This window comes from Homo sapiens, chromosome 3 (assembly GCF_000001405.40).
Source record: "Homo sapiens chromosome 3, GRCh38.p14 Primary Assembly".
NCBI lineage: Eukaryota > Metazoa > Chordata > Mammalia > Primates > Hominidae > Homo > Homo sapiens.
The window spans coordinates 31,162,010-31,234,098 of NC_000003.12; the positions used below are offsets into that span (position 1 = coordinate 31,162,010).

The 72,089-nt window shown below is 40.9% G+C and overlaps 1 long non-coding RNA gene and 2 pseudogenes across 1 annotated transcript, besides 2 other annotated features; 1 reads left to right on the top strand and 2 right to left on the bottom strand.

The window, feature by feature from the left end:
* Positions 19,547-20,641, bottom strand: CNN2P6 (calponin 2 pseudogene 6; annotated as a pseudogene).
* Positions 39,351-40,658, bottom strand: LOC105377018 (uncharacterized). Its single transcript, XR_940694.3, has 3 exons — positions 40,475-40,658; positions 39,933-39,976; positions 39,351-39,731 (listed from the first exon to the last, which is right to left on the bottom strand). It is a non-coding gene; the product is annotated as an uncharacterized LOC105377018 (long non-coding RNA).
* Positions 50,139-51,338: an enhancer, noted in NCBI's record as "MED14-independent group 3 enhancer chr3:31253640-31254839 (GRCh37/hg19 assembly coordinates)". NCBI's record gives its function as "activates an origin of replication core promoter dependent on BRD2, BRD4, P300/CBP and CDK7 cofactors, and independent of MED14, by STARR-seq in HCT116 cells {active_cell/tissue: HCT116}" and the evidence as "EXISTENCE:reporter gene assay evidence [ECO:0000049][PMID:35650434]".
* Positions 65,173-65,262: an enhancer, noted in NCBI's record as "active region_19625". NCBI's record gives its function as "activates an Ori minimal core promoter by ATAC-STARR-seq in GM12878 lymphoblastoid cells {active_cell/tissue: GM12878}" and the evidence as "EXISTENCE:reporter gene assay evidence [ECO:0000049][PMID:35858748]".
* RNA5SP127 (RNA, 5S ribosomal pseudogene 127) lies at positions 66,706-66,838 on the top strand (annotated as a pseudogene).

Sequence of the window (72,089 nt, forward strand, 5' to 3'; positions counted from 1 at the left end):
AGCCCAAAGACATTAACTTAACCAGTGACCACTTTTCTTGTTAGTCACAGAGCTAAGCCAATATGTTTTCATTACCCCATGCCTTCCAGTACACACACACACACACACACACACACACTCACAAAACAAACTGTGGGCATGAATGTGGAATGGAGAGATGGCAGGGAAGCCTGTAGAAACAAAAGGGGTTTTCTCTAAATCTCATCCTCCTCATTGCCCCTTCCCCATTTCTCCTTCCTTTTCCTTTCCTTAATTCCAGGCATTGTTGACTTCTCTCATCTTCCCTGGTGCTTATTCTGCCTTTCTCTACAATTACCCATCCCAACCAAACACAACTCTATCTTAGTGGATCTCAGGGCGGTCCTCAGATGATAGAAATGGAAAAGTAGATAAGCACAAGTCATGTTTCTTTAAGATATATTTAATACAGTTGTACACTTATTTACATCACATCTCATTTCCAAAAGGTCAGCTTGGAAAAATCCATATATTACAAGATGGTAAATACTGAGGAAATTGCTGTAGGAAATATCAGAATTGGAGGAATAAGATGACTTGAGTAAAATGCTTAGGGTAGGGAGATTTTTTTCATGCTTCTACAACTCTAATATCAAAGTCAGGAACTGCTGCTGTACCTACCTCCCCAGTGGAATTTCCTTTGCAGAGGATCCTGAAAAGGAAGATTCTGATCCAGAGACCTCCTTTCTTTCTTTCTTTCTTTCTTTTTTTTTTTTTTGAGATGGAGTCTCGCTCTTGTTGCCCAGGCTGGAGTGCAATGGCGCAATCTCAGCTCACTACAACCTCTGCCTCCTGGGTTCAAGCAATTCTCTGCCTCAGCCTCCCAAGTAGCTGGGATTACAGGCTCCCCCCACCACACCCGGCTAATTGTTATATTTTTAGTAGAGATGGGGTTTCAACATCTTGGCCAGGCTGATCTTGAACTCCTGACCTCGTGATCCACCCGCCTCAGCCTCCCAAAGTGCTGGGATTACAGGCATGAGCCACCACACCCACCCAAGACCTCCTTATTTTACAATGAATTAGAGGAAATAAAGGCCTTATTTTAGTTGGCCCTGAATATAAACCTAAGAAATATGAAATTATGCCTGCCATCTAAATTACCTAGCTGCTTCCAAGGTGCTGTTGAGTTGTAAACAAATTAAAGAGAAAGCATAATTTGATCAGAGACATGTTACAAAGGACTCCTCCCTCCACACTAGCTCAGAAGCCTCAGGACACGAGCACTAGATTCAACCATGCCAATCAAATTGCCATGTGGTGGGCCTCTACTATGTTTACAAAATGATGCACGGAATAAAACATATATTAAAATTGGGTTGTGGGAAATAAACCACCATTCCAAATGTCGACAACACAGAAGCCAGGAAATACACATTTCAAGTATTCTCTTTTTATTGCTCATTCATCCAAGTTTCACATGTAAAACCAACATCCTAGAAACCAACCAAAGAGTTTAAAATGCTACTTGCTACTAATGCAAGAATGGGGTCATTAATTCCTGTCTATTATCTCTTACTGTTGTCTGAGGAACCTCAGATAATACACCTTAACTTAGTTAAATGAAAATTAAGGTCTGAGTTTTTGTTTTTCATTATGAAAAACAGAATGGAAAACAAAAGATATTTGAAGACTATAAAAATCCTTGAATGGTACAAATATTTAAAAATTCTAAGTAGTCGTTAAAAGAATTCATGGCCCAGTAGAGGAGAGTGGGTTCAGGGTGTGGACAAAATGAATCCTTAGAGTTCTTTCCAGCCGGTAGCTACTTCCACACAATTATGATTCCTAATTAGTCCATGACCCAATCTTTAGATTTGCACATCTGATCTCCTAATTTAAAATTACATTTGTAAATGTTTATATTTTTATTATCTTAGTGGTTAAAACCTGGGACTCCACAGACAGTTGGACTTGGGTTTCAATTCCAGCTCAAAAATGTGTTAATGATGTAATCTTGGGCAAGTTAATTAACTTCTCTTAGCCTCAATTTTCCTGTCTGTAAAAGGAATATACAAATAATATTCTCAATAAATTATTATATTTGCAAATAATTTATATGAATAAATTATAACTAAATATTAAATAATATAAAAATCTCTCTATAGGGGTTGTTGTGAGGATGGCATGGTAGTAGGAAGTGCAGTCATTGTTAACATCAACATCATTATCTCCATGATCATATTCACTCCTACCGTCATAATGAATTTTTGCAAAAAACATAGAGGAAATCATCTTCATTTTCTTAAAAGAAAAATAGCCCACCCCAAGGAAACAGATGAGGGCCATTCATATATATATATATAATTAGTAAAGTAGTAAAGGCCAGTTTTGCCAGACTTAACCTTCCAGAGATACATTATGGGAGCTGTGCTAAAAGGGAATATAAGGGAAGTATATCACAAAGCCTAAGAATTTGTGGTAACTAGTAACAAAAACTGGGACAAAAGGAAACACATGCCAGCAAAGCAGGCTCAGGATTCTCTGAGGAAAGTTAGCAAAACCTGGACCGTGCAAGAAAGAAACCAGACTAAACCAGTGTAAAGGCCACTTGCTTGGGCTCAGTGTCTGAAAGTCAGCACTCCCTCCTTAGGGTGGAGACTTCAAGGTTATATCAGAATTTACTACATAACTTTTGTTGTGAGTTGTTACAGTGCTTTAAAGCTCATACAGTATGTAGTCAGTGTAACATAGTACTAAATTTAGGGTGCGGATTTGGTCACTCTTAGCTAATCTTTTTTATTGTCCCAAGAACATCCCAGGATTAAAAAAAAAAAATCTGAGAATGACTATAGATAGAAAATTGGAACCTGATGAACTGACGGTTTTATTTATAGTCCTAGAGTGGCCAAAATCAGATGAATACCTGATTTGTGCGTTCAGACACCGCATGTTATAACATGAACTGCTTTCTTCGACTCTGAAATAAAGTGAATCCTATTCATGGCAATCAGTTTAAAGTAATTCTTTAAGACACTTAATATTTATTTATTTATTACTATAAGTTCTAGAGTACATGTGCACGACGTGCAGGTTTGTTACGTATGTATACATGTGCCACGTTGGTGTGCTGCACCCATTAACTCTTCATTTACATTAGGTATATCTCCTAATGCTATCCCTCCCCCCTCCCCCCACCCCACGACAGGCCCCAGGGTGTGATGTTCCCCATCCTGAGGACACTTAATATTTAAAGCAGCATAATGTATTGCTTTCTAGAAAGCCCCAAATTCATGAAATCTAGCAAGCAGAAGTCTTGTCTATTTAACCAGCAATGAGGCATACAAAGAAGTTTTCCAAAAATAACAAAAACCAGAAATTACTTCTTCCTGGAGCTGCAGGGAATCATATTTACCAGCTTCACTGAATAATCAACTAAAAGTGGAATTCCTGAAGAAACACTGGCCATAACCAACAAGATACAGAAATCAACATCACGTGAAGCTATTGAGGCCCGTAGAGCAGTCACTACCCTGCAGAGATCAAAGGAAAGAAAACACTTCATTCTAGGAGCCTGAGAGCCACGCACGTCCAAGCGCTCTTATCCACACTCTCCTCATAGCTCTGCTGCAGATACCACTGAGTAAACCAGTCCCTGGCTAATTGTTCCCTTAACAGCAGAGAGTGAAGGATGATGACAGCAACAATAACATTAGCTGACACTCGTGAATGCTTACTATGTGCCAAGTACTTTTATAAGTGCTTTATTCTACACTAAAACATTTAATTTTCCCACAACACTATGAAGTAGGTGCTATTACGATATGCGTTTCACAGATAAGGTTGCTGAGGCATAGAAGAGTTAAATAACACAACCAAAGCCACACAGCTAATAAGAGACAAAGCGAGGACTTAAAATTGAGCTTTGACTCTAGAGCCTCCATTCTCAACCATCAATTTACTGCCTCTTGGAAAACGGAGGTGTTCTGGTTGATGTCCATTTTCCCCGGTGCTCAGAAGCTTCTCAAGTGTCTAAGCTAACCTAGCATGAATAAAAGGGGAGGGGTAGGAAAAGGGACAAAAAAAGCTTTGAGGAGAGAGAAATAGGATTGATTTAACAAGCAATCCTGTAGTTTAATTTCTATGCCTATTAAGTATAGCCGTTCTTCCCTTCAAACTTTTTTTTATAAGAGAACAGAACAAATTTTAATGGAAGTCAGGCAGAGAAAGGACAAGAGAGCAAGTAAATTGTTATCTGTAGATCATTGCACAAATGTAAGATATTCTTAGCAGTATTTGAAGCTGTAAGAAATTCAGAGAATGCAATGCAATTCTGCACAGACTAACTCACTGTTAGTCTGCTGAGTGTTTGGCCAGCGTGTTAACTCTTTGTGGCTTCTTGCAGTCTTTTACTGAAAAGTTATTTACTTTCCTGTATTCCTATTACCAAGGGTCTATTCAGGGAATGAAGAAAAAGAACGGCGATTCAGGAAGCAGATGGGGTGAGTGAGCTCAAGGTGAAAGAATGAGAACTAAGGTACTTACTCATTTGGCAAATATTTATTGAGCATTTCTTATATGTTATAAGTGCTAAGCATATAAGGAAAACTGAAATAGACCTCCTACCCTTAAAGAACTTACAGTCTTCTTCAGGGGTCAACATTTTTTTTTCTATAAAGGGCTAGATTGTATATGTATATATATGGCTGGGCAGGCCATAAGGTCTCTGTTACAACTACTCAACTCGCTATTGTGTCAGGAAAGCAGCCAAAGACAATATGTAAATGATGAGTGTGGCTGCATTCCAATAAAACTTTATTTTAAAATCAGGCAGTGAGCTGGATTTGGCCCAAGGGCCATAGTTTGCAAACCCTTGTTCTGGTAGACATCTCAAGAAAGGCTTACAGGAAAAACAATTTCTGTGTGGTTTTCTGTTCTGATCTGTTGAATTTAGCCTTGAACAACTTTTGTCCCAGTATCAAATCTTTGAATCTTATTTAGTTCCTCGAGGGTTTTGTAGCTGTTACTCCAGTCTTTTAGCACTGACTGTTGCTGGGGAAAATCTGTATCCAGCTGATTTTTTCCCCTAATAGGTGACTCCCCAGGTGATTCTTTCATTATCTCTGAGGTCCAGGAGACTTGTTAGGATATGTTGTAGTGATCCCAATATGAAAGGCTTTTTCTTTCCACAGGAGATTTTAGCCCATTTATGAGTACGGATATGACAAGTACTTTTATCATCCTATTTTATATTATGCTTTCTTTTTCTAGCTTCAAAACTTCTTTAACGTGTCATCTTTTGCTTTATATTTTGTGTTTCTTCTCATCTTTAGTACCATATGTATTTTTGTGCTAGCAGTTATCTTTATAACTGCAACTTATACACTACCTATTAATTTCTTACTATAAATGATGAATTTAATACATTTTCTCTTTCTCCTTCCTTCCTCCTTCACCTCTACTATCCACTTTTAGTCAATTATTTTATTTTATTTAATAGACACCTTTGTAATGGTTATGTAATATTTTAATAGTTACTATTTAATATGCTCTTTCATGTTTTTTGCTAAGGTCATGTTTGGTTTCTTCTTGTATTCTTACTACCTGCTGTGGACTGAACATTTGTGTCCCTCCAAAATTCATATGCTGAAGCCTAAATACTCTATGTGACAGTATTTGGGAGTGGGAACTTTAGGAGGTAATTAGGTCATCAGGGTGAAGCCCTCATGAATGGGATTAGTGTCTTTTAGAAGAGACAGGAGAGAGATAATGTTTCTTCTCCTCTCTATTATGTGAGGAAACACAGAGAAAATGGTCATTTCCAAATCAAGATGAGTGCCTTCACCAGATGTCAGATCAGCTGATGCCTTGATCTTAGACTTCCCGGCCTCCAGAAGTATGAGAAGTAAATTTCTGTTGTTTAGTCATTCCGTCTATGGTATTCTGTTTTAGCAGCCCAAACTGACTAAGGCACTATCTTTATTTTGAGCTCTTACATTTCTGCTTTTTGTTCTAGCTCCACAAAGGTGATGGGATTGTTAGGTTTATTTAGTCATAATGGAAAAATGGTTGCGATTATTATCTTTTTGATAGTAATATTTTTTTTCTAAACACGTATCTTTCTCGGCCACTGTTTACTATTGCTTCTCATCACTCTTTCTGGTTTCTTACACTGATCCTGTACTCTACATGTTTCATTACTCACCATTGAAGTTGATGGGTATTTTTTGCAACAATTATTGTGTAGATTTCTTGTTACAGGTGTACTTGAATATTGTTTGCTGTGTGTGTGTGTGTGTATTTATGTGTGTTTACCCTTTCCTTCTCCCCATCTAATGGAGATAGACAACTATAGGGTTTTTTGCAATGTAAGGACTTGTGTCTCCTCCACTGCCATGTAAACACCTTGCTTCCTGCAGATGTGGCTTACCTGTGTAATTCATTTAACCTCATCTCCTTTGTTTCTTGAAAGGAATACAGGTCTGGGGAGTTCCAGCAACCACTGGGATTTAGATATTTTTCACCTGAGTGTGTGCTTTCGCTTTTCATGGGTGACTTGTTTCTGGCCATCTCTAAGCTCTCTGGCCATGGTGTTTCTCTCTGCTTCATGCGTACCCCTTTGCTTGGGTTCCACCGCTTTTTATAGCACTTCCGCCAGTTTTGCAGTTTGGGGTTTTGCTGTTATTTAGTTTTTCTGAAAAAATGAGTTTGTATCTGTATCTTTCATTCTTTTTTCCTTTAGGGGAATGTATCCTTTAGGAGAATTTTCCTAGGGCATGTTGGCTTTGCTGTATTCAAAGCAAAAATCTCAATGTAAGTATCTAACTCAGGAATGTGAATGTGTGTGAAATTCTCAAAGTGACTAAAGGTAACCTAGGCTGGCTGAAGCTGAAACATGAAAACCAGAAAGAAAAAAAAATTCAGGTTAATTGTTTCCATATACCTGACTGCCTAAGTAAGCAACATCTTACTAAACAAAACATAGGAAGGCATCCAACCTATTGAGAGCAAAATGATCCTTACCAAACCTGTTCAAGTTCTTCAAAGAAAGACTGGAGGATGGGTGCGATCACAAGACCAAGACTGGGGAAAACAGGACCTTTCTATGGGGGTAAATAAAATCTTAAGAGTAGGATGTGATCTCTCTATTCATAGGTACAATGTCGGAATGTGTTTGCAGAATATATTGGGGTTAAAATAAGTGTTTGTTGTCACCTATTTTATTACTTCTAATTTAGTATATTTACACATATACTCACACATATACCTGATTTTGCCTACATGCATAACTTTGATTTTTTTTTTTTTAACTGCAGTGTCATTTTCTCCTTTATCTCAATAGTTTGCTTCACCCTATCTCCAAAGTGGCACTCTAGCTGGCCCTACCCTCTTTCCCAAGTAACTTATGCTAACAACTTTTTTTTTTGTCTTTCATGCTTTCCTCCTTATTTATATAATTTACGCACACATGCATGTACATACACACAGATGCACACCACTTCTTTGTCATTATTTACTTTATAAAAAAGATTATATTACACATTCTTTTTTGCCTCTAGCATTTATTGAAAACAGTACCTTGTGCTAATTCTTCAAAATCATCTTGAATAGCTCTAATTTGTCTTTTTTAATGTCTACATAAGATTTCATGGTATAAGTATATACCATAATTTATTCCGCTATCTCACTATTGATGAACATCCATATATCTTCCATTTTTTGCCACAATGTAGCAAAAACACATTTTTGCATATGTTTTATGTATCAGTGTTTGTGTTTCTGCAGGATAGATTTCTACAATTGGTAATTGTTGGGTCCAAGGAAATATATATTTTGTAGTCTTAATGGAAACTACCATATTGCTTTTTGAAAAGGCAGAAACACCTCATATTTTTACGAGCAATGCATGAAACTCCCCTTTTCTCCACATGCCCTCAATGAATATTTAAATCAGTTAATTTTGATTTATATTATTTTTCTTATCAGTCTTGGGATAATTTTCTCCTTTACCACAAAGTGGTGTCATGGAAGAAGACATGGGCAGAGAGAGATTCAAAAGGAAAAGTCATGGTGTCAGACAGTCTCCCATATGGAGCTTGGGGAACATTTATTCAGCAAATACTTTTTCAGACATTTACCATGCATGCAAGAACTGTACAATGCACTGGCCAAATTTTAAAATACATGCATATGCCCTTTAGAAGTATAGAGTCCACATGGGAATACATTATATAATAAATTATAATGTGCTTGTTCTATTTAGGAAGGCCTGGAATCTGCTTCCTGTTCACATATGACTTTCGGAAACCTCAGATTCCTCTTCTATAAAATGGTTTTGATGTTCCTATCTATACTTTGGGATTATTCTGCAAATTATATGGGGAGATGCATGTAAACCACTTATCACAGTATATGGGATAGAGCATGCATTCAATAAATAGTAGGTGGTATTATTAGTAGTAGCAGTAAAAGTTTATGTATGAGTGTAAGAAGAGTAGACAGGTAGGTTGGGGCCAGAATGGGGAAGACCTTGAAGGTCAGGTTGAGAAATTTCATCTTTAAACTATGGGCTCTCCAAAATAGAGTGATATGATGAAAAAGATGTTCTAGGAAGATTCCTGGGTCAGTCATTACTCAGTAGATAAATTAGGGAATAGAAGGGGCTAGCCGCAAAAAGACTGGATAGGAGGTTTATCAGTTAGATACTTCTAGAAATGGGGTGATATTTGAAATATTTTTTAAATGGCACAGCACTGGCACTGGGCAATTAAAACACGTGACTGAGTCTTCAAAGTGGTTGCTGGCTGTAAACAACACATTGCTAGCCTAGCACATATAAGCCAAATAGCCCTCCTGCTTCTAAGTGAGAGAGCACCTTCCTGAAAATAGCTTAAATAATAGGGATTTGTTTCTGCACACAAAAGTAAATCTGGAGGAAGATGGTTCTAGAGGTGGTTAATTGTGCAACTTAACAGGAACTGTCAGGGCCCACTCATATCTCTCAGAACTCACCCTTCTGATGTACCCTGTCCCAAAGGATTCTGATGGCCAGCACTGGTGACTCTCTGTCTGCAGGATCTCTCTAGCCACAGGCATGTTCTCATCCCATGTGTAGGGCAGGCAGGAAGTGCTAAGGGAGAACACACCCTGGGAGCAGTGCTCAAACAACTCCTCATGAGAACTGGTAGATAAACACTCAGGTTTCCTCACCCCTTGGGTGGGACAACTCTGTTCTCAACAAGACTGGGGCTCAGTTGCCCACAGAAACCTATCATTAAACACATTCTATTGACCCCCCTTGTCTTTTCCCATCACTTCCCCATGTCCCAATTTCTGTTTCCTAAGATCACTCCCCAAATAAACTTCTTGAACTTAAATATTTTTCTCAGGGTTGGCTTCTCGGAAAGGCCAACCTAAGACAAAGTATGTAGATTTGCAGCTTGAAGTCTATCCAACAAGACAGAGGTTCCAGACATTCTTCTCATTCCATCAGAGAAGAAAATATTTCCCAGAAGGTCCATGACGTCCTCTCCCTTTGTATTATTGGTGACAAGAGGGTCACATGTCCATGCCTAACCACAAACTAATCACAAAGAGAAATGGGTTCACCACAATGCACTTGGACTTGACACATTAACAGTAAGTACTTAAACAAAATTGGAGTTTTGTTACAGAGGAAGAAAAAAGAATGGCTGCTGGGTAGGATTCAACAGTCTTGAATAGAAAAGCCTTCTCTAATAATTTGGGCGTGAGGCAATGAGAACATCTGCCATGGGGTTGGCAGTGAAAATCTTCATGTAAATCCTCGACGAGATTCATCATTCACTGAATTTGGAAACTTTCATCTTCGCTCAAGAAAAATGAAAAAGTTTTAGCATTCAACTTGTGATTAACCTACCATGAATCTGATCTGCATATTTCTCACATAAAATGGGCTTAATACATCTTAATTGCCCACAATAGGAATAACATTTTTCATAATGATTGGGTATTCACATTGCCCTTTCTCTTCATTTATCTGAGTGATCAGACATATGTCAGGAAAAGCCAGGAGTAGATTTGCCACACAGCAGCTCGTGACTACACTATCAAATCAGCCCTCTACACATCCACATTAAGACATATAACACAGGCATAGGACGGCTGCCTAAAAGTCATTTATTAATATCCAGACAGTCTGAATGGCTAAGACAGGTGATGATTGATAACTTAGGCCACAAAGGGTCTTCAGAGACAGAATTTAGAGTATATTCTCATTTTGTTTGAATGTCTAACGAAAAGACCAAAGTTGCCTTGTCAACCCTCTCATGACAGCCAGGAGCTACTTCAGGCAGGCCTTCTGACTCAGCCTGGGACCTTAGCTGCCATTTTGCTTGCTTAACTTTTCCTAAATCCCAGGCAACTGCACAGTTCACCAAGATTGTTTCCCATAAGTGAGACCCCTCTGAGGAGGTCATGAAGAAAGAATTCTCCCTGGGCCGGGCCTGTCAAACATTTCACTATTTCACTGCAGATGGGGGAAGGAAGAAGAGCGAGTGTTTGGGACACAGAACTGTCACCACAGTCATGTCAGCATGTACTTGAGCCCAGCTGCTAATGCTGCCAGTGGCATGTGAGAGGCACGAGGTGATGGAATTTGCCTTTAGCCGGTGCTCTTTTATCTTTGTTGGCATGGAAATAAATTGGTTTCACTTTTTTATTTCCTTCTTTGAAAGTTCTTTAAATTCTAACAAGCTAATGGAGTCAATCTCTTTTGCCACCCCAATCCAAGTTCATTAACACCCACTCTACATTTTCTCATAACCTCATGCCCCTTTTTAAGCTATGCAATCGTCTAGGTTTAGTTTGTTCTATAGGAGAACATACCCAAAGTTGTCTGGTAATTCCCAGTGGAGAGAAAGATTCAGTGAGTGATGTCAGGGAGTTCAGAGCCCTCCGGAGTTGGTCCGCTTGTTATTCTCGGCCTTGCTGCTCTCTGGGCCGAAAACCAGGAAGACAGGCCTTCAGTAGAAAGCCTCCTTTGGCCATCACTACTAGTGGGAGCTGCAGAAGTGGTGGGAGTGGCAGGAGAACTGGTAAACCCCATCCTTACAAACAAATGCTGAAGCTCCTCCACAGAGAAAAACAAACAAACAGCTGAAGCTTTCAGCTTCATCTCACTCAAGGGTCAGGCATTATATAAGAAAAGACTTGAAGGACCTGGAAGCTTTCTCTCAGTGTTGTATTTTCCCCACATTTTCTCATGATATTAATAGGAAAGCTCAATATAGCAGGTGTCTGTGGCCCTGAATGAAGGAAATGGAGGAAGGCAGAGCAGAAGGGCTGAGTCTTGTCCACTACCAGTTTCAGAAGCAACAGAAACCAAGGAATCATGTGAGTGGTGGCAGCTATAAGGAGAGAGCAAGTTAAACTGAAACTCTGGGGGTGTTTGTGGGAAGAAAATTCAAATGCAGGAAGATGTTCTTGGACTCGGTAGGTCTATGGAAGTAAGACCAAAGCTGTAACTCTAGGAAGCATTGTGTGCCAAGGAGCTGCATTAGTTTTTAACTCCAGACCTGAGCAGTCTAATATGGTACCCATTCACCACATGTGGCTGTTGAGCACTTGTAATGTGGCTTATTAGAACTGTAATACATACCACATTTTAAAGACTTCATACCAAAAAAAGGATATTAGATGCTCATGAGTTATTTTTATATTACATGTTGAAATAATAATTTCAATATATTGGGTTAAATAAAATATGTTATTAAAATTAATCTCACCTGTTTCTTTCTACCAATTTTTAAGGTGGCTCACATTACCTATCTATGGACACCATGGGTCCAGACAAAGAGATGCAGAATTTCAAAACTCTGGGTTTTGATAGGTTTGCCGTACTGAAATTGTGTCCTCCTCCGGACCCCTGAGCTTCATGCTTCCTTAAGAAGCACTGAAATGGGCCTCAGCAGAGCAGTGAGGTAGGAGAATTTTGTGACAATAAGCCTAGAAAACAAACATGGCTTTCAATTAATGTGTTAACTCTTCCTCTTGCTTTCAAAAAGAGCCAACTTTGGGAGATGCTGAGGCACAGGAAATAGGAAGCTGGAAAGAGGCGTCAGTTCCCTCCTCTGCCCCAAGTAGTTTTGCTCTGTTTTAGCTCCACTTTGTCATGAAAATTTGCATCTTCTGCCTGCTGACCCTGACACAGACCAGCAGCCTATTTAAATAATCATGCCACAGGATGGTACCCAGTATCCTCCCTTCTGCTTCGAGGCACCAAGCACAGAACCATTTTATTACTCACTGTCAGGAGGCAATTTAGACGTTCTGGAAACAAACTTTGTTCTATTTGCTCAAGTACTGAAGCTTTCCCTTGTCTTATTGACTTATTACTGGAATTTGCAGAACATTTTGTGAATTCTAGTTGAATAGTAGGTTTCGGTTTTTAAAAGCCTGTTTATTTTTATTTATTTTTAAGTTCTGTATTTTTCTTTTTTGAGAAAACCCATTCATCTAGTTAACAAAAATTAATGACTCATGCAATGTACAGGGACATTATCAGATACCTTGTTCTCAATGAATTCCCAGACTAATTGAGTGAGACAAATTTGTTTTTAAGAAAGATTTACTGATACCATTACAGAAATCTGTGCAGAATACAGAGGCAGGTAAAAGAAGGAGTGATCAATTTTCCTACAGACCAATCAGGAAGGACTCCAAGGGCTTTGAATTCAGATTCCCTAACCCCCACCACATGCGCACTCCTGCCCTAAGTCTGAGCTCCAAACCAGCGTATCTAGATGCCCCCGGATGTCTCCACTTGGGTGCCCCAGAGACATCTCAAACTTGACACATACAAAATGTATCTCATTTTTTAAAAAATCACTCTTCGTATATCTCAAAGTGCCTTCAGTTCCACATCTCAGTAAATGGCACGATTACCTACTCCGTTCTAAACTATAAGCTGAAGATTACCCTTCATTCCCTCCTTTTCCTCCACCTCAATGCAGCCAACCCATCTGTGAACGCTGTCAATCCTGAGCCATCATCTCATCATCTCTCACTTGGGCTGATGCAATTGACCCCTGCATGGAATCCTTTATTCTCATATCTAAGTAGCAGCATACATGAACTTTTACAAACATAAGGTGATCATGTCACTTTCCTGCTGTGCCTTCCTCATTGGGCGTGAAATAAAATTCCACTTCTCTTGGAATCTGAAAAGCTTTTTTACACAGGGCACAGAAAGTACTAACCAAGAAGGAGAAAACAATAAATTGAATTATTTTGTAGTTAATAACTTCTGTTCAACAAAGAGATGTGAAAAAGCAACCCATAGAGTGAGAGAAGGTATTTGCAAAACATATATCTGATAGAGGAGTCATATCTAGAATATAAAAGAATTCAAGCAAATCACTAAGAAAAACAGGGACTACTCAATTGAAAATGAGCTAAATACTTGAACAAATGCTTGACCAAGAGAATATCCAAATGACCAACATACATACAAAAAGTCACTCAGCCTCATTAGTTGTCAGGAACTAAATTAAAGCCACACTGTAATAGTGCTACCCCCTTCAGGAGGCTAGGATGAAAAAGGCAGACTGACTAATACCAAGTGTGGAGCAATTAGAATGCTCGCACACTGCTAACAAGAGTGTAAATTGGAACAAACTGGCTGGAAAACTATTTGGCAGTATCTATTAAAGCTGAACATATACATATCCTATGTCCCAGCCATCTTAGCCTTAGGTATATACATTCCCTTGCCCCAAAACACGTATATATACATACACCAAAAGACAGGTACAATATTATTCTTAACAGCACCATTCATAAATATGCCCAAGTTGGAAATTAACCAAATGCCCATCAATGTAGACGAATAAATAAATTTTGGTATAGTCACACAATGACATATCCAACAGCAGTAAAAATAAGTTGAATCACAGAAAAAAAATGATTGAATCAATATCATACTGTTTAGCAGAAGACAGAAGAATGCCTACTGTATGATTTGTTAACTTACATTCACAAACAGGCAAAACTAACCAATGCTGAGGCCAGGAGCTGGAGAGTGAGACTCCGTTTCTACAAAAAATTAAAAATTTTTAAATTTTTTAATTAAAAGCATGGTGGTGGGGCACACCTGTAGTCCCATCTACTCAGGAGGCTGAGGCGGAAGGATTACTTGGGCCCAGGAGGTCTAGGCTACAGTGGGCCATGATCATGCCACTGTTCTCCAGCTCAATAGCAACTCTTTGGCAAACAAAGTCATCTCTGACCAGTATTGATCATCTACTCTGTGTCAAGTCCCGAGCACATAGAGATGAATACAACACAGCCTCTCAGCCTGGAAGAGCTTATATTTTGGGCAGGACGCAGATAAAACATCATTTTATCATAACACAATAAGTGATAAGTTTATAAAATGCACTGTACTATGGTGAGAGGTGATAATACCATTGTCCAGGAGAGACCATTTTCAAGGTTACAAGACCACGCTTGAGAAGACGGAGAGCCCACCAATGAAGCAGCAATGCAGGCGGGAAACCATTATCTGGCATTGAATGGGTACATCTATGACAAGTGTAGTGCCATGATATAAGATATCCAGCCCCTTCAGTCCTGAACAGTTGCTAAATGGCATTTCAGGCAATTGCTACAATAGAAAGTGATTGTCGCCTGACACTGGGAATCCACTTTCCTTCAGTTTGAAGGCAAAAGACGAGATGGTTTATAGGGCCAACTTGTACAATTTCAAATGGAAAAAACCTATGGCTTCTGTCTGGCGTAATTCTCTTCCTTTCTCAACATATATATTTGAGGTACACTTTATTTATCATACATTTCAGCTTTTTTAAGTGTACAATTTAATGATATTTGGTAATGATTTTAATGATTTTACAGTTATGCAACCATCACCTGAATTCAGTATCGGAACATTTTCATCATGCCAATAAAGATTTCTTCTATCCATTTGCAGTCATGCCTTGTTCTCATCCCCAGCCATAGGCAATCATTAATCTACTTTCTCTCTATAAATTGCCCTTTTTTGATATTTCATATAAATAGAATCATACAATATGTGGTCTTTTGTATCTGGCTTCTTCCACTTAGCATGTCTCTGAGGGTCATCCATATTGTAGCATTTATCAATCCATTTTGTTTTTGAAGAAAATTATTTTTCCTTACCAGCTCCATTTCTGCCCAATAAAAATAACAGTAACAAACAATTACTCATAATTCATAGCTTTAGCTTCTCAAGCAGCCAGGCTTAGGGAGGCTGGTGCCTATAAGAAATGGAGATAATATTGATTATAGCAAGAACAGGGTTTATTTTCCATCTCTCATATCCACTTTACTACACTGGCCAGCAAAGAAACCCCTAAGTCCTTGGCTATCACAGACGGCATCACAGATCATCATTATTCCTTAGAAAAAACAGTGTCTCCTACATATTTCCCTGACCATGCCATGGACAAAGTGTTTCTTAGACTACTTTGATCTTGATTCTATCTCTCTCTCTCTCTCTCTTTGTTGTGTGTGTATGTCCTTTTGAATCTCCAACTTGTTTATTAAGAACTCTTGAACTTTTACAGCAGTACAGAATCAGAACATTGCAGGCCAAGACCAGAGAAATTATCTAACTCTATCAAAGACAAAGACTATAAAATTCTTCCACTCATGTCACAGCATCTAAATAGATACCAATAGGAAAGATGCCATTAATCTCAATATGTCGTTGTTGTTGTTTTGGGAAGACTTTAAGCATTTCAGTTGAGCCATTCAGGAAAGAGAACAATGTTTTTATACAGTTCCTTATTATTTCCATCAGTGAAACTGTATCACCAAATCAGTTCACAATTTAAGGGAATTTCAATGCATCTCCTTTTGTAAAATCACCGAAAAAAACAACTTAAGCACTACCTAGAATAGAACTTTGAGTACATAATTAGCCATGAGAATTGTCCAACCTAACTGGGAATCATGAACAATGATTAGACCATCTGTGCTCCCAAGCTAGGACCTGTATTCAATACTACCATCTCTAGCCTCATACCCAATATACACATTCGGATTTGCATGGCTATTTCAGATTCCATGTTAAGAACACTATCCATCTTGCAGTAGCACATTGAGACCACCTATGACAGCTGAGAAACAATGCCATACTCAACATCTCTAGACAAAGTGACTGTGATGGTGCCAAGCCTAATTTTGTAAGCCATGCCAAGGCGAGGTGATCTGCCAGTGCTTTGATATCAAGTTTGAATCCGAAACAATCTGGAGAAAGAGAAAGCAAGGTTTAAATTAAACAAAATCAAATTGAACAAAGAGAAGGGGAAGATAGAACCTTGTAACTATAATAAATCTTGCCAATTCAAAGCTGAGAAATAGTGGATGGGAGAAAAGAATGTGAACATAAAACCTCCAAATCTATCAGAATCAACCATGCTCATCTGATAGAAAACAGGGTTGCAAGCAACACAAAGAAGATTCAACCTAAGGATCACTTATCTGTCTACTCCCATAGTGTGAGGCTTTTAGGAAAAGCAAGGGCCACAAGAATTGGCCTACATATTTTTCAATGTGCATGTGTCATGGGAAGGATTGAGTTAATCATATTCCTCGGTTCATGAGACATTATCAATTTACACAAGGCCCTGCCCTACTTCTATTTCCTCATTTACTTATTCTTTTTTAAAAAATGAATTGTGGTTAAAAACATACAAACCATAAAATTACCATCTTAACCATTTACAGATACAGTTCAGTAGTGTTAAATATAGTCACGTAATTGTGCAATCAATCCCCGGAACTCTTTATCTTGAAAACTTGCAATTCCCATCAACCCACCCTGACCCCTCAACCCCCGGCAGCCACCCTTCTACTTTTTCTGTCTATGAATTTGACTACTCTGGGTACATCATATAGTTGAAATTATATGGTATTTGTCTTTTTGTGACTCTCCTATTTCACTTAGCATAATGTCTTCAAGTTTTATCCGTGCGGTAGCATGTGTTAGAATTTCCTTCTTTTTAAAAATAATTTCAACATTTATTTTAGATTCGGGGGATACATGTACAAGTTTGTTACATGGATATACCGGATGATGCTGAGGTTTGGGATGGGAACGATCCCATCACCCATGTAATGAGCATAATACCTAACAATTAGTTCTTCAAGTCTTGTCCCCTCCTTCCCCATTCTATTTCTCCCCAGTGTCTGTTGTTGCAATCTTTATGTCTATGAGTGTCCAATATTTAATGCCTACTTATAAATGAGAATACGTAGCATTTTGTTTTCTGTTTCTGTGTTAATTCACTTAGGACAATGGCCTCTAGCTGCATCCATGTTGCTTCAAGGGACATGGTTTTGTTCTTTTTTATGGCTGCACAGTAGTCCATGGTGTATATGTACCACGTTTTACCACCGTTGATAGGCACCTAGGCTGAGTCCACGTCTGCTACTGTGAATAGTGCTGCAATGGACAAATGAATACATGTCTTTTTTTAGAAAGATTTATTTTCTTTTGCATATATACCCAGTAATTGGATTGTTGGGTTGAGTGGCACTTCCATTTTAAGTTCTTTGAGGAATCGCCAAAGCAATCGCCACTGGTTTCCACAGTGGCTGAAATAATGTATATTCCCACCAACAGTGTATAAGCATTCCCTTTCTTCCACAGTCTAATAGCATCTACTGTTTTCTTGACTTTTTAATAAAGCCATTCTGACTGGTATAAGATGGTATCTCCTGATGGTTTTGATTTGCATTTCTCCAATGATTAGTGATGTTGACCATTTTTCCATATGTTTGTTGATTGCTTGTATGTCTTATTTTGAGAAGTGCCTTTTGCTCACTTGTGAACGGGGTTAGTTGTTTTTTGCTTGTGGAGTTGTTTACGTTCCTTATAGATTCTGGTTATTATACCTTTGTCAGATGCATAGTTTGTGAATATTTTCTCCCATTCTGTAGGTTGTCTGTTTACTCTGTGAATTGTTTCTTCTGCTGTGCAGAAGCTCTTTAATTAGGTCCCACTTGTCAATATTTGTTTTTGTTGCAATTGCTTTTGAGGACTTAGTCATAATTTTTTTCCTAAGGCTGATGTCCAGAACGGTATTTCCTAGGTTTTATTCTATAATTCTTATAGTTTGAAGTCTTACATTTGAATCTTTAATCCATCTTGAGTTAATTTTTATATATGGTGAAAGGTAGGGGTCCAGTTTCATTCTTCTGCATATAGTTAGCCAACTATCCCAGCTCCACTTATTGAAAAGGGAATCCTTTCCTCTTTGCTTATTTTTGTTGACTTTGTCAAGGATGAGATGTCTGTAGGTGTGCAGCTTTATTTCTGGGTTCTGGGTTCTGTTTTATTAGCCTATGTGCCTGTTTTGTGCCAGTATCATGCTGTTTTGATTACTGTAGCCTTATAGTATAGATTGAAGTTGGGTAATGTGACACCTCCAGCTTTGTTCATTTGGCTTAGGATTGCTTTGGCTATTCAGGCTCTTTTATGGTTCCACATGAAATTTACAATAGTTTTTTCTAAGTCTTTGAGAAATGACATTAGTGGCTTGATAGGAAGAGTGTTAAATCCATAAATTGCTTTGGGCAGTATGGCTATTTTTTTTTCTTCTTACAAACAGAGGTTTTATTGTGTTTGGTCCATGGTCATATTTCACATTATCTCGTGTAGTAGGGCCCCTGGGTGGGGATCCCTGTGCAGTACTTGGCAGGGTGTGTGCCCGGGGGAGATGGAGCAGTACAGCTGGTCAGGCCCAGAATGGGAGAAGTAGGGCTGGGGGCTCCTTAAAACCTACTGAGGGGCTGGGCATGGTGGCTCACACCTACAATCCCAGCACTTGGGGAGGCCGAGGCAGGCGGATTACCTGAGGCCAGGAGTTCGAGACCAGCCTGGCCAACATGGTGAAACCCAGTATCTACTAAAAATACAAAAATTAGCCAGGCGTGGTGGACCACCTCCAGTCCCAGCTACTTGGGAGGCTGAGGCAGAAGAATCCTTTGAGCCCAGGAGGTGGAGGTACAGTGAGCCAAGATCGCACCACTGCACTCCAGCCTGGGCAACAACAACAACAAAACCCTACTGAGGCCACAGTGTGGGGGTTAGCATGGAGAGGGGGTCAGGTTTAGCCCCAACAACTCAGAATTCCACTTCCTTGTATGGGCCTCACTTTCCCCACAGGGCCACAGTGCAGGTCTGAGGGTCTGAGGTCTGTTGGTCTGAGGGTCCTAGGTAAAGCCAGCCACTTGGGAACCTGAGATATTTAGCATCGTGGCTGGGCCCCCTTTCCCAGAGACTAATTTCCCAGCACCCTCACCACTGTCCCTGCCCCATTCCTTGGGGAAAAAAAATGTATTTTTCTTTTGTTAATACTTCCTGAAACTTTTGCGGGTACAGAAACCAGAAACTGATCTTCTGACAAAAGGGGCAAGAGGTGAGGCAACTGGAAACCTTCGGGAACAAGTTCCCTCCAAGCCCAGGTCTCTTCTCCCAGGCACAGCTCAGCCCACAGCCTGGATGTGCCAGCAGGGACCCTCACCCTGCACATATCGGAATACAGCCTTGACCCTTCCCCCTACAGCCCAGTGCTCAGTCCTGTGAAGGACCAAGGCAAGGGGGAAAAAGCCCTGCTGCCTGATCCGACGCCGCCACTCACAGACCCTCGGTTGATTGGCAGCACTGAACAGGTTAAGAAAAAAAAAAGACGAAAATACAGAAAAACCCCAAAACCCAGACGGGGAGACAAGCTGGGGAGAGAGTGTGCTGGGATCCCCAGTAGCCGGCCTCCTCCTGGTAGTAAGGGGGATGTTCAGGGGCCTTCCCCAAGCCGGGACAGTCCCCGGCGCCCGAGGGAGCCCCGTCAGCCACTGTGCCTTGCGGGCAGTGCTTGGGGTCGTATATCTGCCGGCCCAGGCCGAAGACCTGGCTGCTCTGGTTGGCGCCCTGAGTGTAGCCCGTCTGCAGGGACATGGAGGAGTTGTCACACTTGTTGGTTCCCAGTTTGGTGTCATAGATGTGCCGCCAGGTCCCGGGAACCATCATGCCCACCTGGCTGGCACACTTCTTTGTACCCATCTGGAGGCTGATGGTTGAGTGGTCCATAGTGGGGCAGGATGTGGTTCTTGGGGTCATAGAGATGCCTCCTCGTGCGGACATGGTCATGCCCGACTGGGTGGCACATTTGTTGGCGCCCATCTGCAGCCCGATGATGCACTGGCCAGCCTTCATGGGGGCATCGTCAAAGTTCCACTCCTGCTTCTCCCAGTACTTGATGCCGATTTCCACCCCATTCTGCAGCCCCTTAGTCTTGACCTTCCCCGCCAGGGTGAGAAGAGACACCTGCACCTGCATCATGTTTCCACTCTCAAACAGGTTGTTGGCCTTGAACAGGTCCACGGGGGTCATGTCGTAGCTGACCATGGCCTTGATGAAGTTGGAGAGGTTTTCTAGCTGGTGCCAGTTCTCATGGAGCGGTTGATCTTGGGGACTGAGCCCAGCTGCAGCTTGTTCATGAGTGTGCATAAGATAATCCCGTCCTTCAGGCCCTTCTGGAAGTTGGGGCCGATGGAGAAGCTGATGAGTCCCTCGATCCAGCTGTGGAGCTCTGCCTCCTTCTGGGGGTCATATTTGGACAGGAGCAGGTTCTTGACCTCGGCTGACAGCCCATAGGAGAGCAAGACCCACTGCTGGTACAAGAATCAGAGCTGAAGTCCAGGTGACCCCTGGTTTCAGCAGAGAGAACAAGGCAAAAAATTGCTGTCAAGTGTTGTGACAAATTTCACACAAATCTCATATCCATTCATTTGCCAACTTTTATGGCTCTCTGAAATCTTTATATGGTATCGACACACCCTGATTCTCTTTTTCTGAGAGCTGCCAGGAAATCAGTGTGCTTTTGAAGCCCTGCCTCTACTGACCTGACCCAACTTTCCAGCCATTATTAACTGGACAGTTGGACCTGTCAATCCCTATCCCAGGATCTTGGAATTGGGATGCATAGTTACTAGTGACTCTTCTGAACTGAGGACTTGGAAACTCAGGAGATGTGGGACAACTCTGTAGCTATATGCATGGGAAAGTGAAGAAAGCAAGTCTGGAGAGATGGGTGAGGCAGATGCAAAGAAAAATGGAAATGAGAGAAAATGAGAGTGAGAACAGAAATATTTAAATTTATAAATTAAAATTTTAAAATAGGGACTAAAAGAAGATATTGGAAAGTTAGGTGTTACCTACTTAGACACTTGTATTAATAAATGACAGCACACATATCAAACTAGCATTAGCAAAAGGCAAGCAGGTAGCATTTATTATGACTCTCTATGACTCTCTTTCTTGCTTGCTGTTGCTCTCATTTTCTCCCACATAATAGTTGCAATGCTCACAGTGACCCTATAAGGAGTTTTTATCATCCCAATTTTTAATTGAGGGGCCTGAGAGGTAAATGATCAAGTAATTTGCCTAGAGTTTGAAAGTAATGGGCATAGAGCTCAGATCCAAATATATCTCATGTCCAACATTTGTTTGTCATCACAAGACAATGTTTTATCCTTACATATATGTGTGTGTGCATATTCATGCTTTTTATTCACTGGCCCACTACTGTTATTATCCATTTTGGAATATGACAGCTCAAAAGGTGGTAACTACTTTCTATTTGCTTTATGTTCTGTCTCACATCTCAGTTTAGATGTATTCCTATAAAAGAATGGTAAATCTAGTAGGTATATAATTCCCAAGAGCATATAATGCCTAATTTGAACACTAAAGAAAATCCTTTAGACACAAATCCAACACATGAGGAGGTTTAAATAAAATGGGAAAATGTGGAAGGACAGAATTCTCAATGAACCTATTCAGATAGAAGAGGCTTTTAGAGTCTATGTGCCTACAGCCTCTTCTGAAAAAAAAAGTACAGAACAAGAGGAGAATCCCACCCTCCAGGAATAAAGGCCCAGTGGCTGTGGCTATTGCAAACAGTCACTTGATTCCTGATTGTAGGGACTTCTCCCAGATTGGCTGTGGGAGTTATTGCAGCAGTGTAGGAAAGGGACAGGTTCTGAACCCAGAAAGCCCTGTGATGGACCCCTGCTTTTGCTGAGCATTTGCTATTTGGCCTTGGAAAATTTACCTCCCAGTACTTCCATTTCCCATCTGCAAAATAATCTTTCCCTTGGAGTGCTGTTGCAAGTACTAGAAAGGATGAGAAATCCTTATGGATGGCACAAGGGAGGCATTCGATAGATACCATCATTGTTATCACCATTATTGTGCAAGGGGGAGAGAGAATATTAGGGACTTTACTGTACCCAGGTAATAATATTCTGGGGCTATGCACACATGGCTGGGGCTTCTGGATTCTTACAAGTTGGCTGAAGCCTACAAATGGCCAATAAATCTCTGTCTCCACTCAAAGAGAAAGAAAGGATCTCCCAATCCCATGACTCTGGAAATCCTTCAGATAAAAGTTCCCTTCTTACTGACGAAGGGAACTTTGTTGGCTCACATAACTGGACAGACCACAAAAGTGCTGATTTCAGGACCAGCTGTATTTGAAGCTTAACCTCAAACTTCAGGGGTCTCTCTCCTTCCCTTAATTCTGCTTCCCACCTTCCAGGTTGTCTCTACAGTGTGGCAAAACTTTAAAGATAAAAAGGGCTGCCAGTAGCTATATCTTCACACACTCTGCTTTCAGCAACTCCATGAAAATATTCCTTTCTAGTTGCTCCTGGAAAAGCCAGAGAGTCACACTGCTTGGACCAATTTAGCTCATATGTGCATCATTGAACCAATTCCTGGGACCAAGGCAAGGAAATTATACTGGTGGGTTTAGACATGGTTCCCACTCACAGTCCTGGGGCTAGTACTGAATTCAGCCCCGCCTAAACCATATAAACTGAGAGTGAGGTAAAGGAAGTTCTCCAAGAAAAACAGAGGCGCTATTAGCAGCAACAGAAGAAAATGGATGTTGGCAGGCTAAAACAACAAATATGCAGCATAGGCTCTAAATAACATCAGTGGAAACTATAATCACCAATATTTACTAAATGTTTATTGTGTTCTGGGATAAGCACTTTTCATTAATTTCCTCACTTAATCCTCACAAAAATGATCAATGCAGATATTATTATAATTATCCCCACTTAAGGGATAATGAAACTGAGACACAGAAAGGCCAAGTATTAATCATTTGTCTGAGGTCATGTTGCTAGGGAACGGCAGGGTTGGGATGTGAACTTGAGCCATGGGACTTAAGAGTCCACATGTACTTTTGTGAGCTGAATAATTCCCCCAGCTCCACACCCCACCCCTACCCCCACTAAGATATCCAGGTCCAAATCCCTGGAACCTGTAAATGTTAACTCGCAGGGACTTTGCAGGTGTGATTAAGTTAAGGATCTTAAGGTGGGGGTGCTATCCTGAATTAGCCCAATGGGCCCCAAATGTAATCACAAGTACATTTGTAAGAGGGAGCCAGAGGGAAATTTGTCAACATAGGAGAAAAGGCAGTGTGATGACAGAAGCAAAGACTGGAGTGACATACTTTGAAGATGAAGGAAGAGGCCAAGACTGGAGGAATTTAGATGGCTTGTAAAAGCTGAAAAAGGCAAGGAAGGAAACATTCTCACTTGGAGCCTCCATAAGGAAATTTCTCTTCTGTTGTCTCCTACTCTACCCTCCCCTCCTCCTTTCTCTCCACTTCTCTCCTCTCCTCTTCCTCTCTTCTCCCCTCCAGATCTCCCAGCACTGCTTGCATATGGCTCCCCAAATGGCAACCCCATCTGTGTTAGGCGGAATTCTAAAGTGACACCCAAAACTCCCAGCTCCTGGTGCATGGGCCTTGCATAATCCCCAGGACTATGAATACCATGGATTTCCCTGCCATGATTCAGTTATATTGTATGGTAATTTCTCCTTAAGAAAAGGGGTTTAGGCTTAAGAAAAGCCCTTAAAAGAGTCTGGGCTCTCCCTGAGAAAAAAGGTGAAAAGCATGAAAAGAATTCAATGGAGGAAGATTCTCCATTACTGTCTTCAGAGAGGAAGGACAAGGATTGCAAGTGGCCTCTAGGAACTAAGAACAGCACCAGTCAACAACCAGCAAGAAAATGAGAATGTCAGCCCTACAACGACAAACACACAAAATTGAATTTGGCTAACAACCTGAGAGAGCTTAAAAAAGAATTCTTCCCCAGAACCCTGATAAAGGCGCACAGATCAGCCAATGCCCTCGTTTCAGCTTTCTGAGACCCTGGGCAGAGAATCCAGCCACACAGGGCCAGGTATTAGCTAATACGTGGGTACTGTTTTAATCTGCCAAATTTGTGGTAATTTGTTACACAATAATAGAAGACTAGTATATTATTCCTGGTCTATGCAATCTCTCAATTCAAACACCCACCAACTATAGTCTTTATGTCCTTAAAGAATAGAGAGAGCTGGTGTGGTGGGGCATGTCTGCAGTCTCAGCTACTTATGAGGCTGAGATGGAAGGATCACTTGAGCCCAGGAGTTCAGGTCCAGACTGGGCGACAGAGCGAGACTCTGTCTCAATAAATAAATAAATAAGTAATAAATAATTTAAAAAATTTTAAGCAAAATAAAGAGATTCATCTTGTCTCTAGTTGGGTCAAGGGTCCACCACTAATCTAGACAGCACTGGCTGTCAAGGGTCCACCACTGATCTAGACAGCACAGGTTTTCCACCACCTACACAGTAGTGGTTGTGGATATACAACCTCAGGGAAGGGGAATAGGCAAGGCAGCCAAGCTGGCTGGTGTGTTCTGCTACCCCCCTTCCAACTTGTATGTGACAGCTTCCTATTAGTGTATTTCCTGCCTTGAATTATGCACATTTTCTCTCACCTAACTAGCTCATGAGTTCATCAAAGGCAAAAAGGTGGTATAGTGCAGTAAGACAAACAGTATCTTAGGGGACACAAAGAGCTGGATGCAAATCGACCTATTTGCTGTGTGAGCTTAGACAAGTCACTTAACATCTCAGGATTCCTTTCCCTATTTGTGAAACAAGAGTAATATACCTACCTCACAGGGCTGCTGTGAGAATTAAATGAGATTAAATAGGTTGTGCCCTTTGTGAGTCTTTGATAAATATCAATCCCCTTCTACCATTTTTAATCCATTTTCTATGTCCACCATAGCAGCTGGCACAACAGTATAAGCTTATTCCTGCATCAAATCAAACAAATAAAAGCAATCCACATGCTGATGGAAAGGAGTAGGGCAACAAAAAGCACGGAAGTAGCCCAATTATTACATGAGCAAGGTGTCAACAGAGGATAGGAGTCCCCTGGATTCGAGTTGGCCAAGAAAGTAATAATGAATAACAAAATGATAGCATCAGGCATTAATTGGAAGCATTCTGTAATGTATGCCAGGCACTGTGCTGAGGGCTCCCTTGATGTAACTCATTTAATGGGGCAACAAGGGCCACTCATCAGTATTATCATTACTCCACTTTACACATGAGGGATAGAGATCCAGAGAGGTGAAATGATTTACCCGGGCTAGGAAAAGGCAGGGTCAAAATTCACCCCTGAGTCTATATGACTCCAAAGTCCAAAGCTTTTAACTACTACTCTTCTTTAAATCTCCATGAACATGACATTCCTTTTTTGGAACTAAGCTTCAAGTTGTTGCAAACACCTGTACCCATGGAGACTAAAACTGAATGATAACATATAGTTCCTTTAATTGACTTCTAAACTCTTTTCAAATATTTAAATTTCCAGGAATTTTTTTTTAATTACAGGGAGAGAAGAATATCCAAGAAAAGGATAATGGGCTTATGTCTGCCAAATCAAAAGTAGCTATTCAGAAAACTCCAGAGCAACTCCATTTCCTTGCCTAGAGGAACACTCCATTGAGGAAGTCTTCCAAACAATTTCTGCTCGATTTTTAGTTGTTTCGAAAATTAAGACAAAATGAGAAGACTGTCTTCTGTCTGCAGAAGCCAATAGTCTCTGATTTTTTTTTTTTTTTTTTTTGGTCAGGACTGAAATCTCTCCAGGGGCTAAAAATTCTGTACACTGCTTGAGGTATCAGAGAAATTCTGTGTCACCCTTGAAAAACAGCATTTCCCCCAGGAACCTGGCATCCTTATTTTTATTCCTCACCCAGACCGGGCATGGGGTCCTCACCTCTCCACTACATAGTTTCACAGCTCGCTCTGGCTGCTACAAATGCCCCAAGGTGCACTCTGATAGTTTTAATAACCTTGTCCATTCCCCATTTAAGAGTCAGCCATTATTGCTCAAGCTTTTTCAAGCCAGCTGGAAATTCACCTTGGCAAGAATTCTGTCCTTGTTGGACACTTCCCCCTGGCTTTTCAAACTTAGTAAAAGGAATTGAGACCTAGTGGGAAAAGCCCGCCTGTCGTTGCTTTCCTTCTAGATTATGTATGAAATCTCCCACAGGGCTGCCCTGGCTCTAGGCTAATTAGACTGTTTTATTATACAACAGTATCAGGAAAAACTAAGGGCAGTTCTTTACGCCAGCCTCCAGGCCCTCGTCTCTGAGAGTCTGGAGGATCTGTAGAAATCAGAGAGCAACACACGGAGGCCTGCAATACGATTTGCTTACATGGATGTCCAGTGTGTGGTTTTGGAGCCTGGGCCCCATTTAAATAAAGTGTTAAATAAAACCAAAACATTGGATTATTAGAGTTTGTTAAGTGGTCAGCGATCCCCAATGACTATGTCTGTGAGCCAGGGTTGGACCAGAAAAGCCCCGTTATCTAGGAAAGTGCTATTCAAGGTGTGGTCCACCAATTATCAGAGACCAGCCCACCAGGAGGGAGGTGCAGACATGAAGATCAGCATTTAGAAATCTCTGTAGTTATTTGACAGTACTGGGACATTTTACAAAAGTACCAGTCCACAACAGACTAGAAATATAAAAATTAAAAATGAGGTTTTTATTGGTTTAATGCTTGTTTTTTAATCAGAGTTTGAGAAGCACTGATACAAAAGACAAACTGAAAAGAAGAAAGGAAGAGGGGTAGAAGAAAGGAGGGAGAGAAGAAAGATAAGGTAAGAGAAGTAAAAATAATAATCTTTGAATTATATAATTATTTACAACATGCAAAGTATTTATGCATATATTATGCCACTGGGTCTGTCATCCAAGATCTTCCTTCTGTTTTTCAAGCACTCCAAGCACCTGTCCATCTTTTTCCTTTGTTCTCTTCTTTCCTTGGGATGTGTTCCTCTCCCCTGGCTTCCTCTGTAATTATGATCCCAGTTCACATGTTACCCCTCAGGAAGCCTTTTCTAGCCACCCAACCTAGAGTGGTCTCCCTCATCCAGGCCACCCATCTTCATCATAGGGCCATGTTTATTTTTTTTTCTTCTATGAAACTTAAAACAATCCCAAACTGTTGTGTTAATGTATTTGCTTATTGTTTCCAATCAATCTCCCCACTAGAATATGAGTTTCTTCAGAATAGGCATGCTGTCTATTTTGTTCACTTTGTAACTCTCTTGGCTAGATAGTGCCTGGCATGGGGACAAGTACATGAATGAATGAATGAATGAATGAATGAATGAATGAATGAATGATGAATGGCTGAATATCATAGGTATCAGTGTTTCCATTTAAAATGTAAGGAAAATAAGAGTTTTAAGATTTTACCCGAAAGAATTTAAAGTCTTTCCCAAGGATGCATAGCTCCTCAGTAGAACCAGGGCTCCAAGTGAGCCTCTTGACTCCAAAAGTACTGCTACTTCTACCTTATGACATTACCTGAGGTAGAAGTTTCTGGCGAAAGATCTATAGAGCCTTGTAATACACAACAAGAAAAGTCACATAGGTTGCATGTAGCTACAGTCAGCTTCTGCTGTTGTAAATAAAAATCACTCTGAAATTAAGGTGAAAACAGCAAAGGCCCAGGAGATTGAGTAGGGGATCTGTTTCCTACTGAGTTGACATCTAACCCTCGCCTACCCTCCTCCCTGCCAGCCCCCGCAAAATCCCTTAAGTGCTCTCTATAATTGTAAGACTGGTAAAAGCTAGAACTCTGGGGCCAGACACACTGGAGTCCAAATCCTTAATTCTTTTCTTACTTGGGCAATAAGTAAATTCCTACATGTCTCTCTTACTTTGCAGGGTATGTGTACAATTAAATGGGGTGACATAGGCAGGTGCCTCCAGGGATATTCAACCAAGATGAATTCCCTTTTCTTCTTCCAGTTGACATCTCTTTAACATCAGCTAATTATACTGGTGCCAAGTGGATGGAAGAATGAGTACAAAATGAATAAGGATTTACAACCCACACAGCTTTTCAAGGTAGTTAAGGGCTTACCACAGTTAGCTTTACCTTGTAAATGTGCTCTTTACATTTACCCCCCACCCCCCAACTAAAAAAAAAATTAGCCAGTCTATAACCTTACATGCAGTCTCACTGCTAGGAAAATGACCTGCTAAGAAATTGATCCTTATTTATATAAAGGAGTAAATGGCTGCTTCCAATGCCAAAATACAATTATGTGAGGAAATACCGTTCTTGAAAACTCAGTCTCCACTTTATTTCTGCTTTTCTTCTCTGGCAGCTTAACAAGGAGAAAGATTATGAGCTTTGAAAACAGATAGGCAAGGGTTCAGATCCCAGTCCTGCTATTTGTCTTCATACGTCTAATCTCAGTTTCTGGATCTATAAAATTGGCATAATACTTCTTACCTTGATGTATTCTTGGTAGGCCTGGAGATCCCATAGCACAGGCTATAAAAGGTGCTCAGTAAACAAGAGCTTTAATCCCTCCTCCAAATATTTGGTCCTAATCACGGGAGAAAATGTCTGACCACAGAAGCCTAAAGTGAGGGGCACCATTACAATAGACCATGCCTAGAACATAGTAGGTATTCAATAAATATTTGGTGAATGAATAAAATGGAAGTGTGATTTGTTTGCAACTGTCAAAGAGGAAAAACTTTCACCTGAAAACTGGCATGGTGTCCCAGAATTTTAATTGATGACATTAGCACTTATTCACAAGGATCTACCAAGAACTAGAGCAGTTTTGTGTAAAATCTTTCTTTCGGTCGTCTTTCAGCTCCTCCCCAACTTGGTTGAAGACCCCATGATCTAAGGTCAATTGTGAGTGATGACATGGTCTATTAGGAGTTAGGTTGAAAGTACCAAAAGTAATATGTCCATGTCCACCAAAGTGACTCTATTCTCCATGGGGGAGGAGCAGATCCCCATGGAAGGAAGATTCCAGGCTGCCAGCCTCAAAGCCATCCGGCCTTGGTTTAGAAACACACAGTTCCTTCCAAGCAAGACCCCTTACTGCATTTGAATTTTCAACTGGGTTCAACCCTTCCTGTCAAGAAAATGATGCCTGAAATGCCATCCTGAAATTTGATAAGAGAAGGAAGAGAGTCAGGCAAAAATTGAAGGTCCTGCGAGGAACCTCCATGGTGGGGTTTGCAAAGCTATGCAGAAATTCAGATCCAGCACTTAGCAGCAGAGATGTGGTTGTCTGTCAGACATCAAGCCTGGTTTGTGAAGCTGTCAGTCGCTGCTGTGAACTACAAAGTCACAGCGTGAACTGGCCAGGACCCAGGAGGATTTCCACAAAATGAAAATCCTGATAAAGCAATGCCAGCGAGCCCAGGGAACACGGGAATTCTCAATAATCCTGGTGTTCCAGGCCTCCAAAGCCACGTCAGGGCTCCTCTCTCTTTGTCTCTCCCCAGTCCCATGTCCTCTTTCCCCCATCCTCTGGCTCTCCCCCACCCCCCACCCACCCCACTCCCCTCTTTTATTTACCAAATTTTGCATGATTCAATACATTCTTCCTAAGTATCAAGCACAGACTGTGCCTTTCTCTCCTCCTTTCTGCCCTAGATTAGCTTCATTACAAAGTTGTGGCCTTCAGCCTCCACTGGGCCTTACATGCTCCTTGGAGTCTTTCTGCATTTCTCTGGTCAGCACTCTCCCCTCCTCCACACAGGCAACTTCATGCTCAGCAAAGCTTCTACCTGGGCATCACCCTCTTTACTGACAAAAGCTCCTCACCTCCTCCTTCACAGTGAAAATGGAAGCCATAAGGCAAGACCTCCCTCACCCATCTACTGCCCGGTTCCCCAATGTGGGATCCCCACTATTGTGATCGCTATGGTGAGAACATTAGTGCATGCTCAGGACCCCATTCCATCCTGTGCTACCTCCTCAGGAAACCTATCCTGTGGGTCAGTCCTTCCTTCTCTCTCCAGATCTTTTCTACCAGTTCTTCTCCATCAATACTTAATATACTTCAGGTTATCCCATCTTGAAAACAAACAAGCAGACAGACAAAACCCCTCTTCTTCCTGGGCTAGCCCCTCTGGTTCTCTCTTGCCTTCCCTCAAACCTCAGACCCTCACTGTTGAAAGCAGGTGGACACTCATTGTCCCTCTCTTCTCTCTAATAAGATTAGGAATTATGGATTAAAGTAGACTTGAGTCAGAGTCATTCTTCCCCCATCTGATTTGTGTGATTGGGGGCCATAGTATTTAATTTCTCTACATCTCAGTTTTCTCAAGTAAAGTGAAATGAATATTAGTTCTACTTATTGGATTGCTGTGAATATAAAATATGACAATATTGATAAAGAGCTTAGCACAGTGTCTGGCACAAAATAAGCTCTCAAAAATGTAGCTATTGTTATTATTATTTGATTTTTTTAAACTTTGCAATCTGCCTTCTTCCCTTGCCATTCCACCACCATTGCTCTTCTCAAAAATGTCATTATTGCTAAATTTAATCAAAGATGATTTTTCAGGCTTGGCATGGTGGCTCATGCCTATAATCCTAGCACTCTGGGAGGCCGAGGTGGGAGGATCACCTGAGCTCAGGAGTTCGAGACCAGCCTGAGCAACATGGTGAAACCCCATCTCTACTAAAAATACAAAAAAATTAGCCAGGCATGGTGGCACACCATGCTACTTGGAAGTTGAGGCATGAGAATTGTTTGAATCTGGGAGGTGGAGGTTGCAGTGAGCCGAGATGGGGCTACTCCAGCCTAGGCTGGAGACTCAGTCTCAAAAAAAGAAAAAAAAAAGATTTTTCAGAATTATCTCACTTGACCTTTTTGCCACAATTGGTGACATTTTCCCTTGTAAAACAAGTTCTTCATCCACTTGTTAGTCTCCTTCTTCTAACATCCTGATACCTATAGATGTCTCTCAGAGTTTCATGCCTCAAACTTCCTATTTTTACTCTTTTATATTCTCTCAGTAATCTCACCTATTCCTATGGCTTCTACAAACTGACAATGCCTAAATCTAAATCTGCACTCCCAAACTTTCTCCCAAGCTCTAGATTAAAACATCTAACTTCCTGTAGGGCACCTCTACTAAGATGACTCTCAGGCACTTCCAACTGTCCCAAGCAGACATAATCATCTTCCCTGTGTGTCCCTGTGTGGACCATTATCACTCACCCAGTTGACCTTCCAGAAACCCAATGACACTCACTTCCTTCGCTCCCCTTCATGTCCAGTTCCAACTCTACCTCTGACATGTGCCTCAATCCATTTGTGTATTTCCATTCCTACTGAGGCACTGCCTTGATTAACACATAATTGTCCCCTGTCTAAATTACTGTCACAAATTTCCAGCTGACGTATGTGTCACATCTCTTCTAATCTGTTCTCAACTCTGTAGCCAGGAAGAGCTGTATTTGTTTAGTTCCATTTGAGTCAGACTTTTGAAAATGCAGAAAGGTACAAAGAATGGTAAAATGAACACTCATATTCCCACTACCCAGAATTAACAGTAATGTTTCTAAAACTAAAATCTTACCATATGGCTAGTCTGTAAAATGCTCATTGGCACCTCCTTGTCCTTAGGATCAAGTTCAAATTCAGTTGCAAAGTTGATATGACTCTCCATGATTTCCAATCTCTTCTCACTCACACCTCTCAACTCAACAATGTGAAATCCAGATCACAGCCAATTATTGTGTTCCTCCCAAAATGACAGGCTCCCTCTCCCCTCCAGGCCTTTCCACTTTTGAGGAGGAGGGCATAAAAGGGATGAGAAACTGCCTGAGTAAGGAACAGTGCAGAAATAAACATAAGAATGTAGTTGGCAGTCAGCCCATAGAAGTGATGTTCAGAGCAATAACTTAGATCATGCAAGTGACATCACAGAATCTTAGAATTGCTCAGAAATATATTAAAATCCAGCCCTCCTGCATCCACCACTGAACCTACCCATCATGCCTTCAAAGAACCTATATCTGAAAAGTAGTAAAGAACATACAGTGTATGTTTTGCATGTTACGGCTTTTTAATGTACTCAAAGGAGAGTATATTATACATGGAGACGGATGATCATAATTCTCTAAGGCTCCTGGAAGGCAGAAATCTTTCCCCTGACATCTCTCCAAGGGGGTAGAGGTGATCTTTGAATGCAAAAGGAAAGAAGGTCGGTAACTTCAATTAAGTAGTCCTTTTCATGAAGACAGAGGAAGCATCCAAAGGTTTCTGGCAATTCCTTTGTTTTATAGAGATAGTTAAAAGGAAACCAAGAAGGAAGAGAAATCTTTTCACTTCTTGTGACAGGCCTTGCCAATTGTCTTATTTTAAGGAAACACTGGTTTTTTGTTTTGCTACCCAGTTCCAGTAAATGATGCCTAGAAAATGGCACAGCCATTGTAATCCAGAATTCTCTTTAGTCTGTACTGAAGTCAGTTTCCAAAAATGCCTACACCATTCAATGCCTGATGCTATTTGGATTAACAGAAAAATTAGTGAAATATCAGTATATTGCACAACCACACAGACAGAATTATTTATGAAATGAGTAGACAACATGAAGGAAAATGGATTGTACAAATAAGCTGCCTAATCCACAAGGTTGTAATGGAAATTGCTTCCATTTCTGTGGATGCTTTAAGATGGAAGCTTTGTTGTTTTTTTCAGAAGTCAACAGTTGTTAACTGATCACACCTCTGCTTCTACAATGATTTTTGTAAAATATGAGAAGAAAACCAAAGGAACTTATTGCTGATTTTTAAAGGTATTAATGAAAGAGAAAGAAAAGGAAATCTGTGGGTGAGTTCTTTATACGTGATGAGGGGTTTTTGTTTGGTGATTGATGGTCTTCATTACGTATGAGAACTACCCACCCCGCCCGCCATGGAAAACATTTATTCTGGAACATAACTGACTTTCCAGTAAAGTGTAATATTTTCAAAGTGTTGCCATTTCCATTATGTAAAAAGTACATTGCCTTTTAGAACAGGTGTTTTGGAAAAATTAAACTTGTGTCAAAATGGATATTCTAATTTGTAATGGGAAGTTAACACAGATGGCTATAATGAGGGCTGTAAACTATCTTTTAATTTATTATTTAGAACCTTATATCATTATGCACACACCCTCAAAATGTGCAACCCCTCCAAGCACAGTTCTCAGCAGATGTGCTCAAAGGTGTCAGTAATAGCTAAGTGATGATCTGAACTGCATGGCAAAGTCAATAGAAGGTTGATGGAAATGTAGATTATAATGGAACAGGCTTTTGGAAAACAATCTCCGTGTGATGTATAGGCCATGCTATTCGGCGAGGGCGTGGGTGTGAGCACATAAACACACACACAGAGGAATCATTCAGAAGCACAGTAAGGAAGTCAGAGCATTGTGGGCTCATGCTTATTTCTAGAAGCATCACCCATTGGAAGGGGCTGAGTCAGTCCTTTAGATTAATATAGTGGTCACGATTTAGTACCAACTATACAGCAGGTACCATCAGTAGTCCTTTAAAAGAATGATCTCATTTTATTCTCTCAACAGCCATATTTAGTAAATTGTAATATACCTATTTTACAGATAATAAAAGAGAGGTGTGCTTCATCACCAAACTACCACATGACCTTGGAAAAGGCAGAAAGGTCATTTATTTATCCAAGTCATATTTGTTTCAGAAACACATTTTCCAAGTTCAATAGGAAGCAAATTTGGTTTTATGTCAGATTTGTTCATTTATTTCAAGAAATTTGTAATTGAGATACAGAGAATAGCTTGTTTATATTTAGTTATATTCTTTCTTTGACAACAGTATGCTTTATTTGAAAAGCTGAGGATAAACATTGGGAAGAATGACATGGTACCAGGTATTAAAGATGGATAAGGATGGCAAGAAAATAAGGCTGGAAACATTATCAGGGCCAAATCATGAAAATTCCATACACGATCTTAAGAAGGTTGGGCTTTATCCAGAGGATGATGAAGAACCTTTGAAGGACTTTCATCAGTGGCTACTTGATTTAACTCCACTTCTGTCTCCAGGATTGAGTATAGCTCCACCTCAATCTCTTGTAGCTAAAACCTTCCAGAATTTTCAACCTCATGGCATGTTAAAATTCCTAAAGCTTTTCTTCTGCAGTGAACTTCACCAGAGGAAAGGAAATTCCCAATGTCTGTAGACTTTCCCAACCAGCCAGCATGCTCAGCCCTTCCCACCTGTTCTTTGATAGGGTAATAATTCCTATCACCCAACTCAAGGAATAGAATCCTCCTAATCCATTCAGAGCAAGAAGAAAAGATAAGAATGGCTCAGCACTTGTAGCATGAACCTGCATAACTGCCTCTGTAATATGTTTCTCCCTTTAGCCACCCCATTTACCTTTAGCTGTTTTTTCCTTGAAGCTGGAGCATTTATTTCACTCAAAGCTATTAAATGGAAGTATTCCTTAGTGACATCACTAATACTAGGCTAAATTCAAAACTGTTCCCTCTTTAAAAGTTTAAAATTACAAATCTGTTATGCCGTAATACAACCTTTAAAGTATAAACAGGCCATTTTGTAAAAAAAAACTTAGTGTGTTCTCTACAAGTTTTTTTTTTTTCTTTTTCTCCTTTTGGACAAAGAGAAAGTTCCTAATAAGAAAATGGAAAATGCTTTTGGTATGAAATAATCCAAAACAAACACACACACACACACACACATGCGCGCGCACACACACACACACACTTTGGCTTTCAAAGATTGAATGGAGAAAGAGTTGTTTAAAAGGAGTAGTAGAATGTCTAACCAGATAATATCCCAAATATTTCAAGCACCACCCAAGAGGGAGTTTCCACTAGCACATGCCGCAATTTGCCACAGGCAGATGAGAGCGTCTAATTCAGAACATAAGCTGAGCCTCTATCTATAAAAAATTCTGCAAGCAACAGCATGACCTGGCTAGAATAATGATGTAGGACTTGTGGCTGAGAACATTCCACAGCTCAACAGATGGCTCTCCTCTGGGGTTTGAGACAGGCAGGCATCAGGCAATATCCTGACAAGAGTGAAATACTGACCCGAGGAGAAGAAAATCAGAGCCCCGGGAGATGGCATATCTTTTGTGAAACACACCATTTTCTAGGTGTGCCCTGCAGGAAGCGCCCCCTGAAAACAGCAACAAAGCAATTGCTTTCTTACAGAAGCATGTCAAGGAATTTGTAAAACAAAACCATTGGTGCAAGTGAAATTCTGTGATTTTTTTTTTTTTTTTTTACACTGAGATATTTCGATTTGTGTTTGTTTGTCTCTGCATTCAGAAGCTAAATCTTGTTACCACACGTCTTGATTCTAACTCAAGGTTTACTTCTCTGGCATATTCCAGCCCAAATTCCTTGCATCCTCAGTCCAGATCCTCTTCTATACCAGGGAGAAAACTAAGCCATGGCTGTTAACTGATAATGAGCCTGTGCTTGGTGCTATAAACAGCCTCTCCCACCCACCCAGACAGGCACTGGATTAGTGCAAAAGCAGGGCATCCCCCTGCCACCCCCCAACCCTCAGACATATCCAAAATTGAGTTCATTGTCCTCCCTCCACAACCCAATTCTCCTCTTAGTTCCACTAACAGACAAATAACTATACCATCCACCTCGTTATCCAATCCAGAAACGTAGAACTTGTTTTGGCTTCCTCCATCTTCCTCAAGTCTCTGGCCAATAATCAAGCCCCGTCATTTTGACAACCAAATCTCTCTCCCATCTGTTTTTCAACAGCCACCTTCCAGGCCAGCTCATTCTGGTCTCAGCCCTAAATTATGCAACCTGTAGCCTGAGTGATCTTTCCCAGCACAGCTCAAATTGAGTTTCTCTTGCTAAAAGCCCTTCTAGTAGCTCTCCACGGCTATTAGAATAAAGTCCAAAGTCCTTACCATGACTTAGGAGGCCCATCAAGTTATGGCCCTTGCTTTTATTGAAACCTTCATGCCTTGCCATGCCCCACCTATCACTGTATGTCCCAACCAGTCTGATGCCATATGGCTTCCCCAAAGTACTGTTGGCATGCTTGCCACCTGGCCTTTGCCCCAAATGAGCGTTCTCTACTTAACTGCTACTTGTCCCTAAACCTCAACTCAGCTTTCTCTGCCAATAGGAAGGCTTCTCTTTTCTCCTTTGGTGCCCTCCCCATACGTTCTCATAATGCTCTTTCAAGTCATAGAACTACCGCACCATGTTGGTGTCTGGGTCCTGGTAGTATTGCATACCAATATTTAGGCTTAGAACTTAGAACATTTTAGAAACTTGAATATTTGTTGAATGAATGAATGAAGACTCCTTGAAAAACTGAATGATATATTGAATAAATAAATTATATTCCTGATTATTTTGGCAATTGATAGCACATCTCTCTGCTTCCCCACACCATCATACTACTCACTTCCTTCCTTGTCTCTTACTGACTTTGGCACTGATCTGGTTCCTAATCTAGTCATTTCTCAGGCCCTCTTCACTTGGTGTACATGTGTGATATCCCTGCTGTCAGACCCTTGGCGTTCCTATGGTGTCTCTGATTTGGCCTGCCTTCTTGTTTCGCTATTCTTTTTTGGGTAGGGCTAGTCTCATAGAATCAATTGTTGGTCCCAGTCATTCACTTGTCCTATGCCTGGGCCAGTCACCACTCCTGCCCCACCCTATTCATGAAATGAGGAGTCAAGCATATTAATAAACACCCATAGTTCCCAGAGTCCCTCCTCAAGACTCAGACAAAATTATGCCATTTTTTTCCCCTTAAATTGTGATGTTGAAGCAGGACACACACAACTTTGTGAGCAGAAGTTTCCTCTGCTCTGCCAAGGAATAAAGGTCAAAGCAGAGATATGCACATGCCCTTTGACCACAGGTGCCTCCAGTGACCACCACAGTGGCATCATCAGCCAATTTCTCATCTTTCTGTAGAAGAGTCATATGGCTTTATGTCAGAGCTGTAGGTATCCATGCATACCCAGGACTTAAAATCTTGGGGAATTTTTTCTTACAAACCAACTGCTGTGGGGCAGTGTAAGGAAGAGTCATCTTATCCTTGCACGGAAGACCCTATCAATGTCTTGGCTACTCTGCAGGGCATTCTCAACAGCTGCATCCGCCATCCCGTTTGCTGCCAGGAGTCAGAGGCCCACATGGCTAGGACACTGCAGCTGAGCACCGCTCATCTATAATGTTCTCTCACAACACTTACACTCGGAGTCCTCTCCTATCCTACCTCTTCAGGCACCATCCTCTGCCACTTCCACGTATTTTTTCCACTTACTTTAGTCTTGATTTCTGCCACTCTAACCTTGGTGCTAAGATCCTGGTCTTGACCTTGCCTCTGACACTCTCAACTTGATGTCTACACATGGACTTCCAAGTGTGTGACATATGGCTTCCCTTTATGACTTTGATTGGCTCATCCTCCAGCTTAAGATTCCAACTCCATAGCATCAGCCTATCCGAAGGCCCCTTGGAAGGAGAAGGACAGCATGGTATAGTCAAACAAATAACCACCTTGCATTGCCAAGTGGGCAGCATGCTTCCTGTGGATGCTCTTTACAGAGACCACTTTATCCTAGACTTGTGTACCCTGAAACCTAAGGCTAGTGTTGGAAGATAACTATATTGCAATTGACTGACAGAATAAATCAGGTGGATTTTGAAGAGCATTCATCTCTATTTACGCCACCTCCAGATACCCTGCTGTCCTTCCTTAAGGCATTTTTAATTTTAAAAGTGCAATTCTTAAAACACAAAAGGTGGAACTGAAAACATCACCAGACATCACAGAAGTGTGGGCTAGCCGTTAAGGAGGAAGATGGAATCTTGATATCAAAAGCTATTAAAAGCCCTTTTTTTCCTATCTCTTCACCTGCGCACCTGATTGCTTTTAAGTGAAGATGTAAGATCACAAGGAGAAGAGGGTGCAAAAAATAGAATGCCATTTTTTCTTCTCCATTCTCTCACAGATAACGACGTGGGAGCGTTGGCCGATAAAGACAACCAGCGTAAATTAAGAGCTTAACTGGAAGCCTATTACAGGCCGTCTCCACTCGCTCTTGCCTATTCGTATTCTTGCACAGTACACAACACAACTTGAGGGAAGGCCAAAAAAAAAAAAACCTCTAGAAAACTCAATTGTTATAACCAATTGTTCAGTGAAATGTCCTTTATTAAGCCTCTCTAAATTAAAGAGACTCCTCCTTCTCCCACTTAAAACTGACCTGCATCAAATACTGTCTTTGCTTATCATGGTGCTACAAAGTGTTTACAGGCCAAAAGGGGTATTAAAATTCTGAGACAAAACATTTTAAACATGATCTTAGGGACTATACTTTCACCCCAATACTGTCCATGGTATAATTAACTTCATGGGAAATTTAAACCACAAAACCCATAATACAAGGTCAAATGTTCTGAAGGATTTACTCAATGAATTTAGAACTTGAGAAAGAATGCAAAAGTTCATAAAAATCAGGACACAAATCATCCTCTTATTCTAGTTAGGAGCAATTAAAGGAAAATATGTCACTTGATTTAGCTGCTCTGTCTAATTAACTGCCCAAATCCATGCCCAGAGTCCTGTTAAAGACATCGGGAGCCATGGGACCCTTCCCCCATCCTACTGATGAACACCTGATGAAGGGTAGGCACTCAAGGGTCTCCTTCACAGGAAGTTGAATTCAGACACCAACACTGTAGTTATTTAGCCACAGGTGCAAGACTTGGAAAGCCATGTAAACTAAGGTGCTTACTACATTTTGGAATAGGTGAAGATTACACCCAATACTATGGGAGATTCGTGAGGGAGAGAGACAGAGAGAGGCAGAGAGAAAGAGAGAGGCAGAGACAGAGAGAGAGAGAGAGATAAGTATCTCAAAGCTTTCCAGTTCCAGGAGTTATACCTTCTTCAAAATACCATCAGAGTCCCCTGAAATAAATTGCTTTTCACTCGCGCTTTCTTAAGGGATTTCTGTTGCTTGCCACCAAGTGATGCCTGCCCATGCCTGTATCTTCCATGTGACCTTTTATTGTGGTTTGTGTTTTCCTGGGTTAAGCCATACCTTTGAGCAATCATGTATTTTAACGACAGCCCAATCATTACAAATGTCCCAGATTCCCAGTGGTTTTTATGACTGACATTTTATTACACAAATTACAAGGCTAGAAACCATATCCCCAGTTTTCAAGAGTCTATAACAAGATAGAGTTTGAGTGAAATATCTTTGTAGTAAAGGAAGCAGAAAAGAAACACTTTAAGCCCCCTGAGAGAATAAAATTGATGTCAAAGGGCCCTTACAACTATACTTTAATCACTACCTTCCACACCTTTCCCAATCTTCTGGAATCTTTGATGATGTTATTTTATTTTGTTTATGCTTTCGAAAGCAGTTGGGGAGGTAAGTAGGGTTTGCCAGACTTTGGAGATAGAAAGGGATAATCAACTGGAATCTTTGACACCAAAATAATAAAATTGTGAAGAAGACACTTTTCTTGTCTTTCCTCTGTAAATAAACACAGAACACAATCAAGTACATCAATTGCAGAGGATGAATGACATTTAGGAACAATGACTAGAATAAGCAAATGCATTGCAAAATACAATATGCCCAGTCAAATTAAATTTCACATAAACAGTGAATGTTGCACAGTATGTATTTATACTATAAGAAATTTTTCTTGCAATTTTAGAAACCTTAACTTACCTTCTTGTCTCAAAAGTTCGATTGAAGCTCCAAAGCTGAAAACACTGGGGAAGAAGAAGCCAAACAAATCAATGTCCCTAAAATGACCTGCTAGACATACTTTGCCTTCAGTTTGGATTCTGCCTCAACTTTTGTGCTTAGGGTTTCTTAACTTTCCATCTCTTCTATATAATCTTGTCAAACTAGTCTTTTTAAGAGTCCACTTTCCCACTTATCATTGGCTATAACCTGCAAACTCCTTCAGGGCAGGGCCGTATCCAACTCATCTCTGTTTCCTCAGAATCCTGGGAACACATAGAAAGTGTTCAATAAACCTTCACTGAGATTTGCCAATGGCCTTTTGCCTCAATTCCAGACTTCCCTTCCTGGCTTTGTGAAAGCTTTCTTTCTCTCTCTAATCAAGCCTCAGCTGGAAAACTTTGTTTTTTATTTCTTCTCAACAAAAGCATCCATGTTTATTAAGATTTTGTTTCTCCTATTTCTTAAACAAGTATTGCCTCTCTGCTTGTACTAAAGTAGATGCCCTTTCTGTAACACCCTACCTCTGCTCCCGGAAAGTTACATAAACATACTGAAGATCCAGTTTGGCTGGGCACAGCGGCACATTCCCTGTAGTCCCAATGACTTGGGAAGCTAAGATGGGAGGATAGCTTGATCCCAGGGAGGTTGAGGTTGTAGTGAGCTGTGATCATGTCACTGCAATCCAGGCTGGGCAACAGAGTGAGACTGTCTCAAAAAAAAAAAAAAAAAAAAAAAAAAAAAAAAAAAAAAAAAAAAAACCGGTTCAAGTATCACATTCTTTAATTGTTCCATCCAATGCTATCTCTGTTTCATGAAACATCCATATTACAAGTTAAAGGAAAGTTTCACCTTCAATGGTTTTTCCTGCTCTAAGATCCTTAAAATAGAGGACTATATCATAAATCTCTCCTGTCTGCCCCTTTAGCACAATGCTTTTCCAGTGGACATGGCCCACAAACAGGAATTGGATGTTATTTCCATTGCTTCCAGCAAAATTCATGGCTTAAAACCTCCCACAGCAACTAAGGAGCAAGATATTGGAGGCTTTCGCTGTTTGCCTTGTCAAGTCTTACCCACCCAATATCCAAATGCTCTGATTTACAGCAGGCTACTGGGGGCTGGAATTTGAATTGCCTTAGTTAATAGCTTTCCAGAGGCCAAACCGTATGTGCTAAAGATAATTTTTTAAAACTCCACTGTAGGGCCCAGCCATGGTGGCTCACGCCTGTAATCCCTGCATTTTGGGAGGCTGAAGTGGGAGGATAACTTGAGCCCAGGAGTTTAATAACGGCCCAGACAACACAGCGAGACCCCTAGCTCTACAAAAAAAAATAAAATAAATGAGAAATATTAGCTGGGAGTGGTGGTGCACACCTGTAGTCCCAGCTACATCAGGAGGCTGAGGTGGAAGGATCACTTGAACCTAGGAATTCAAGGTTACAGCAAGCTATGATCATGCCGCTGCACTCCAGCCTGGGTGACAGAGCAAGACCCTTCCAACACTAAATTAAATAAATAAATAAATAAACCTCTACATAAAAAGCAAAGCTCAGAAAATTGTTTAGGGAAGGGGTTAATAGCATGGGGGTTTAATCTTGGCCCTTCTACAAATTTTAATCAATCCAACAAATGTTTTTACATCACATCTCATTTTGATGTACATTTTTCAGACCATGAGAAATTGGCATCTTCACGTTTATCAGACGTTTCATTTCTTCTTCTTTCAATGATAGTTCATATTCTGATTTGGGTTCAGTTTGAAATCTGAGCTTGAGATGTAGTTTGGGGAGTAAATCGGGGTAGTCATTCAGATATTGGTGTTGGAAAAGACAGACCAGGGAATGTGGTAGGTGTGACTACCCAACTGAGTTTGTCAAAAAAAAAATGGATTTTCATAGTTAGTTATTCAGAAGTATTCATTTAGCAATAGCCAAGTAAACCAGAAATGAGCAATTTAAAGCCTAATCTTAAGCCCTCTGCTCACATTTGATGTTATGGGATTTTTGTTGGGATAAACTAAATCATGTTTCCAAGAATCAAACATATTGGTAAGTGGGAAATTTCCAGAAGGCAATATCAATAAAGCTGTGTCTGCCACTCCAATTTGACACTGTGAGATAGAGACAAATCTGGCAAGGGGTAGCGGCTGCACTGGGTTCTGTGTAGAACTGATAGTGGTCCAAAATGATGAAATCATAGCGTCTGCTCTGACTGGGTATAAATTGTTTAGAGCAATTTCTATGGCTACTGGGCCAAAGTCAGCACAATCAACTGCAGATTGGAGAGTCAGAACTGTTGACATAGAGTTCAACATTAAGCAAACAAGGCATGTTGCTATAAGTCAAACCGCTATCATATTAGCTTTACAAGGAAATAATTTTCAAAGATGCCAAAGAGTCAGTATATCCCATACACCACTTTACTATGGCAGAATATACTAAGGACACAAGGGGTTATAATACTGTAACCAAGAACTGCTGAATATATAGGACTCTGCAAGGAGGAGTCATAATGTTTTATTGGCCCCTGATTTAGAGATTATGAAAGTTATGCTCATTCCTCCACATATCAAGAGAGAAGCTCAAGGGGTAAAACTCCACCATTGTGAGGTCTCATTTTAGTTCTGACATCCTAGAACAAGAATAACGGGGGTGAATGAGGTTATCTAATGATGGTTTTCTCACTCTTAAATTTTAGTCATTGAAATAGTAATAATGATAAAACAGTAACAAGAGTTAACGATTAACAAGTGCTTCTCTATACCAAGGACTGTACTTTATTTAATATTTAACCCAGCCAGGCAGGGTGGCTCATGCTTGTAATCCCAGCACTTTGGGAGGCTGAGGCGGACAGATCACTTGAGGACAGGAGTTCAAGACCAACCTAGCCAACATGGTGAAACCCCCTCTCTACTAAAATACAAAACAATTAGCCAGGCATGGTGGTGGGTGCCTGTCATCCCAGCTACTCAGGAGGCTGAGGCAGGAGAATCACTCGGACCCAGGAGGCGCAGGTTGCAGTGAGCCAGGATCATGCTATTGCAATCTAGCCTGGGCAACAAGAGCGAAACTCTGTCTCAAAAAGAAAAACTTAATCCAACCCCATAAGATAGGGTGGATCATTTAGGAAGTAACTCATGGCTTGGCATAATCTTTCTGGAGATCTTTCCTATCTCTAGAACTTCCTGAAGATGCTGGTTAGAGGCAACATCCACGTTATTATGGAAGTGGCACCCAACGCTAACCTCAGATGCAATATACAGGGTGAGTCCATCTTTGGCTTCCTTTTTTCTTCATCATTTCTTCTTCTTTGGTCTCGGTTAGATAGCTATGTAGCCACATAAGGAATTAGATTAGCCTATGAGTGAATCCCATTAAATGTTGAATAGGAACACATCCAAACTCAGTCAAACTCAGTGCTCATACAGGATGTAAAGAAGAAAGGATACGACAAAAGAAACTGATTGTTACTTTGGATGCCTAGTTTAAAAAATAAAAATAAAATCTGGCCCACTACTTAGGAACTACTCAGATCTTGGAAGGACTCTGAAGAATTCTTGTTTTAGAGTTGTGCTATTCTCAAATAGCTATTTTTATGATTAACTTCTATTCTGAGTGATAAATGAAAAAAGAAATTCTTGAACTTTTCAGCAAAATAATTGCCAAGATTTGTTTTATCATAGTGACTCAGAGAATTACATTTATATTGTCCTGACCTCAGAAGTCTTCATTTTGTTTTGGAAAGTAAATAAACTAAAACAAGATAATTTTCTTTTTCACTAAAGAGATGTTCAGTGTTCTGTTCTGGGACAAGATTGATCCATTTTATATGGTAATTGAATTCTTCACCATTGTTCTTGCCTGCATATATCTGTCAACTTTGAGTTTGGGGTCTTAGACAATTAGCTAAAAGTTAAGAATTCAGCTGTTCATTCATTGGGGAGTTGCGTTGCCTTTTCTCCCTGTATTAGTCCTTTCTTACAATGCTATAAAGAACTGCCCGAGACTGGGTAATTTATAAAGGAAAGAGGTTTAATTGACTCACTGTTCTGCAGGGCTGGGGAGGCCTCAAGAAACTTATGATCATAGCAGAAGGGGAAGCAAGCACATCTTTCTTCACATGGCGGCAGGAAGGAGAAGTGCTGAGCAAAGAGAGAAAAGTGCCTTATAAAACCATCAGATCTCACTCACTATCATGAGAACCAGATGAGGGTAACCACCCCCATGATTTAATTACCTCCCACCGGGTCCCTCCCATGACACATGGGGATTATGGGAACTATAATTCAAGATGAGATTTGGGTGGGGACACAGCCAAACCATATCACTCCCCCTTTGTGATCTGGCTTTGTCACTTACTCATGTAAAACTGTTAGAATAATAGTGAAAAATAGTAGCAGTGAAAAACAATTGTAACAAAGTAAACCCAGCTAATGGAGAGACTTCTGTAGAAAGTGGACATCAGAAAAAGATCTCCTTCATTTGCGAAGCTTTTAGTGACCATCATGTGCCAGATACTATGATTTCCAGGCCTTAGGATGGAGGAAGTGAAGGACAGCTCATGGCAGCTTCACCTGGGGAGAGTGTGGGCCGTAGAGGCAGGTAGAACTGGCTTTGGTCTACCCTGGGGAATAGGTGACATTCGGCTTTACACCAGCTTCTGGTGAATCACAAAGATTACTCATTTGATTTTTTAAAAATTGTTTATTTTGAATAATTGTAGATACATAGGTATTTGTAAGAAATAATAAAGAGATATCCTGTGCACCCTTAACCCAGTTTTCCCCAGTGATAACTTCTTATATAACTATAGTACAATATTACAACCAGGACATTTACATTGATTTAATTCACCAGACTTACTTAGATTTCACCAGTTGTATATGTACTCATTGTGTGTGTATGTGTGTGTATTTAGTTCTATGCAATGCTATCACATCTGTAGATTTGTGTGCCCACCACAGTCAAGATACAAAGCAGTTCTATGGCAACCATGAATCTGGTTCTCCAGCTGTATAATTGTTGTCATTATAAGAAGGTTATATAAAGGAAATCACATAGTATAACCTTTGAGATTAGCTTTTTCAACTCCACATAATTCATTTGCGATCTATGCAAGTTGTTGCATGTATCAGCACTTTGGTCCTTTTTATTGCTTAGCAATATTCCATGGTATAGATGTGCTATAATTTGTTCAACCAATTACCCACTGACACATGTTTGGATTGTTTCCAGCCTTGAGCTGTATCAAATAAAGCTGCTATGAACATTAATGTAGATTTGTGTATGATTATAACTTTGCATTTGTCTGGGATAAATGTCCAAAAGTGTAATTTCTGGGTTGTATGTTAGGTCTATATTAGTTTTATAAGAAGATGCCAAATAATTTTCTAGAGTGACTATACCATTTTACATTATCACAGCAATACATGAGTTTCTCTACGCCTTTCCCTAATAAATGTGTAGCTATATCTTATTGTGAATTTAATTTGCATTGCATTTCCTGGATGTGTAACAATGCTGAACGTCTTTTTCACATGCTTATTTCCCATCTGTATATTCTTGTTAGTGAAATATATGTTCATGCATTTTTCCCATTATCAAATTGGATTCTTTGTTCAATTTTTATTGTTGAGTTTTAAGAGCTCTTTATATGTTCTAGGTATGTCTTTTGTCAACTATGTGGGTTGCAAATATTTTCTCCCAGTCTATAGCTTGTTTTTTCATCTCCCTAACAGAGTCTTTGCAGAGCAAAAGTTTTTAGTTTTGGTGAAGCTCTTTTTATCACTTTTTTCTTTAATGAATCATGTTTTTGCTAACTGGTCTAAGAATGCTTTGCTAGCCTTAGGTTTTCAAGAGTTTCTTCTTTTTTTTTTCTAGAAGTTTTATAGTTTTACATGTTACATGTAAACCTATGGTCCACTTTGAGTTAATTTTTGTATAAGGTATGAGGTTTAGATTGAGGTTCTTTTTTTCCTATTGTTAGCCCATGAATGTCCAATTGCTCCAACACCTCTTGTTGAAAACACCATTTTTCCCCCACTGAATTGTTATTGCACCTTTGTTGATGCTATGGTTTGGCTGTGTCCCCACCCAAATCTCATCTTGAATTGTAGTTCCCGTAATACCCACATGTCACTGGAGGGACCCGGTGGGAGGCAGTTGAATCATGGGGCAGGTTTTTCCCACACTGTTCTCGTGATAGTGAATAAGTCTCACAAGATCTGATGGTTTTATAAAGGGCAGTTCCCTTGCATATGCTCCCTTGCCTGCCACCATGTAAGACACGCCTTTGCTCCTCCTTTGCCTTCTGCCATGACTGTGAGGCCTCCCCAGCCATGTGGAACTGTGAGTTCATTAAACCTCTTTTTCTTTATAAATTACCCAGTCTTGGGTATGTCTGTATTAGCAGTGTGAGAATAGACTAATATAGTCAAAAAATCAGTCATCTATAAGGGTCTATATCTGTGTTCTCTATTCTGTTCCCTTGATCTACCTGTCTGTCCCTCCACAAACACTACATTTGTCTTGATTACTATAGCTACATAGTAAGCATTAATATGAGGTAATTTTCTCCCATTAGTTATTCTTTTAAAAAATATTTCAGCTTTCTAGGTGCTGTGCATTTCCATGTAAATTTTAAAATAAACTTGCCTATGTTTATTAAAAACTATGCTGAGCTAGATATCCACAAGCAAAAGAATGAAGTTCCAACCTTTCCTAACAGTATATACAAAAATTAATTCAAAATGAATCAAATACCTTAGGTAGGACCTAAATCTATAAAACCTTTAGAAGAAAGCATAGAGCAAAGTTTTATGACATTTGATTTAGCAATGACTTCTTGGATATGACATCCAAGAGACAGGCAACAAAAGAAAAAATAAACAAACTGGAGTCTATTAAACATATCTTTTTATTGTGCATTGAAAGACACTATCAACAAGGTAAAAAAAAAAAAAGGCAACTCACAGAATGAGAAAAAATACTTACAAATCATATATCCGATAAGGGATTAATATTCAAAACATATACAGAATTCCCCAAATCAGCCACAACCATAAAAAACCCTCAATTTTTAAAATAGGAAAAAGACATCAGTGGATATTTCTCCAAAGACTATTATACAAATAACCAATAAATATTTAAAAGATGCTCAACGTCACTAATCATTAGAGAAATGCAAATATAATAAAATCTCACCTCACATCCATTAGGATGGCTACTCTCAAAAAAACAGAAAATAATAAGTGTTGTCAGAGTGGAGAAATTGGAACCCTTATGCACTGGTGGTGGGACTATAAAATGATACAGTCCCTATGGAAAAGATTACAGCAGTTCCTCAAAAACAAAAACAAAAACAAAAAAAATAGTATTACCATATGGCCCAGCAATTCCACTTTTGGGTATGTACCCAAAAGAATTTAAAGCAGAGTCTCCAGTAGATATTTGAACATCCATGTCCATGCAGCTAAATGTGGAAGCAATCCAGTTTTCACCAACCAATGAATGAATAAGCAAAATGTGGTGTATACATGTAATGGAATATTATTCAACCATAAAAAGGATGAACCTACAACATGGATGAACCGTAAGGATATTATGCTAAGTGAAGCAAGCCAATCACAAAAAGACAGATACTATATGCTCCCATTTACATGAGGTACTTAGAGTTGTCAAACTCATAGAAACAGAAAGTAGAATGATGATTGCCAGGGACTGGGGAAGAGCAAGAATAGGAAGTTTTGTTTTTGTTTTTATACTTTAAGTTCTGTGTTACATGGGCAGAACATGCAGTTTTGTTGCATAGGTATACATGTGCCCTGGTGGTTTGCTGCACCCATCAACCGGTCACTTACACTAAGTGGTTCTCCTAATGTTATCCCTCCCCTAGCCCCCCATTCCCCAACAGGCCCCAGTGAGGAAGTTATTTTTAATAGGTATAGAGTTTCAGTTCTACAAAATGAAAGGAGCTATGGAGATGGATGGTGGTGAATGAAAGGAGCTATGGAGATGGATGGTGGTGATGGTTGCACATTATGAGTGTATTTAATACCATTTAAGTGTATATATAAAATATTAGGATGGTAAATTTTATGCTATGTGTATCTTACCATAATTTTAAAAATTGAAAAAGGAAAAATCATACTGGGATTTTGATAAGATTTGCATTAAACTTACAGATGGATTCAGGGAGAATTTACATATTTGCTGTGTCGTATTTGGCAGTACATAAAACACCACTTTGATTTTAATTTTCCCCTGCAGGTTGCTTTGCCTCAGCCCCTGGATTACAACGCCCCCTGGCTCATACCTGAGTTCACCACAGCCTTTGGACCCCAGAACTGCCCTTGCTGGTTCTGGTCTCTGGCTAAATCTTCTATGATTGCAGCTTTGGCTACTACCTATAGCCTTAGGGAAAAACCCAGAACTTGTGTTTGAATTCTACTACCACCAGATGTTAGCTGAGTCATCTCCAGCCTCAATTTCCCAATCTGTGGGATTTGTTGCACTGTATACCTTAAACGGGAGTTATTGCTATTATTGCAGTTAACATAAGCTTCTACCACTTACCTAACTCAGCGCGTGCAGTTAGATTTTAGCATCTAAAATGCCAATCTGCAATCATCTTTATTAGTCATATTTTGCCTGTTTTTATCCATCATTCCAATTTGTTGTAATCATTCCAGTCCCTGATATAATCCACATTTTAATCTCAGATATTGAAAAGTAATGGCAGACAAGACAGAGAGTCATGGACAGAATTTGACGTACCACTAGAGAAATCTGTTCTCATTTAGGTCCTTTGATTACAGTTAACAAAAACACATTCTAAGAAATCAAAAGAAAGCCAAGGAACCATGCCTGGGAACAACATAACCAGATAGAACCAAAATCAGGTACATCAGACAGTCTAGCCTAAGAGGCTGGCTCTGGAATAAATAAGCTCTAATCATCATCTCTTTGTCTGTGTCACTCTGTTCAAGATTTGCAGAGCCCAGAGAAAGGTCTTCTTTGCTGAGCTCAGGTCTCATGACTGACTCCTGGCTGTACCAGGGCAGTAAGAAGAAGGATCTGGCCAATGAGATGCCTTAGCAGCTGTAATAGAAGGATTCCACCTGCACTTCCTGCCCCAGATGAATTCAGGGCACTGTCACGAGAGGTCATGAGTACTCGGATGCCACAAAGTGCCAAAAATCCATTCTAACTTTTTCTCATTTGATAGTAATTCACTAATAAGCACTTTCTGGTGATGGCCGTTCAGCCAGAAACAGATCCACCCAATTGTCCAGAAACATAGATCCACTAGTTCCACCAAAGATGTGTTGACAAATTGATACAAAGTCTTGTTGAAATACAAGTATATGAAACCTATGGCATTCCTTGAATCTACTGGAACCTAACGTAACTTTCACATTGGCATTTAACCTGCCACACTAGTTACGTAGTGATCCCAAGTTCTTCACTTAACTTCAGTACTCAAGTCTTCTCATTGACAGCAGTGAGATAATGGTTCTAATCTCACATTTTGGTGGGGGCTTTTATAAAGTACTATATAGCTTATTTGCTATCTATGTGCGAGTTACTATATAATGCCTACTGCCTCCTTATAAGCATAGAGACTGAATGGAAGTCCCTCAATTCTGTTTAGGTTTTTTGAGGGCTAAGGAGTTAAAACTAAGGAGAATAAATCTGGAGGGAGAGTTGAGTTGCTCTGCAAAAGAGAAGAAATAGAAATGGAAGACCTTTAGCCATCTAGAGAAACCTGGAAGAGACAGGTGAGAAACAGGACTGTGGGAGAGGGCGAAACCCTCCGCAAAATGGCAGTTTCCTACTAGAATGGACAAATTACAGAACAAAGGCACACTCGAGGTAGCTGAACCCAAGTGGTATAGAAAGCCAACAGGACACACTGACTCATCTACTGGCATTCCCATTCTAGAAAGTAGCAGAAATCTTGGAGGTAAAGCTCTGTGGACCATGGAATTTGAGAGTTAAAGGCAAATTTACGTAGATCTCAAGGGGCAGGAAAAAACCCCACCTGAATTTTGGCCTATATACATTTGCATTCATATACAAGAAGCAATAGAATAGTGAACTTTTCAGTCCTTGGGTGATTTTTGCTGAAGCAGAAAAAGGGGAAAAAAAGTCTCTGTGTTCTGTTATTCCAACTTTGATCTTTTATTCATTCTCTGAGGGCATAAATGATTGTTTATCTATGTTTTCATTAGTAAAACCACTCTTGAGGATTTTTTGTTTGTAGTTGTTGTTGTTTCCTGCTGTGGATTTTAACACAGAGGCCTTTCGTTTTGAACCAAATGTATCAACAACGAGCATCCTACAATTGCCATTTGCTAGATCCCTTTGTTTGTGGGCTCTTTTGCCTTATGTTCATGTAGGGTACAAAATTAATTACAAGCATGAATAGCTTGTGTCTGCTGTGTTGGAGAACCTGAGGTGATAATGGCTGCCACCTACCATACCCCAGAATGTGCCTACCCACAGCCTCTGCAGAACATGTAGCCCCAGGAGGATATGTTTTATACCATGCAGCCTGGCCATTCTGGTCTCAGTCAGGGGTGCAAATCTAAAGCAAGAGCAGCCAAACCATAGCCTCTCCATGACCTCTGGAGTGGCCACAGGTAAAAAGACAAGTTATGGCCGGGTGCTGTGGCTCATGCCTGTAATCCCAGCACTTTGGGAGGCCTAGGCGGGCGGATCATGAGGTCAGGAGATGAGATCATCCTGGCCAACACGGTGAAACCCCGTCTCTACTGAAAATATAAAAATGACCTGGGTGTGGTGGCATGTGCCTGTAATCCCAACTACTTGGGAAGCTGAGGCACGAGAATCGCTTGAACCCAAGAGGCGGAGGTTGGAGTGAGCTAAGATCTTGCCACTGCAATCCAGCCTGGTGACAGAGCAAGACTTTGTCAAAAAAAAAAAAAAAAAGTTATGCCAGTCAGATTCTCTTCCTCAGATATTTGAAACAGGAAATGAGTAAGAGAAGACGATGACAGTGTACATCAAAGAAGGCCATGAAATACCTTTAGAAGCCATGAGGAATCACGAGCAAGCCAGAATTAGGAGAAAGCAAAGTCAATAGCAAGAGCAGAAGGAAGGTAACATAAGAAACTCGATAGCACTGTACTAACCTCAACCTGTTCCTGCCTCAGGTATGAGCACATCCAAGCCATTCCCTTTGCCTACCTTTTACATTATCTCTTTTTCCTCTTCCCATCTCCTCCCTTCTTTGCTTAAAGACAACAAGGCAGAAGAATTAGAGTGTTGCCATCAGAAGTCATGGAAATGCACCATTGCAATTCCCTTGTTTTTCCCTATTTAAGCTGAGCTTTATGAAGGATACATTAACCACATTATCAGATGGAGACATAATGACAAGCCTGCTCTTCATCTTTTCAAAATGCCCAGATGGAAATAATGTCTGAGAATGTAAAGTTTTCCCATCACAGCACTCTTCTCTCTTGTTGAATCTAATTGTAGCACTAGAAAAAGAGAGACTGACTCTTGCAAACCTCCCAGTGAAATGCCAACTGTAACACATCATTAGCTAAATAAGAAACAACAAGGTCAGCATGGTGTGCGAGAAATGGCAATGTTGTACTTGCTGTTGATTCAGAACTGGCGGGTTTGTGAGGAAGGGAAAAATAAATGTGTATAGAGGTAATGTTGGCCAGGTGCAGTGACTCACGCCTGTAAACCCAGCACTTTGGGAGGCCGAGGCAGGTGGATCACCTGAGGTCAGGAGTTCAAGACCAGCCTGGCCAACATGGCAAAACCCCATCTCTACCAAAAATACAAAAATAATAGACAGGCGTGGTGGCACACCTGTAATCCCAACTACTCAGGAGGCTGAGGCAGGAGAATAGCTTGAACCTGAGAGGCTGAGGTTGCAGTGAGCCGAGATCATGCCACTGCACTCCAGCATGGGTGACAAGAGCGAAACTCCATCTCAAAAAAAAAAAAAAAAAAAAAAAAGCAATGTCACTACAGGCCGCCACAATATATAGGTGTGCATGGGAAAATATAGTTGAGTGTATTTTCAGGATGTGGCAAGCGGATGTGGCTCAACCAGAGGAATTTATAGCAGCAAGTAACAGCCATACCACCATAAAACTGCACAGAAGCTACTTTTAGACTTTGAGGATCAAACAGCTAGATTCAAAACACAGATAATAGAATAACAACTGCTGCTTAACAGGGAGTAGGAGATAAAAATAATTTGCTACACTTTGCTAGATTCCACCCCATTCCTCTAACATAGCAATCCTGGGCAGTTAATTAGAGTATGTGTGGTCGCTGCAGATGAAGGGAAACTCTATCAGCGATGGAAGAAACAGTAGACAGGAAATCCTGAGCCAGCCATTAAAATAGGAGTAAGATTTCAGAAGCCAGAGATGAGATACAATAGGAGGTGAACTGAGTTAGAGGAAACAACTCCTAGTGAAAGAAGGTCTCTTTGCCCTAAATCAGTAAAAGGGATCTACATTAAAAATTCGTATTTAATCGTTAACGTTTATTTTAAAATAAACTAATGGTTGTTGTTTCTTATTTAATTAAGAAATTAAAAGAATTTCTTGAAATTAACCTATTTTCTAAGTTCGATGTCAGCCATAATTATTATAGACCAAGAGGCACACACAAACCCACTCCCTCCCCTAACCCATCTCTTAAACAAAAGATCACCCTCCAGTGACCCTTAAAAAGAGTTTGAGAACTATAAAGTCACAAGAATAAAACCTTAACACTGACAGGATATAAGCTGGCTACAGATGACATTTCCAACCCCCTCTCCTTGTCAGTACAAAAGATGCATTGGATGTGGGGGACAGATTTGTTGAGATACTCATGGACTTGCATGTGTGGCACTTTATGAAAAAATAAAAAGGAATCAGACTTCCCATTTAAATTCTCTCACCTCTACCCCTTCCTTACATTTTTTCCTTGCCCCCCAACTCTCACAGGAACAGAGTAACATGGGATAAAGAGGATGAGAGTACAGAAAGCAAATGATAAAAATATGTGCTCTTGAGTCATTGGAAGATTCTGATCCAAAGTAATGGGTGATTATTACTCCTTGAAGCCACAGTCAAAAGCAAATTTAAAATATTCCCTCCTTTTCTCCTGAAGTCTTTTTCTCCAATCTGGCAACTGGCAATGCACTAAAGGAATGTTTTCATCAATGTGTCCAAATATGTTATTCAAAGTAAGATTTTATATGAGATAGCCTCAGGGAACTTTCTGGAAGAAAAAGGCAGCCCCAAAATTGGATGCACAAATTGCTTTAAGGTTTTAAGATTTGGCGAAATATATTGTGCCTTCATTGTACCCCAAGCCAGAAATGGAAAAAAGAAAAAAGAATCAATACAAAGAATGACTTTCCAGGCAGTGCAAAGGGATTCAGTGTTTCCACAGGTTTGCAAGAATGCAACAAGCAAGAAAGGCAGTGTCCCCAAAACAAAGTGACCAGTCCTCTGAGCTTCTAGCTGGCAAGTTGCCCAGCAGAGATAATAGGATGTTATTGAATTTTCAGGCATCTCGGTCAGTGATGGAGGTGGAGGGGTGTTGCAAAAGGATAATGGAAGGAGCAGGGATTGGGAAAGCAAGGATGGAGGGGCAGGTAAATTCTGGAAGTGGAAAATTATTTTTCAAGCATAGAAAAACTTAAAAAAATACTACTGCACTACTGTGGAAGTCATGTACTAAAAGTGTCCTTATAAGAGGAGATGTGAAGGGTGGTACATGGGTCATAAAATAAACTTTGTGGCCAGGACCCTCTGACCACTAAAACCATAGATGCTTAAACAGAAAAATCCAATCAAGCAGAAGGATGGTATTCTCCAAGTAATAAGCCACTTCAGTGAGTATTCATGCTCTAATCCCAGGCCCAGATTCATAATAAGGGCAAAAATGTAAGCACACACACACGCACACACACACGTGCATGCACACCCCCACACACATACACATGGCTAGGGGCAGAGCATCCCAAGGCCCAAGTGTAGGAGGAGGCAATGGGAAAACACATTCACTCATTCAGTAGGAAAACTCATCCTTTTTTAATTGCTTTGCATTTGTTTTTCATCTTCTCTCGCATTTCTTCTGATGGTGATTATGATTGTATTTTGAAATCATGATCCACCGCTGCAGCACTGTAATTACATAAATATGGCATTATAAATGAAGGTTAGCACCAGAAATAGCAAAGCAGAGAGGGGTGCAATTTGTCTTTGTGGATGTAAGTGTATGTGTATATGTTTATAAATACCTCTCATTTATATGGCATTTGGAAATAATCTGCTAGTGCAAGCAAGGGGGTCTTAGGAAATAGAACAAAATCCTCAATCCCATTTTCAGCTGAAGAATACAACGGTAAGAAAAGGCACGTTCTTCCAGTCATGATAAATGGAGATTGTTAAGTAAGAGTTAGGCTTAAACTGAGCTCAGATTTCTCAACTGGCCTGGGCACCACTGGTTCTTCTTGTGGACAGGAATCAGTCTGTGTCAGTACAGCTTATCAACAGTGCTCTTCAGCAACCCTAGGACCTCAGAGAGTATCTCTTAACCTCCTATATTTCCTTCCGAACAGGAGAACATCTCTCTCTCTCTCTCTCTCTCTCTCTCTCTCTCTCTCTCTCTCTCTCTCTCTCTCTCAATTTCACTCACTTTTGCCTGCAGCACACCACCCAGTATCTTCAACCAATCAATAACTCAGTTCCTTTCACTCTCAGGGAAAAGGAAAATTCTGAAGTGTGTACCACACAGGGTGTGTGGTAGTTCTAAAACATGTTAACAAATTATTCAAACCTTCTCTCTTCAAGAGATAGAGACTGAGTTTTCTTCCCTTGAATGTGGGCTATACTAAGTGACTCACTTTGAATGACCAGAAGATGATAGTGATGCTATGTCATCATAGCATCACTTATGACCAAACCTAAGTCATAAGAAGGCGACTTCTCTTTGGCATCACTTCTACTGGGAAAAGCCAGCTTCCATGTCATGGGAACACTCTAGCAACTTGTGGAGAAGTTGATGCAGATAGGAACGTAGGTCCTGCCAACAACCATCACCAGTTCACAAGCTACATGGCTGAGCCACCTTGGAAATAGATGATCCAACCCCACTCATCCCTTTAGATTATTGCAGCTTTGACTAATGTCTTGGCTATATATAATTTCATGTGAGATCAGTCCTGAGCCAGTACCGCCTGGACAAGCCGCTCCAAATTCCAGATGTAAAAAAATATGAATGCAGTAAATACTTGTTATTTTAAACCACGAAATTTTGGGTCAACTTGTTACATAGCGGTAGATAACAATACAGCATCCTCATGGTATTGACCCCCAGTTACCCATAGCTCTCACTTGCTCATCAATTACCTCACTATGCTTCCTTGGATCACATCCAAAATAAAGAAACTTCACTCAAAATTCTTGTCTCAGGGTTTGCATTAAGAGTCTAAAACATGCCATATAAGATAGATATTATTCTCACTTTAGGGATTTAAAAAAGTAATATGCGTAGGTTACAGCTATATAGCAAATAATAGCAAAACCAGATTTTCTGAATCCTAATCCACTGCTTCCTGATTCATTATAGCTGCATCTCCCTGCCACTCATACCCCCATTCTTTGCCATTTTAAGCAACCTCTTTTCTCTCTCCAAGAACAAATCAGTTAATTTGCTCACTCGCTGCGGGCCTAGACACTCATCTTAATCTCAAAATTTAAAAACCAGTCTCAGTGAATTCAATAACCAAAGCAGGAACTTTTAGTCACTGAAGCCTAAATGTATTTGTTTTTCCTAATGATACCTGTACACAACAAGGAGGAACAATTAGCAAATCAATAAATTATTCGTTTGTTGATGTTAATGCAAAGACTATATGTGGCTCTACCTTGTTTTATGTCTAGACTACAGGTGGTGGCCTGAAACTGCTGACCAAAGAAATGACCATGCTGTGTGGGCAAGAAATGGTGAAGATAAAGCCCATATGTGCTGTACTTTCTGTTTGGATCAAATAAAATGTACAGCCAACTCATCTGTCAGATATTTAATCATAATCATTATTGTGTTATGTGGTAATTAGGCATAAATGGGACATAAATGACTCTTGCTAGAAGTACTTTATATATCAAAAAATTTTTGTGTTTCCAAATATCCATCTCTTTGATAATTTTCAAGTATCTGTCTCTACTTACTGTCACTGTAGTTGGTTTCCCCTGAGTCAGACCGGTAAAGAAGAATACATATGGGCTTTGGAATCAAACAAATCACTCACACTGTGTGATCTTGATCAAACCACATGACATCTCTAGGCCTCTTGTGTAAAATTGAAATGAGTGCCTCTCCAGCAGGGTCACTATAAGAATCAAATGAGAAACTGAAATGCAGTAGCTAACACTGCGTTAGTACGTAGTAGGTGCTCAGTAAAGATCTTGTTCCTGTCTTTTATATCAACATTACTTTCACATGCCTTAATGAGAGGTTCTTGATACTCTCTCCATGAGTTTTTTTTTGTATGCCCTGTATCCCTCCCCTGAGAGCAACTGCTTTCATTCTCCAAATCACTGTCTCATGCTAAAATCTTAAATTTATCCATGCTTTCAAAAATATACCTCTTATCAGCTGAAGAAAAATTTATACAAAACTTTTTTGTATATAACATGAAAGATGGCTTTGGGTCCACAAGTAGAAATAAACAGATTTCAAATGCATCTAGGAATAGGCATGTCAACACTTTGGCATGAATGAGTTCTAGTTACGGGCAATTTCTCTTTCCATTTGATTTGGTTATGGCTGGTGAGTAAGCTGGAAGAGACTGGTCATCTGAAAAAGCTAAAGAAGAAAATGGGGCTATGACTTGCAGTTGTGTTCATCCAATAGGAGGCTGGTCATATTTTGGAATAATTTGGCAAACATGTACAGATAGGAAATGTACTCAAAAATATTTCATGTCCTTGGGGCTGTGTGCTCTTTGGGGCCTTGCAGGCACTATGAAGATGAAGAGTTTGCCTCTTTCCTCTAGAAGAGATTTGTAAAAGCAGTGTTCACTGATAGACACAACAGCTCATAACAACAGCAGCAACAGGGTCAACTTCCACTTATTAAGGGCATAACATTTATTTGCATACCAAGGTTAACAAATCACTTTTACTTCTTTTCCATTTGGTCGTCCTGCAGCCCAAGTGAGTACTATTTTTAATTCCATTTTACAGATAAACAAGCTGAGACCAAGAGAGGTTAGACATAATGCCCCACAAGCCCTCAAATAGCAGGCAAAAGAATGAGGTCTGGATTCTCAATTCCACATTCTTTTCTCTTACCACACTCCCCTATTAATAAATAGCTTGTTTGTCTGAAGGATAAATGGAAGCTAATTTATAAATTCTCCAGCTAGCTTTTCTTGCCCCATATTGGTGTTTAGAGCCACAAAACCACACATCCACATTACATAGAGTGGTGTAGAAATAATTTTTAAATAATCACATTATTAGTCTTTGAGAAGAAAAACCTGCCATGAATAAAGAGATGATTTCACAGGGTCCAGGGTAATTGCAAGCAGCTGTGGACTTAACCATGGTAGATAATCCAGAGATAAAAGGTGCATTCTTTTGAGCAGTTGAGGCAGCCAACTTCTTTCATCAGTGCCTGTAACTTCTGCAGAAGGAAACATTCAGATCTCACCACAAAAGAGCAGACCTTCACTGGGTCATCTGTGACACAAACTGACAGTCAGGTTTTTATCAACTTCTCACCACAACATGGAGACTTTTAACCACAGATGTCCGATTCACATATAAAGCTCTCAACCCCACCAGACAAGAACCACTTTCAAATGTAATAAATAAAAGAATCACTTTCAAAATAAGAAAGTGAGGCATGGAGTACAACAAATACAAATTGAGCCAGGCACTATGCCAGGAGGGGGTCCCTGCCCTGAAGGGGAAGATAGGGCCATGGTTCTTAAGCCTGGATGTTTAATAGTGTCCCCTCAGGGCTTATTAATATCCCAACACCTAGGTCTCAATTTATTGATAATTGATTTTTCTCAAATAATTCAGAAACTCTGGGAGTAGGACCAGACATTAATATTTTTTACGTGTTTCCATTGCGCAGCCCTGCAGTTGAGAAACACAATTATAGTGGAATCCAAAGTGTTACGAATGTATTTGGTAGGATCACTTGAGACCCTGGTTGAAAATGCAGATGCATGGGCCCTGAACTATAGCTCCTGAATCAGAATTTCTAGAAAAATGAGTTGGGAATACACTATATTTTGAAGAAGAGCCCAAAGATTGTTATGACTAGAGAAGTTAGGCAAAACCTGACATTGTCTTCAAAAAATAATAATCAACAAAGTGAGAAGACAAACTATGGAATGAGTGAAAATATTTGGAAATCATCTATCTGACAAGGGGTTAATATCCAAAATATATAAAGAACTCCTACAATTCAACAACAACAACAACACAGGACAAAGGACTCGAATAGACATGTCTCCAAAGATGATATACGAATGGGCAACAAACATATGAAAAGATGCTCAACATTCTTAATCATTAGAGAAATCAAAACCACAAAGGTAGGAGATATCACTTCACACCTATTAGCATGGCTGCTGTCCAAAATCAAAAAAAGAAAGAAAAAGTAAAAAATAACAGGAAATGACAAGTGTTGGTGAGGAGGTGGAGAAATTAGAAACTTGTACACTGTTGGTAGGAACGTAAAATGGTGTGGCCACCATGGAAAACAGTATGGCGATTCCTCAAAATATTCAACATAGAATTACCATAAAACTCAGCAGTTGCACTTCTGGGTATATATCCACAAGAATTCAAAGCAGGAACTTGGAGAGATATTTGCACCTATGTTCATCACAGCATAATTCACAGTAGCCAAGAGGTGGAAGCAACCCAATTGCCACTGATAAATGAGTAGATAAGAAAATGTGGAATATACATGCAATGGAATATTATTCAACCTTTAAAAAGAAGAAAACCCTGTCACATGCCACAGCATGCATGAAGCTTAAGGACATTATGCTAGACAAAATAAGCCTGTCACGAAAAGACAAATACCATATGATTCCACTCATATGAGGTATCTAAGTTAGCAAAACTCATAGAAACAGAAAGTAGAAAGGTGGTTGCAAGAGGCTAGGAAACGGGAGATGACAGAATGGTTGTTCAATGGGTATGGAGTTTTGCTTTTGCAAGATGAAAAATTCTAAGGATCTGTTGCACAATATATAATTAACACTACTGAACTATACAATTAACAATGGTTACAAGGGCTCGGCGCGGTGGCTCATACCTGTAATCCCAGCACTTTGGGAGGCTGAGGCAGGTGGATCACAAGGTCATGAGTTCAAGACCAGCCTGACCAACATGGTGAAACCCCATCTCTACTAAAAATACTAAAAAAAAAAAAATAGACAGACATGGTGGTGTGCGCCTATAATCCCAGCTACTCGGGAGGCTGAGACAGGAGAATTGCTTTAACCCGGGAGGCGGAGGTTGCAGTGAACCAAGAACACGCCACTGCACTCCAGCCTGGGGACAGAGCAAGATTCCATCTCAAAAAAAAAAAAAAAAAAAATGGTTACAAGGATAAATTTATGTTATGTGTTTATTACCACAATTAAACATTGAAAGAAAATCTCTTTATGTTAAAAATCTGATACTGTCTAACACTTCAACAGTTTCCCTTGTCCTGTCTGTCTTTTTTGCAGCCCAAAGAGCAAAGAACTTGGGGTTTCCCAGTTTTCTATTCTGCAATAATAAAACAAAACAAAAAACGGGTAAGCCAAAATAAAAACCATTTTTCCAACTGCTTTCTAAGGAAGAACTTTCTCAATTATAGAAAGTTCAGACATGACTATAAATCTAGACAAGCCGATACATAGATTGCTCTGATTAAGAGAGGAGAGCTTTAAAAGTGTGCGGGATGGGAAGTCCTTGGATACTAAGGAAAAGAGGTGCCAGGAGCCTGGGCCTCATGTGGGGTCAGGAGTGAGAAGGGTGCCCCAGGCCATTTGTGGGGACCAGGACACTTGGGGGATGACATACTCATTGGGAAGAAGTAACACTGCACTGGATGTCATGGAATGTGGGATGAAGGCCTCCTGCACTGCTCCTATACTGTCCTTAATAAAATTTACTTGCTCACTCATCTTTCAGCATGTCAGAACCTTTCTGTGAAAAGTGAAGAACTGCACCACACACTGGAAGGCACGGGGCTCAGGCAGATGCCCAGCCTAGCCCAGCAAACAGCACTGCTGCTATTCCCATCCGCCACCATATTCTCCAGAGCCCGCCCCTGACCCAGGTCTGTCCTCTGCCTTTCTCCCCTCTGCTCTGTAACCCATATGGCCACAGAAGTCTCCTTGCTCTCTGGCTTCTGACAGGGGCCAACTAATGTGAACTACTAGAAGGAAATGTGAGGACAGGAGAAGGGAGTGAGGCCAGGATATTCTTCAACGAAACCCTCCCTCCTTCTGCACCACAGTTCTGAAAGTGGCTGTATCTTCCTGTGAAAGATGGGCAGCCCCTCTTCTATGGCTCCATTTCTCATGGGGCTCCCATAACACTGCCTGCTGCCCTTGTCTCTTCAGGTCTAGGGACAGTCTAGGCTCCTCCAATGCTAGTCTCTGGGGGTCTCAGCATCCCTTGGGTCCCCTGAACCCTATGCACACCTCTTACAGTATCATTTTAAAATTATCTGCTGTTTCAGTGGAATTCAACTTCCTTCTGGGACCCTGAAACCTTCTTGTTTGTGGGGGACAAAAAGGAAAGAATTCAATTGAGAAGAATGTAAACTAGCCAAGCTTACCATGAGTTCTTAAGAGACGGTTGCACCCAAGCATGGTCATGATCAGCACCCGTCACTAACACAAGTGCAATAATAGGAACACTTGAATTACATAATCCCCTGCCCAGAAAGAGTCCAAGATACTGCTTGTGTTGGGATTTCCTGTGCTTAAAACACAGAGACAAAAGCAAAAACATCCACACTGCTTGATTGAGATACCAGTGTCCCCCAAGTCTTATAAGACCTTTCAGAGAAGCTCCTGGCAGGGCCACATGTTGGCAATGCTTTATTTCAGTGGTCCCCAAACTTTCTGGTACCAGGGACTGGTTTCATGGAAGACAATTTTTCCACGGATTGGGTAGTGGACGGCGATGGTTTCAGGATGATTGAAGTGCTTTACATTTATTGTGCGTTTTGTTTCTATTATTATTACGTTGTAATATTTAATGAAATAATTATACAACTCACTGTAATGTACAATCAGTGAGAGCCCTGAGCTTGTTTTCCTGCAGTTAGGCAGTCTCATCTGGGGGTGATGGGAGACAGTGACAGATCATCAGGTATTAGATTCTCATAAAGAGTGTGCAACCTAGATCCCTCGCATGCACAGTGCACAACAGGGTTTGAGCTCCGATGAGAATCTAATGCTGCCCTTGATCTGACAGGAGGTGAAGCTCAGGCGGTTATGGGAGCAATTGGGTGTGGCTGTAAATATAGATGAAGCTTCACTGGCTGGCTGCTCACCTCCTGCTGTGTAGCCCCAGTTCCTAATAATTCGTGGCCCAGGAGTTGGGGCCCCCTGCTCTATTTGACTCTTGGGGGGTGGGGAGGAGAAATCCCCTGGAGATACTAGAAGGACAGAAGGAGAGGGTAAATGAGCAAATAGTGAGAGGAAGGCAGCTAAGTTCTAGGCAATCACAGTGGGAAAGTTGAACACTTTTAATCACAGACTTCTTGCCAGAAACTGTTAGTTAAACTTCTGAGCTTTCAGGCTGAACTTGGAAATGACCATATTATCAGGGATAAGTTCTCAGCAATGTCATGGAGAAATCTGTTCAAAAGGTCTTTTCAGGGCCCTGCAGGGTTGCAAGTGTCTCTGAACAACTAGCAGGAGGAAAACAATAACCAATTCCCATTTCCCCACTCCCAGCCCATCGCTCAGACTCAGAGACCTCTGTTTTCTCAAGCCCTATCAAGGATTAGAGAGGTCCAGAGAAGGACAAGAAAATATCCAGGGGTTTCCAGTAGGAGAAAAGGCAATTTCAGAACATTCAGGGAAGGAGATTGTTTGAGCTAAAGAAAAAAAAATAAAATAAAAAATAAAAAATAAATAAATAAATAAATAAATAAATAAATAAATAAATGAAATTGAGAAATGTAACCAAAGGGTGGGATAAAATCCAAATTGGTAGCCAGAAAGTAGGTGAGCTGTGGAAATGAACAGAATCATGATGCGTAAGTATTAAAATGGACCCAAAGTGGCATAGTCACTTTGTCTCTGAAAGCCACTCCACTACGTCCCATTTTAGGCAGAGAGGTTAAAAAGAAAGTCTGGGGGTGGCTCTGTGCTTTGGAATTAAAACAGCATCTGCGATATTATTAGCTGGGCCAAGATATGCAGAAGCTATCAATCTTTCTGCTTGGGGGAATAATTGATTGCCAAAGCGGCCCAGACAAGCTGCTTCTCCCTCCCTGAGGTCTGGCCCTGAGTTCAGCACAATTAACTAAGTGCTTCTGTGCTGGAGAAGGCTGGGAGCACAGTTGGCTCCCTCTTAAGCATGAGGTGCTTAAGGAAGGAGAACTCGGCTTTATACCTGTCCCCAACTGGGACGAACACCATCCACTGATATTTCTTGTGAGTGGAAACACTGAGGGGTGGGACTGGGCTCTTCTTTAGGATTTGGGAGACTGGTGAAGCTTATAAGCACCTTCCCTGAACAATGTTTTTATGAATATAAAATAAATACTAAGGATAACAAAAGAATACAGCTAACAAGATATTTAAAAAAAAATTGGTGATGTACTGATAGTTGTGTGTCTTTATTAAACGTTAATAAGATATAGTGGTGGGTGCAATAACTTAGACTTATGGAAGTAATGAATATTTCAAAATATCTACAATAGCTGTGTGGTATGAAAATATCTGTATAATATGTGCTGAAACTGCTAATTCTTTTTTTTTTTTTTTTTTGAGATAGAGTCTCACTCAGCTGCCCAGGCTAGAGTACAGTGGTGCAATCTCTGCTCAGTGCAACCTCCGCCTCCCAGACTCAAGTGATTCTCCTGCCTCAGCCTCTCAAGTAGCTGGAATTACAGGCACGCATCTACCACACTCGGCTAACCTTTTGTATTTTTAGTAGAGATGGGGTTTTGCCAGGTTGGCCAAGCTGGTCTGGAATGCCTGACCTCAGGTGATCCACCCACCTCGGCCTAACAAAGTGCTGGGATTACAGGTGTGAGCCACTGTGCCCGGCCTGGAACTGTTTTATGGTGGGTTTCTCACCTACATTTATCACAGAAAGAAGTGCTAAGTTTCATTCGGATGTTCGTGAAAATAAATAATTTTTTAATCCAAGTTTATAGATCCCGGACTTCTCTCCATGTGCCTCAGGTTAAGCTTTAAAGGTGTGTGGGATGGGAATTCCTTGCATACTAAGGAAAAGAAGTGCCAGGAGCCTGGGCCTTGTGTGGGGTCAGGAGTGAGAAGGGTGCCCCAGGCCATTCTTGGGGCCCAGGATGCTTGGAGGGTAACACACTCATTGGAAAGAAGTAACACTGCACTGGAAGTAAATTGTAATTTAAAATGACAATGACCCTCTCCCATCAGAGTGAGCTCTACATGAAAATACACATTCACCTTTTTTAATTTAACTGGGCTAGCAGCAAATCCCTCAAACTGCTGGCCTTGAAAGTCCTGAAATCTGGAATGAAGGGAAAGAATTATAGACAGACAGTAACTCCTTTCAGCTCCAAATCCATCCAAATTAATTGTTGTTCATCCCTCTTCCCTGCTGCCACACAGAAACAGACTGCACCACTTCCCCCTCTTTTCCTTGGTTCTTCCTCATCCCATTAGCGTTCTCATATGGGGGTTTGGAATAGATGGCTACTGAGTCCATAGAGCTCACTAACTACGTTGTGAACAATCTAGGACTTTGGGATGGTTTTACTCAGTGACATGATCAGGTTTGTATTTCAGGACAATCACTCTGGCTTTAAGACAGAGAATATGACTCCAAGCCAACCACCATATACCATCTCAGGGCCAACATCCTTGTCCAAGTCACCACCCACTCTTGCCTGGGTTGTTGGAGTAGCTGGTTAACTGGTTCATCTTGTCCTTTCCTGCTGGCCAATTCTAGCCTGCACCTGCTTTTGTATGGTCTGTGAGCTAAAATAACTTGTGGAAATTTGTTTTCCCTCTTGTTATATAAATACCTTCATAATTAGTACCTCGATTTTGCTTCCTGGCCCACAAAGCCTAAAATATTTACTATCTGACCCTTTATAGAAAAAGTTCGCTAACCTCTGCCATGGCATATCAGTCCGATCCAGCCAGGAAACCAGGAACCGTTTGCTCCACTCACATGGGGGGAATTTTACTAGAGAATGGTTTAGCCAAGGGTTATAATAACTGAGGAGACAAACAGAACACAGTGAGGCAGCACAGAGATTAACAACTGCAGGAAGCTGCTACCATCCTGCAGTTGGAGGAATATGGGAGGATGTGGTGTAACTAATCAGGGCCAGGAAGCTGCAGGTGGCCAACAGAACTGAATGATATGCTGCTACGCAAGAGGTGCCACCCAGTGAAGTGGTGGGGGTGGGGGGGGCCTTAGGGGAGAAAATCCTGGGTCCTCACTTCCTCTGACCCCCAATTTCATAGCAATACTTCCTATCGGCTGAAGCTACCTGGAGAGTTATTGTCAAGGGGGCCTAGAAAATGTAGTTCTCTGAAATACAGAACACAGCAAGAGAAGGAGCAGGCAGGAAATTGATATTAGAACAAACAGGCAAATGGGCAGCTCACTTAAAAACTGAGGATAACACTTGGCTTTCAAATGTTCTCTAAGAGCTGGAGATGATTTAAGTAAGGGCTCTGTGTTTCATTCCTGGAGCAGAGCAGTTAATGTTATTATCCTCATTATTACTATTATTAGTTAACTTCTACCCTGCACTTGGGTTCCCTGTATTGAGTTGTCCAAGCTAAGCATGATGTTGTGGCAGAAGATGGAACTGTAATTGACCTGATTTACCCAGAAATTGTGAGGAATGGAATGAAACTGGACCACATTTATAACTTCCACACATATGGGGCTGGGCCCAGGAACGTGCACCAACCTCCATCTCCCATCCAATGAAATCATTTCACATCACTTATTACAGTCCAGAAGGATCGTGAGATTAGGAGTTTGCTGTTGCAAAATGCACTCAGAGATGCTTTGTGCTAGTGGGGACTTTTTTTTTCTAGAAGTGTGTTTGTATGTTGTTAGGAGAGACACACTTCTGTCCACCCATGCATGCTTCTTCCTTTTTTATAATTGTTTGCTGTGCCAACCTGTAAAACCACAAGCATAACAGCTTAGTTTAACAAGCTTCCTCTTTTAAATGCCAGCCAATGAAATCAATGATGGGTGTAATAAGATGAAGAATGTAGCCAGTAGGGAAAGTTTCTGCCATCTTAAATGTCATACACAGAGATGAAAAGATGCACAGACTGAACGTGCATCACCAGCTCAGGACGGCCACCCAAGAAGAACCTTGGGAACTGGTTTTTTGGTAAATTAACCCCTCTGATTACTCCTGGTTTAACTCCTTGCCATTTGAGCACTAAAACCCCAAGCCTAAAAGACTTTAGAAGTTTTAGGTTTACAGAGAAATATGTGTCTTCTTCAGCTGCCCCTAGAGGTTTATTTCACCTCACTCTGCCTCTCTCGACTTATCTGTTAGGGTTCAGGCATGGTGTGGATGGCAGCAACAAATAAATGCATGATTAGGTCTTACAGTCAGCCGCCCTCTGATTCTGCTTCTAATATACCCATTTCTGGGTTAAACTTGTAAGTATCATAATCAAAGCTATTTAAATTGAACCAAAGACTTCAACTGAGAATAACATTAATTCTTCCTACTCAGTTCTTATATTAATTTCCAGAACAGCCTTCTCCTGAATTCCTCAAGGGCTAGTTGGGCTTGGGATAGGCTTCTGGGGAGCTGAGGGTAGAAGGAAAAATGGTTCTTATCCTAAGCTAGTGTTACCCAAACTTCAATTATTCTCAAAAGTCTTCAAGATCATTGTTATATCCAAATGTCACTTCTACACTTATTTACTTCCCATTTTACTTTTAATTAACCCATATTTTTTATTTAAATTCATTGTTGTTGTTGTTGTTGTTGTTGACAGAGCCTCACTCTGTTGCCTGGCTGGAGTGCAGTGGTGCTATCTCGACTCACTGCAAGCTCCGCCTCCCAGATTCATGCCATTCTCCTGCCTCAGCCTCCCGAGTAGCTGGGACTGCAGGCACCCGCCACCACACCGGGCTAATTTTTGTATTTTTAGTAGAGACAGGATTTCACCATGTTGGCCAGGATGGTCTCGAGCTCTAGACCTTGTGATCTGCCCACGTCAGCCTCCCAAAGTGCTGGAATTACAGGTGTGAGCCATCGTACCTGGCCTTAAATTCGTTTTTAATGAAAACTTTCTATTAGTTCCATAAATGAAAAAGTGGTATCACTTGCCATAATAAAAGAGAACCATGAAAGAAAATGTGTTCTTATGTGGCCCTGGGATGTTATTGGTAGGCCCAAAATCTAAGGCCCACTCTCTACATTAGAAAGGAGAGAATTAGCAGGTGTCAAGAGAGCTGTTAAACACATGCTGGCACAAAAATGAAATCTTTTTTCTTGAAATATTCATAAGGGTCTATGGCCATACCACCCTGAAGGTACCCAATCTCGTCTGATCTCAGAAGTAAGCAGGGTTGGGCCTAGTTAGTACTTGGATGGGAAATAATCAGAAGGATCAAAAGATAAATGAAAAGGAGGCCATTTCCTTCTCTGTGTGATTCAGTGTTGTTCATTGTTGTGCCCATACACTACCTAAATCATAGTATGGGACACATGAACAGCTCTATCATTTGAAGGGCCCATTGCAAAATGAAAATGTGGGTCCTTGTTTAAAAAATTATTAATATACTCAAAAGAAGACACACAAATGGCAAACAGGCATATGAAAAGGTGCTTAACATCACTGATCATCAGAAAAATGCAAATCAAAACTACCATGAGATATCCTCTTACCCCAGTTTAAATGGCTTCTATCTAAAAGTCAGGCAATAACAAATGCTGGTGAGGATGTGGAAAGAGAACCCTCGTCCACGGTTGGTGGGAATATAAACTAGTACGATCACTATGGAGAACAGTTTGGAGGTTCCTCAAAAAACTAAAAATAGAGCTACCATATGATCCAGCAATCACACTGCTGGGCATATACCCAAAAGAAAGAAAATCAGTACATTGAAGAGATACTTGCACTCCCATGTTTGTTGCAGCACTGTTCATAATAGCCAAGATTTGGAAGCACCTAAGTGTCCATCAACAGAGGAATGGATAAAGAATATGTGATACCTATACACAATGGAGTACTATTTGGCCATAAAAAAAGAATCAGTTTGGGCGCAGTGGCTCACGCCTGTAATCCCAGCACTATGGGAGGCCAAGGTGGGCAGATCACAAGGTCAGGAAATCGAGACCGTCCTGGCCAACATGGTGAAACCCCATCTCTACTAAAAATACAAAAATTAGCCGGGTGTGGAGGTGCGTGCCTGTAATCCCAGCTACTCAGGATGCTGAGGCAGAAGAATCGCTTGAACGTGGGAGGCAGAGGTTGCAGCAAGCTGAGGTCACGCCACTGCACTCCAGCCTGGCAACAGAGCTAGATTCTGTCTCAAGAAAAAAAAAAAAAGAAAAAGAAAGAAAGAAAAGAAAAAAGAATCAGATTCAGGCATGTTCAATAACATGGATGGAACTGAAGGTCATTATGTTAAGTGAAATAAGCCAGGTGCAAAAAGACAAACATCACATGTTCTCACTTATTTGTAGGATCTAAAAATCAAAACAATTGAACTCATAGACGTAGATAGTAGAAGTATGTTTACCAGAGGCTAGAAAGAGTACTGGGGGCATGGCAGGGGACGTGCAGATGGTTAATGAGTACAAAAAAAACATAGAATGAATAAGACCTAGTATTTAATAGCACAACAGGCTGACTATATTTGACAATAATTTAATTGTACATTTTAAAATAACTAAAATAGTATAATTGGATTGTTATAACACAAAGGATAAATGCTGAGGAGATAGATACCCCAATATCCATGATGTGATTATTAAGCATTGCACGCCTATATCAAAAGAACTCATGTACTCCATAAATACATACACCTGCTATATACTCACAAAAAATTAAAAATAAATTTAAGAAAATTATTAATAGTTTCAAGACAGTAACAGAAGAGCAAGAACCCAAGCACTGAGCCCTTCTAAGTGTAGGACCTCACACCCATGAAGCCAGCTTTGATGGTGCATGCCCCATACTTTGTATATTACAGAGAAGGCAAGCATCCAAGGGAATGAGTACATGTGAACACCCTGTAGGAAACTTGAAGGGAAGTATGGAGGGCCATCAATGCTACCTGAGGCAGGAAACAAAGCCAAAGTATGGGACTAATAATTCTACGTCATACTGATGAGAAGAACCACAAGACAGTCAGGTCAGATACAATAATGAGGCATGTGGCTGGAACTATTGCCTGGAACTGTTTGTGATTTCGTTTTAGAAAACCAGTTTCCTGTTTTTTAAATAGTCAAAGTTAGAGTTGAAGAAGATGAAGGAGATAGTAATGTCATGACCTGATATATCTGGCAGCATCCTAGCAAGAAACATCCAGGGTGCTTAAAGATATAGCTGCAGAAAGTTTACTAAAGGGACAATACACAGAAAAGTGTAGGCAGGGTTACAAGCACCAAAAGGGACAATCACACAGAAGCACTAACAACAGCAGGAAGCTGTTACCAGCCCTAGACCTGAAGGGGCAAGGGGAGGCAGTGGTTATTGGAACTTAGAAAGGACTGAACTCCTGGGAGAGGGCAGGCTCACAGGAGCCAAGACCTTAGGGGAAGAAATGCAGTCACTGCCAAACCACAGCCCAGTAGGGAAGGGGCAGGAATAATAAATGCATCAACTTATTTATCTTCCCAGGACCTCCCATTGACAGAACCCAACCCAGAACAGGAGGGCAATAGATCCTGGATGACGCAGCCCAGAAGTCAGCCTCCTGGGGCACAGAGCAGGGAGGACAAGGAGGGAGATGGGCCTGGAGGGCACCTGGAAATTAATCAGCACATCTGGTGACATGTATCTGTGGAGGTGCTGGGGAGTGTGTGAGACTATTGGGGGTGAGGGTCAGGGGGCAGCGGTGGGGTCAGTGGGGGGTGGGGGGGAGGCGGGGCGGTATTTAAGAGAGTAGCTGATTGCACCCAGATTTTGGACTAGGCAAACTGGGTGAAAAATGACTCCATTCACTGAGCTGGGGAATTCAGAAGAGGAACATCTGGGGGAGGAGTTTTGGCTGTGCCATGTTTGGAGGCATAAAGGACATCCAGGGAACAGAGTAATCAGGACTGGCACTATAGAACTGGAGGTCATGGATCTGTAAGAGGCAGTTGAAGTCAGTGGGAAGACCAAGGACAAAGATCCAGCAACACCAACATGCAAAAGGAAATTGGGGGGAAACTAAGGAGTGGCCAGATGGGTAAGAAGAAACTGAAAAGAGTTGTTGGAGGGAGGGGGGGCAGGGTGGAAATATTCAGCCAAGATAATTTCCAGAGGGAGTGAGCCTTAAGTCATTGTACAAGAAGCCATTAAGTGGAATCCTGCATTGCATAGGTGTCTGGATAAGATGACCCCTTAGCCACGTCCCATCCCTGTGTTTCCACTATGATCAGAGATGAAGTAGAGCAGCAGTTCTCAGCTACCCCCTACCAAAGTTCCCAGTCTGCCCCAAAGACGGAAGGCAATGCCTCAAACACCACAATCCCCAACTTGGAGAAACCACCTCTGGCTTCCAACCCTCCTTGCCACCAATCTCTCAGTTTCTTCTGAAGCCAGCACAGAGGGATTAGCTGAGAAGGTTTGTGTTGAGGGGAATGGAGGCCCAAGAGAAAATAGGAGGAAATGAATCTCCCTTGGAATCCTTGAGGCAAATCAGGGCTAACACTCCAGCCACAAGCTGCAGTAAGTTTGGCCTGCTGGTCAGCTATGCAGGACAGATAGCAAAGAAGCCAACTCCTCTTGTCAGCCCCGAGCAGATGCCGAAGTTCTTCTGCAGACCCAGCTCTCTGCTACCTGCCAGTCCACGCTGCTGTCCCTCTCCACCCTTGTACTACCCTCTTCAGCCACACAACCAAATTCTGTGATTTCCTCTCTCCAGGGCATGTTTGCCCTCATCTGACTTGATGTTGAGGGTGTAGTCCCATGAGAAACTAAAGGGAAATAAGGTTAGAGAGAGCTTCCTCTGACCCTCCGCCCTCACCCCACCCCTCACGGCCAGGACAGCCCCATGCCCAGGTGTCACACAGAGGCCCCCCTCCAGCTCCCCTGCATGCCCTCGGTCTCTTTTTCAGGGAAAGCCATGGTTGAGCTGACAATCCTGCCTCTGAAAAGCCTTAAGTGCTTCCTAGAAGATGCATCTGACTTTCACCAACACTAGTGGCTAGCACTTCCGCTTCCACAACCCTGTTGCCTCTCCAGGAAAAGCCTCTTTAACCAAGACCGCCTTAAGCCACTAGCCGAATGAGGCCAGTTCCTCTCAGCTACTTCTCATTTGCCTTCTGCCTGCCCTGTCAATGGCATTTGCCAGTGCTCAGTTAATGTTTCTGGAACTCTGGAACTACAGTTTTCTTATTCACTGAGGTAGCCAAACTAGAGTGCTTCCCAAAAGCGCTTCTTCTGACTCTCTACTAAAACTGTCTTTAATCGTCTTGCCTGAAAGTCATGGTACAATACCAGATGCTTCAGGGAGAAATGACTCATAACCCCTTCCCTTAAGAAGCTCATAGTCTTGGGGGAGAGACAGGGAAGTGCGCAGTAACTCCATTAGAAGTTATATGAGGAAGTATGAAAAGATTACAGAGGAGGAAGCCATTAAATCCAACTAGAAACTGTTATTTCAATAACAGCTACATTTAATACTGAAATCCTGCTATTATGCACCAGACTATGTATTAGCTAACTCTTACACCCCATGATGTAGCCAGTCTTATTAGCCTCGTTGTATACATAAGGGAGACAAAGAAAGGAAACTTACCAAAGGCTACAGGACACCAAGTAAATGACACTGGATGCAGACAAACCCCTCCCACTCCAAAACCTGTGTTTATTACCATAGTAGACAGTAACTGGACCAACACTGGCATTTACTGAACACTAGACACTGCCCCATGCATTTAACACACATAAAATTTGGCCAGGTGCGGTGGCTCACGCCTGTAGTCCCAGCACTTTGGGAGGCCAAGGCGGGCGGATCACGAGGTCAGGAGATCGAGACCATCCTGGCTAACATGGGGAAACCCGTCTCTACTAAAAATACAAAAAATTAGCCGGGCTTGGTGGCGGGTGCCTGTAGTCCCAGCTGCTCCGGAGGCTGAGGCAGGAGAATGGCCTGAACCCGAGAGGCGGAGCTTGCAGTGAGCCGAGATCGCGCCACTGCACTCCAACCTGAGAGACAGAGCGAGACTCCATCTCAACAACAACAACAACAAAAATACACAGTGAAGAAGGTATTACTTCAATTCTCCTTTTGCAAATAAGACACTGAGGTTCAGAGAAGTTATGTAACTTGTTCAAGATCTCACAGAAGCCAGAATTCAAATGCAGACCATAATTACCACACAATTTGGCCACCCTGTTTAGAAGACATAACGTGTGAATGACACCATAAAGGCTGTTAGAAAAGAAATATGTTTTCTTAGTTTGAGTTCCTCCCAATAGCATGACCTGAGACAAGAATCTAGATGCAGGTAGGTTATTTCTAAGGTGATCCCAAGGAGCAAAGAATGGGGTACAGCAACAGAAAAAAAAAAAGACAAAATAAAGGTTTATTGTGGGGGTTGCCACTGTGCTCTCACAAGGAGAGGTGAAAGAGCATTTCCCCAGAGTTCTTCTGCCCCCTCTCCAATGATGTATGGGTCTTCTGAGCTCCCTCAGGCATCCCTGGTATCAGGGAATCCCTGGGACAGAAAGCAG